Below are 72,089 nucleotides of genomic sequence, written 5' to 3'. Positions count from 1 at the left end.
CGAGTCTATATTCAGGGAAAATTAACGGCTAGTGATTTGGAGTTTTGTAGCTCCAGTTATAAACAATTTAGCGACTACTGCTCAGGAAAACAGCTCGTAGTGAATATGTGATTTTGTTGTAAACATTAATGAAAATTTGCCAATGAGTTATTTATTGACTATTATAAAGCTTACTATAATCTATGTGTGTGAAGGTCAAATCAATATATATATTATTCTGAAAGTAATACTTGAATAGTCGATTAATGACTATTTTAAGTTTTGTTGAACTTAAGCTCAAGAGCAAAAGGGAACTAGATCCGATAAAGGCAAAGAAAAGATCACTGAGTAGTCGAGTTGGAACCGTCTTACCCAACACAAGGTAAGTCATTAAGCATGTAGTTGGTATTATTTCAAATGGTCATAATGTTTATGTATTGATGCTGAATGGAATGAATAAATATACATATATATATATGCTTGTACGTATGTGATGATGAAATTGTTGAATGAAAAGAAAAGAGGTAAGATGTACTGAGTTGTTGATCTCGGCACTAAACGTGCGGGTATAACCATTTATGACCATGAGATTGGCGCTAAGTGCGCGGGATTAAATTGTACAGCACTAAGTGTGCGATTTGACTATGTTGCACTAAGTGTGCGAAATGAATATGATGCACTAAGTGTGCGAATTGACCATGCGGCACTAAGTGTGCGAGTTTGACTATGTAGCACTAAGTGTGCGATTTGATTATGTAGCACTAAGTGTGCGAGTTGATTATATAGCACTGAGTGTGCGGACTCAATATGCATTCGTGAATCATTATGGACACTATGTGTGCGACACTATTGAGTCGATCGCGGACAGCGGATCGGGTAAGTGTCTTGAGTACATGGCTAATAGGTGCTATGCTTATACTTGGTGTTGAGCTCGGTAAGTTTGAACCTATGTGACAACTATACTTGAAGTCCTTACATAAAATTTATCGTAGGATGGGTGAAAGGCCGTTTAGTCGTTTGATTGTAACGAAAATAAATTGATTTATGAAAATGCTTCAATGTCCTATTGATGAGTATATGGAATGTGAATGCATGAATTGATATGAAATTGAATCGATAGGTTGGAGGAACTATGGTATGGTTCGGAATGGATGGAGTAATTAGCCTCGTTCCATTTTGTTTTCTCTTGTGATAATGTTATTGATGGATGGTAGTGCATAGCTTATGACTTACTGAGTTATAAACTCACTCGGTGTTTCCTTGTCACCTATTCTAGGTTTCTTGGACACATCTCTTTTTGCGTGATCGGGCCGTCATCGAAGTCATCACACCGGATAGCAAGTTTTGGTACTTTCTTCTTAGTTGGCTTAGAAGAACATTTTGGCATGTATAAGCTATTACGTTGTGCTTGAACTTTGGCATGTAAACTTTAAGCCATGCGAAAATGGCACGAATGTTCGATTGAGTTGGATCAAGGGTAGGCATGAAATGGACCTAGTTACTTTCGTAACAGATGCTGGCAGCAGCAGTGTCATGAGATTGAAAAATCACTAAAAATAGTAGGAGTGGAATTAATTGATGACTAAATTATGTAATCGAAGCTCGATGAGTCTGTTTTCATGAGGAAGTAACGAAAAGATCATATGGACAGTATATTAAGAGATAATCAGATTTTTGTGGGACAGGGCCAGAACGGTTTCTGGATTCCCTGCTCCGACTTTGGAAATTCATTATAAATTAACCAGAGATAATTAGGGGTCGTACCATATATGTATAGATTCCTCACTGAGTCTAGTTTTCATAGAAACAAACGACATCAGTATTGAAGCCCCGTGCAGGGAGATATCCAAGTCTTAATGGGCAAAGGTCAGTGTAGTCGACCCCTGCAACATGGGAGACTTTGACTAATAAACTGTACTAATTGGCCCGACCAAAAATTCTAGAAAAAAATACATAGATGGGCACATGAGTCTAGTTTCTGGGAAAAATTACGAAACTGATTTTTGAGTTACAAAACTGAAGATATGATTTTTAAAACGACTAGTACACAGATTGGGCAGTGTCTGGAAAATAAATTTTATAAGGGGTTAAAGTCAGTTAACACCTCGTGTTCGACTCCGGTGTCGGTTTCGGGTTCGGGGTGTTACATCTCTGTTTTATAGATTTTGTTCGTTAGATATCGGATTCAGGATCATCAAAGTCGAAGTCATCCACACCATCAAAGCCCTTTTGGTACTCTTTTAATTGAACTCTGGGTATGGCATGTATAGGACTACCCGTTTTGTTGTTGGTCATTGACCCTTTGATTTTGTGTAAATTTGGATAGCCATGCGAAAATGGCTTAAATATACTTTGATCATAACATTATAATCGTTTTGTATGTTGTCCGTAGAGAGGTATGGAAATGTTGGTAACGGTTAGCCATGGGAATGGTTATTCATGATCATTTTTGGTATATGTATGACAAACTCTAGTTGATCCATGGAGGATCATGAAATAGGTAAAGTTTACCTTAAAAACAGATGCTGGCAGCAGCAGTGATGTGGATGTGAAAAATCACTAAAAATAGTAGGAATGGAATTAAATAGTGGATAAATTATGTGATCGAACCTTGGTGAATCTATTTTCATATGGAAGAAACGAAATGGTCATATGAGTTGTAAGTTAAGAGATAATTAGGTTTTCGTGAAATAGGACCAGAACGGTTTCTGGATTCCTGTTCCGACTTTGGAAATTCATTATAAATTAACCAGAGATAATTAGGAGTCATGCCATATATGTATAGATTCCTCTCTGAGTCTAGTTTCCATAGAAACAAACGGCATCAGTATTGAAGCTCTGTGCAGGGAGATATCCAAATCGTAATGCATGAAGGTCACTGTAGTTGCACCCTGTAATAGGGGAGAATTTAACTAATAAAATGTACTAATTGGGCCGAACAAAAATTCTAGAAAAAATATGTAGTTGGGCATATGAGTCTAGTTTCAGGGAAAAATTACGAAACTGATTTTCGAGTTGTGAAACTCAAGATATGATTTTTAAGGTGACAGTGACGCAGTTAGCCAACTGCCTGGAAATTTTTAAAATGGACTGCGATAGTAAGCGAATTTAGTCTGTGAACCCCTCGTGTCCGACTCCGGCAACGGCCTCGGGTACGGGGTGTTACAATTTTATTGGTATCTGAGCTACGGTTTAGTCGATTCTAGGACTACCGTAATACGTTTGGGTCTAGCTATACATGCCATTATGTGATTAATTGATAGTGTGGTGATTTTTGACATTTGAATTTGTGTTTATTTATAGTAATGGATCCCGATCCCAACCGAGCGATAGCTGATGATGTGGAGAGTGTGGCGCCTGCTCCTGCACAAGGGACAGCGCCGGCGGACTCTCAACCTAATGCTAGTAATCCGAATGATGAAGCTAGACAAGCTTTCTATAGCGTGATGAATGATTGGTTCAACCAATACATTCAAACTAATACGGCTGTTCCACAACCTCCATTCCCGACTAATACAACCCCGCACCTACAATACCTCCGGTATCTGACCAAATGAGGTCAAATAAGCCCCAGTTGACAGAATTCCAAAATAGGGGGCTACTGAATTTAAGGCTACGGATAGTGATGATGCCGAGCAAGCTGAATTTTGGTTGGACAACACTATCCGGGTACTCGATGAGCTATCTTGTACACCCGATGAATGCCTAAAGTGTACTATCTCCTTGCTACGCGATTCTTCCTACTATTGGTGGAGTACTCTGACTTCTGTTGTGCCCCGGGAGCAAGTAACTTGGGAGTTTTTCCAAACTGAGTTTCAGAAAAGGCATATCAGTCAGAGATTTGTTGATAAAAAACGGAAGGAATTTCTTGAGCTTAAGCAAGGTTCTATGTCAGTTACTGATTACGAGCGAAAATTTGTTACACTTAGTAGATACGCTCGGGAATGTGTTTCGTCCGAGGCTATCATGTGTAAACGCTTTGAGGATGGGCTGAACGAAGATATAAAAATGTTCGTTGGCATTCTTGAAATACGAGAGTTCGTAGAACTTGTCGAGCGAGCTTGTAAAGCTGAAGAGCTCAGAAAGGAAAAACAAAAAGTTGATGTGGGAACTGGAGAGTTTCGTAAAAGATCCTCGGGAAAGTCTCTTCAACAGGCATCGAAGAAATTTTGAGATGATGTGGGCCGGTCTAGAGGCACTTCGGGCCTTTTTAGACGAGATCGTGATCGACCCCCTGTGGGTACACGAGGCACTTCGGTCGCCAGTGTTGGGAATGAACGTCGAGACAGAACGGAATGTCGATATTGCGGTAAATGGCATTCGGGAGTTGTAGATTCCATGACCGCTCCTGCTCCTAGTGCGGATCAGTTGACCACTTCATTAAAGATTGCCCGAGGTTGTCTGAACAGAATGTAAATCAGAGTGGGAAACCGGGTGCTACCACTGCTCGAGGTAGACCATCTAGAAATACGGGCAATGCTAGTGGTGGTCAGAGAGGATCTAGAGATGCTACGACCAGATCCGAGGCTCGTGCGCCTGCTAGAGCTTATGCTATACGTGCCCGCGAGGATGCTTCTTCGCCCGATGTTATTGCCGATACTTTTACTCTCTTTGATACTAATGTAATTGCTTTGATTGACCCCGGTTCTACTCATTCTTATATATGTGAAACCTTAGCATCCAGTAAGACTTTACCTATTGAGTCTACTGAGTTCGTAATTCGGGTGTCAAATCCCTTGGGTCGTTACGTGCTTGTCGACAAAGTGTGTAAGAAATGCCTCCTAGTAATTCGAGATTCCTATTTTCCGGCGAACTTGATGCTTTTGCCGTTTGATGAATTTGATGTTATTCTTGGTTTGGATTGGTTAACCGTGCATGATGCGGTTGTGAATTGCAAAAGCAAGACTATTGATTTGAGGTGCGCAAATAACGAGATAATCCGAGTTGAGTCTACGGACTTAAAGGGGTTGCCAGCTGTAATATCAGCAATGTTGGCCCAGAAATATGTAAGAAAAGGGTGCGAAGCATACCTTGCGTATGTACTTGATAACAAGGAATTAGAAAAGAAACTTGAGTTGGTACCAGTAATTTGTGAATACCCGGATGTTTTTCCCGAAGAATTACCGGGTTTACCACCTGTTCGGGAGGTAGAGTTTGGTATTGAGCTTGTACCTGGAACTACGCCAATTTCGATAGCTCCGTATCGTATGGCACCAAGTGAGTTAAAAGAATTGAAAGCTCAGTTGCAAGAGTTAACGGATAGAGGTTTCGCTCGACCAAGTTTCTCACCTTGGGGAGCACCAGTATTGTTCGTGAAAAAGAAGGACGGAACCATGAGGTTGTGCATTGACTATCGTCAGCTGAATAAAGTGACAATAAAGAACAAATATCCGTTACCGTGTATCTATGATTTGTTCGACCAACTGAAGGGAGCCTCAGTGTTCTCAAAAATAGATTTGAGATCAGGCTATTATCAGTTGCGAATTCGAGATTCGGACATACCCAAAACTGCCTTCAGAACGAGATATGGTCACTACGAGTTCTTAGTGATGCCGTTTGGGCTCACTAATGCCCCTGCAGTATTTATGGATTTGATGAATCGGATCTTCAGACCATATTTGGATCGGTTCGTAGTTGTGTTCATTGATGACATCTTGGTCTATTCAAGAGATGAGACCGAACATGCTGAGCACCTGAGATTAGTGTTGCAAATTTTACGGGATAAGCAGTTATATGCTAAGTTCAGTAAGTGTGAGTTCTGGTTAAGAGAGGTTAGCTTCTTGGGCCACATGGTATCCGCATCGGGTATTCGAGTTGACCCGAACAAAATTTTAGCCATACTTAACTAGAAGCCTCCGAGAAATATTACTGAGGTTCGGAGCTTTTTGGGACTTGCCGGTTACTACCGACGGTTTGTAAAAGGTTTCTCGATGATAGCCACACCCATGACGAAGCTACTTCAAAAAGATGTTAAGTTCGAATGGACGGAAAAATGTCAGAAAAGTTTTGATCAACTGAAAACTTATTTGACCGAAGCTCCAATTCTAGTGCAGCCCGAATCAGGCAAAGAGTTTGTCATTTATAGTGATGTGTCCCTAATTGGGTTAGGTTGCGTATTGATGCAAGAAGGTCGAGTTGTGGCCTATGCGTGGAGACAATTAAAGCCACATGAGAAAAATTATCCGACCCATGCTCTCGAACTAGCTGACATCGTATTCGCTTTAAAAATATGGCGACATTACTTATTTGGTGAAAAGTGCCATGTATTTTCGGATCACAAAAGTCTCAAATATTTGATGACTCAAAGAGACTTAAATCTGCGACAAAGACGTTGGCTCGAGTTGTTAAAGGATTATGAGCTTGTCATTGACTATCACCCGAGGAAGGCTAATGTGGTTGCGGACGCCTTAAGCTAAAAATCACTGTTTGCTTTACGAGCGATGAATGTACTCTTGTCTGTTCTACCTGACAATGTGTTAGTAGCGAAATTAAAAGCCAAACCATTATTGATTCATCAAATTCGTGAAGCTCAGAAAGTCGATGATGAATTGGTTGCAAAACGGGCTGAGTGTGTTCCGAACAAGGAATCGGAGTTTCAAATTGATGATGATGATTGTTTGAGGTTCAGAAGTCGTTTGTGTGTTCCAAGGAATTCAGAACTCATTTCGATGATTCTGAACGAAGCCCATTGTAGCCGAATGTCAATTCACCCGGGGAGTACGAAAATGTACAACGATTTGAAACGTCGGTTTTGGTGGCATGGTATGAAACGAGACATCTCCGACTTTGTTTCGAGATGTTTAATATGTCAACAAGTGAAAGCAGAACATCAAGTGCCTTCAGGATTACTTCAGTCGATCATGATACCCGAGTGGAAATGGGATCGAGTCACAATGGACTTTGTGTCCGGACTGCCATTGTCAGCAAGTAAGAAGGATGCGATTTGGGTTGTTGTTGATAGACTGACTAAGTTGGCTCACTTTATCCCCGTGCGTACGGATTTTTCATTGGATAAACTAGCTGAATTGTACGTTTCTCAGATTGTGAGATTACACGGGGTACCTATTTCTATCGTGTCGGATAGAGATTCGAGATTCACCTCACGATTTTGGAAGAAATTGCAAGAAGCTTTGGGTACCAAGCTGCATTTTAGCACTGCTTTTCACCCCCAAACCGATGGTCAATCCGAGCGGATAATTCAATTACTTGAGGATATGTTGAGATGTTACATCCTCGAGTTCAGTAGTTCATGGGAACGGTATTTACCTTTGATTGAATTCGCTTACAACAATAGTTTTCAATCAAGTATTAAGATGGCACCTTACGAGGCCTTGTACGGGCGTAAATGCCGTACACAATTGTTTTGGACCGAGCTCGGTGAAAGTAAAATTTTCGGAGTTGATTTGATTAAAGATGCCGAACAAAAAGTAAAGGTAATCCGTGAAAGTCTGAAGGCAGCCACAGATCGTCAGAAATCGTATGCGGATTTGAAACGAAAAGACATTGAATATCAGGTGGGAGATAAAGTGTTTCTTAAAGTTTCGCCTTGGAAAAAGGTATTCAGATTTGGCCGTAAGGGCAAGTTGAGTCCGAGATTCATTGGGCCGTACGAAATCTCCGAACGAGTTGGTCCAGTTGCGTATCGATTGATTTTGCCCCCTGAACTTGAAAAGATTCACGACGTCTTTCATGTTTCGATGCTTCGACGCTATAGATCTGATCCATCACACATAATTAGCCCATCAGAGGTTGAAATTCAAGCCGATTGAGTTATGAAGAAGAACCAATGCGTATCCTAGCTCGTGAAGTGAAAGAGTTGCGGAACAAAAAGGTTCCGTTACTAAAGGTGTTATGGCTCAAACACGGGATCGAGGAAGCTACTTGGGAAACCGAGAGCTCGATGAAAGAACGATACCCAAACCTATTTACCGGTAAGATTTTCGGGGACGAAAATTTCTTAAGTGGGGGAGAGTTGTGACAGCCCTAAAGTGACCCTAGTAGGAAAGCAGTCTCGGGACCGCTAGACCGAGTCACCAAATTATTTGAATGTGATAATTATTGCCTAAAATATGTGAATATAAATGTGTGAAAGTTTTAAGCTTCGATTTAGTTAATTGCATGTGAATTTAGTTGATAGGACTTATGTGAGAAAATTTAGAAATGTGCTAGGCAAATGCAAGTGGCCTAATAGTGCATGTAATCAAATGGGTGGACTTGCATGTCAATTTCCCCCCATTTAAGTACTAGTCGCCGGCCATGACAAGGGATGATGGGCAAAACATGTCATGAAACATGTTGTGTTAATGGAAGAATAAAATAAGAAGCATGGGCAATAAACTAATAAGAAATTGAAGGAAGAAAACAAAGAGAAAAAAATGTGTTCATCATTCTCATGCATGACCAAAAAAAAAAAGAAGAGAAAAGCTCTCATGTTGTTCTTGGCCGAATAGGAGAAAGAAAAAGAAGGAACAAGAGCTTTGAGGAAATCGGCTATGGTGGTTTGATAGACTAAGGTATGTTTGATGATGTTCCATGAGATGCATGCATGTTTTAGTAGTTAGCTTGAGTTCTAAATAGCCCATGGTTCAAATCTTTACTATGTCATGGAGATGATATTCGGCCAAGGTGGATTGGTGTTGATATCATTTGCATGCTAAAAGTGAAGCTTTGTAATGGTGCATGTGATGCTGGATTGATGATTCTTGAATCTTCTTTTTAGCATTTTTGAGTGAGACATTAAGTTCTTTGTTTAGCCATGACCAAAAATTGAAATGGTATGGTGTTGTGATGCATTTGGCCATGGTAGGAAGTAGAAGGGAAATATGGTTGTTGTTAGATGAAGTAGAGTCTAACAAATAGCACATATGTGCATTAGTTGCTAGATGGAGAAGAATCGGCTAGCAAGTTGTGTGCTAAGGCCGAATATAATTTTTGTATATTAATGAGTAATGCATGTGTTGAATTGATGGAAAGGGAGAGGATGCTTTACTAGTGAATATATGTGTATGGTCCAAGTTTTGAACTTGAAACAAAATGGTGTTTAGTCAATACAAGTGACCATACTTGTAGAATGTATTGAGTGTTGCAATCGGCCTCAACATAGACATGTATGTTCGGCCACATGAATGAGTACATAAGTTGATGTGTATGTTCGGCCATAGGTAAGCATATTGATGGCTTTATCTTGACTTAGAAAATTCGGCTAAGGGAAATATTAGCTAGTATGTTGAATTCGATTTGTAATTTCGTACATATGTGACTCTAATGTCTAATGTATATATGGGCTAAGTACCTTGAGCTTCTCTTTTGATGTTCGAATGAATTGTATTAAATTGCTTGATGTGATTAAAAATGCGTATGACCATTGTGTATTTGAGCTAAAAGGTGGCCATATGACCTATCAAACTCCTTGTCATATTCGGCCATAAGCTAGCAAAATGAGACTTTAATGAGTTAAATTTGTTTGGATTAAGCTCAAGAGCAAAGGGGAACTAAATCCGATAAAGGGAAGGAAAAAGTGGTCGAATAGCCGTCGAAACCGTTCGACAATATCCGAGGTAAGTCTTCGAGTAATGACTCTACTTGAATTATATTGAAATGATTAGTCATACTATGACGGATAGCCGAATGTGCATAGAGACTATGTTATAAAGCCAATTGAAATCATGCTCTTTGTGTGTGGCTATTGAGCCGAAATTGGAAAGGTTTAATAAATGTTTTGTGTTTGAGCCTTAGTAACGAAAATGAAATATGGATGTGTCATGATTATTGATATATGTGTGCATGAGCATTTGAATGATATCCGGGCTAAGACCCGAAGGCATTTGTGTTAGTTGCTATACCCGGGTTAAGACCCGAAGGCAATTGTGCTAGTGATTTTATCCGGGCTAAGACCCGAAGGCATTTGTGCGAGTTGATATATCCGGGCTAAGACCCGAAGGCATTTGTGCGAGTTGCTATACCTGGGTTAAGACCCGAAGGCAATTGTGCTAGTGATTTTATCCGGGCTAAGACCCGAAGGCATTTGTGCGAGTTGATATATCCGGGCTAAGACCCGAAGGCATTTGTGCGAGTTGCTATACCCGGGTTAAGACCCGAAGGCAATTGTGCTTGTGGTTATACCCGGCTAAATTCCGAAGAAACTTGGGTTCGAAGGTGAGCGTGTTGTGCTGTAATAAATTCAATTAATACGCTCGAAAAACCCAAACGATAAGGTATGTTTGCGTGTGCATCGGAAAAGTCGATTCGTTTTAAATAGCATTCGTTCAATCGACTAACGAACTTTCGGCTATTAGATAGCTTAATACCTTGTGTGTATATGTTGATGAAGTGTGAAGTAAGTATGTTTATGAGAATGTGTGTTAATAAAGTGATTCATTTAGCTATGTGAATGTAATACTTTAGTCAAAGCCGATTTCATTACTTGAAACTTACTAAGCTTTAAAATGCTTACCCCGTTGCTTTGGCTCTCTGTTTTATAGATTTTGTTCGTTAGATATCGGATTCGGGATCATCGAAGTCGAAGTCATCCACACTATCAAAGCCCTTTTGGTACTCTTTTAATTGAACTCTGGGTATGGCATGTATAGGACTACCCGTTTTGTTGTTGGTCATTGACCCTTTGGTTTTGTGTAAATTTGGATAGCCATGCGAAAATGGCTTAAATATACTTTGATCATAACATTATAATCGTTTTGTATGTTGTCCGTCGAGAGGTATGGAAATGTTGGTAACGGTTAGCCATGGGAATGGTTATTCATGATCATTTTTGGTATATGTATGACAAACTCTAGTTGATCCATGGAGGATCATGAAATAGGTAAAGTTTACCTTAAAAACAGATACTGGCAGCAGCAGTGATGTGGATGTGAAAAATCACTAAAAATAGTAAGAATGGAATTAAATAGTGGATAAATTATGTGATCGAACCTTGATGAATCTATTTTCATATGGAAGAAACGAAATGGTCATATGAGTTGTAAGTTAAGAGATAATTAGGTTTTCGTGAAACAGGGCCAGAACGGTTTCTGGATTCCCTGTTCCGACTTTGGAAATTCATTATAAATTAACCAGAGATAATTCGAAGTCATGCCATATATGTATAGATTCCTCTCTTAGTCTAGTTTCTACAGAAACAAACGGCATCAGTATTGAAGCTCTGTGCAGGGAGATATCCAAATCGTAATGCATGAAGGTCAGTGTAGTCGCACCCTGTAACAGGGGAGAATTTAACTAATAAACTGTACTAATTGGCGCGACCAAAAATTCTAGAAAAACTATGTAGTTGGGCATATGAGTCTAGTTTCAGGGAAAAATTACGAAACTGATTTTCGAGTTGTGAAACTCAGGATATGATTTTTAAGGTGACAGTGACGCAGTTAGCCAACTGCCTGGAAATTTTTCAAATGGACTGCGATAGTAAGCGAATTTAGTCTGTGAACCCCTCGTGTCCGACTCCGGCAACGGCCTCGGGTACGGGGTGTTACAATTTTATTGGTATCTGAGCTACGGTTTAGTCGATTCTAGGACTACCGTAATACGTTTGGGTCTAGCTATACATGCCATTATGTGATTAATTGATAGTGTGGTGATTTCTGACATTTGAATTTGTGTTTATTTATAGTAATGGATCCCGATCCCAACCGAGCGATAGCTGATGATGTGGAGAGTGTGGCGCCTGCTCCCGCACAAGGGACAGCGCCGGCGGACTCTCAACGTAATGCTAGTAATCCGAATGATGAAGCTAGACAAGCTTTCTATAGCGTGATGAATGATTGGTTCAACCAATACATTCGAACTAATACGGCTGTTCCACAACCTCCATTCCCGACTAATACAACCCCCGCACCTACAATACCTCCGGTATCTGACCAAATAAGATCAAATAAGCCCCCAGTTGACAGAATCCGAAAACAGGGGGCTACTGAATTTAAGGCTACGGATAGTGATGATGCCGAGCAAGCTGAATTTTGGTTGGACAACACTATCCGGGTACTCGATGAGCTATCTTGTACACCCGATGAATGCCTAAAGTGTATTATCTCCTTGCTACGCGATTCTTCCTACTATTGGTGGAGTACTCTGACTTCTGTTGTGCCCCGGGAGCAAGTAACTTGGGAGTTTTTCCAAACTGAGTTTCGGAAAAAGTATATCAGTCAGAGATTTGTTGATCAAAAACGGAAGGAATTTCTTGAGCTTAAGCAAGGTTCTATGTCAGTTACTGATTACGAGCGAAAATTTGTTACACTTAGTAGATACGCTCGGGAATGTGTTTCGTCCGAGGCTATCATGTGTAAACGCTTCGAGGATGGGCTGAACGAAGACGTCCACCTAAACAAATATAAACTCAATATAACAAAGTGTGGCTATGGTTGTGGGCATGTCTAGGATTGGATCCAATCAAAGAGCTTGGTACTTAAGCAGCCTTCATGGCTCACCTCCTCTATCTCGGATACCTACCTAGTGCCCAGCTTCCATACACTTTGTTAACTCAACAAAATATATGGTTTTTAAAACACTAAAATGGAACGTGGGTTTTCAACTCCAACGTGGCACGTCAGATTCAGCCATAACGTCTGGGCCGGGTTTGGGGTGTTATAAGTTGTCAGTCTTCTATAATCTCAGTCTACTCTAGCTATAGAGTTTCAGTGTAATTCTACTACCTATGGTAGTCTTTAGTAATACATTTAAGTTCATAACAGTAATCAGTGTAAAAAAAACTTACCGATTTGGTGCTGAAGACTTAATGTGCCACATTACCAATCACAACATTTAACATTCAAATCCACAAAAACACATTCCACAATCGAGTTTTGTAACTTGGCTCTGATACCAATAAATGTAACACACCAAACCTGGCCTACACACTATGGCTGAATCTGGTGTATTGCATCAAAGCATCGTTCAAAAATCGAGTTATTGGTAAAAGTTTATTTCTAAAAGTAAAACCTTTTGTACAGGGTTAGCAAATTATATCGTCAGATACGTTTACTCAAAAAATTTACCTTTGGGATATTAATTCAACTTAAATCACAGAAGCTCTTTTGAAAACTTTGTTGTTTAAAGCTCGTGTTCTTTAGAAAACTATGAATAGTTTGAAAACTCAAGTTTTCCTAGACTAGCAGTTTAATATAAAAAATCAAAAGCCCATTAAAAGTTAAAAACCCCCAAATGGCCTTATTACATAACTAAAACCTAAATATGAAAGCTTAAATAAATTGAGTTATTAACAACCAATCTGCGGACGTGTAGCCACCACTGAGTTCCTCGCGACTACAAATCGTCTAAGGCTGGGGATTACCTGTACAGTTAAAAGAAGGGTGAGTTTACGAAAGCTCAGTGTGTAATCCCCTATCGGTCAATAGTAACAGTGCATACAATAATGGTCTGGGCCTGAGCCCTGTTCATTAATAGTACAGTCTAGGCCTAAGCCCTATGCAATAATAGTGTGGGTCTATGCCCAAAACAGTATAATCACAATACAGGTATCCAACCTAACCCAATCTATCCTGTTCACCACTCGTACCAACCAACTCACCATGTGGGGATTAAATCGACCCACCCAGCCAACTCACCAATATCGTAGCGTAGCTGCTAATAGCAGTAAACGTGGCGTAGCCACTAATATCAGAATAAGTGGCAAAGCCACCAGAACAGTACTTCCTCCAAATCAGAATCCCAACCCTAATGCAGTATGTCACGTCATAATATTTCGTGTATGCAAGGTTTCATACTCAGATATGGTCATGCATATATCATGCACTCATCAATTAACCTACCTCTAAGGTATAACAGTCATTTCCACCCATTAAGTGTAGAATAGTAATTTTTACCCTTCAGGGGTATTTTGGTCATATTACGTTCTGGGGTCTCAGTACAGATAATCAACCTCTTAGAAGGTCCACAGTCACCTCGAGCAACTTAAGTAACCTAAACAGACCTAACGGTGCAAATGTGCTTAAGACCCATTATTCGACCCAAGTGGGCCCACACGATCGTGTGGCCCACTTAGCCCAAATTTAGCTACAGCTATGTGACCTACATAGCTCAGTCTAAAATTTATCACTTACCGTGGATTTAATCTGTATGGGGCCCACGAGCCTGTTAGGCCCTCTCAGCCCATTTCGATCCAACGAAGCCCTTAACGGCCTATGCCGTGCACATAACATGACAAGTCCAACTACTTACCACCTATCAGTTAGATTTACACAAGCTGGCCCATGGGGCCCATTGGGCCCATTTGGCCCATCGTGGCCTAGTACACGAGAACGCTTGTGGCGGCTTCTATATTCTATCGCTCATGGTTTGTGGGCTCGGTTTACCCCACGAGTCATGAGGCCTCAAATGCCGAAGTTTTGGCTTTCGGCTTTTGCCAATTTTGAACAAAGAAGGCTGTGAATACACACCTGTTTATGAGAGCGCGCCGAAGTTAACGATCACCAACTTTGGCACATCCTTACCAACTCCTCTGGTTTAATCTATTTAAAGCCAGCTTCTGACCAATGCTCATGTTAGCTTCCTGATGTGCAATTACTTTCAACCATTAGGAAAATTCCTTATTTTTCTTTTTTTATGACCACTTCAACTATAGAGTTCCAGTCCAACTCCACCTCCTATACAACTCAAACAGCAAAATAAATACTCCACTGTGCATCCCAAGACTTGAACCTCAGACCTCACAGTTACACAACACGCCACCTTGCCATACCACCACAGGCTCTTTCTGTGTCACAAAATATCCTCAATTAATTATAAGGTCTATAGGCCAAAGTCCAGGTTCCTTTAAAAGAAAAACCAAAATAAATTGCAAAAGCCAAGACTTGAACCCAAGCTCCCTTGCAATTTTAATGACGCCACAACCACTAGACCACATGCTTCCTTGTGTCATTTACTTAACACAATAATTTAAAAGGCCATCATTCAAGCATCCAGGGTTTTATTCACTTAAAACCAAAATTTTTGCTAAAGCCTAGGTTTGAACCCAAGATTTCCCAGACACTTCACACAGCACTTAACCACCGAAGCAGATACACAGTTGTGTCATTTCTTTGCACAATTAACTACTTATATACATCCTCCCTACGGACCCATACTCATGGCGCAATACTTCTAGGCCCAAATTTGAGGCGTTACTTGTATTGATTTAATTTTATACTAATTGTTAATATAGGTTCGTTTTAAAGTTTATTATAGAAATCGCAAGATTTGTTAGTGTGCTAAAAAAGAGCGAAAAATAAGGTGTGGGTCCTAAAATCAATAACTTGACTAGTAATATAATTATTATGATTTAATTTATGATCCAGCTTCTGATTGGGCTTGGCTTCATAGCTAAGTAATTAAATTTGTAAGTCTAAATGTAACCTCCCAAACCCAACCCAAACGTTATGACTAGATTGAGAAGGCTATAGTAGCCACTGTAATGGCTAAGCTAACTTACGTTACTTTTGTAGACCTTAAATAAACTCATTTTAGAGAAAACTGTTGTACCTTGAGTTAGTTTCAAAACATTCATTTATTAGATCATGTATACTCAGGATTCACTTTATTAATGAAAGTGTTGTTTAAGTGCCGACTTAAACACCCCAAATCAGTAGTAAAGCCAAAAGATGTTCGTACATAAGATTCGTCTCAAATCAGTGTAAGAAATCTAACTAGTTTGGATTCAAAAAATAGTTCTATTTGTGAGAATTGGATTGAATCCATAAGTGGGTGTTTAGGGGTTGTTTAAGAGGTGTATTTATTGAATTTTATTCTGATTTTTAATTTTGGTTCGTTTTAAAGTTTATTAGAGAAACCATAAGATTCACTAGTGTGCTGCAAAAGAGCGTAAAATAATGTGTGGGTCTTAAACTCCATAACTTGATTGGTAATAATAATTATTATGATTTAATTTATGATTTAGCTTGTTGATTGGGCTTGGCTTAATAGCTAAGTAATTAAATTTGTGAGTGGGCGAATTAGGTACTTGTCGAGCCCTAATTACTTTGCATGCAATGTTGCTAGTTTGACTAAATGATTGAATGAGTGACATTGTCATGAATATTTGGTTAATTTGATGAATGGTTGGTCGTATGTATAGCATTTTTTTAATGAAAAGAAGGCTTATGCATGATATATTCATACAAGTGATTTGCTATGAAATGTTTGTAAGATCGCTAAGCATGCACAAAGAAAAGTTGTGAGTGTACATGAAATTGTGATTTGAGTGATACCATCCTAATGGTAATTTTAAATTTGGATCATTGATTCCATATTCTAGAAGTACTTGATAATTGGGGGCAAATTGAACATGACAATTAAATGTGAAAGTATTGAATTATGGCTATGTATGAGATTGTGTGACATATTACATGTGAATTGGGGGGTAATTATTGTGGTTGATGAAAGAGTTCCTTGGAGTACCGGCGACATATGAAGTCCGCAATTATACGTAGCCAGTGTACTAAAATAGGAGAACCAAGGGGATTGGCAATTTTATCGCATTATATGTTATTTGGAAAACTTTGTACATATATGTTATACGTTGATTTTTTTACCACATTGAGCTTTGCTCGCATTCGTTGGATTTTGGCATACAGGTTCTAGGGAACTCATGGAATATAGCGAATGGTTTTGGGTATGAACCTTTTTGCATTGCACCATGCTCATGACATACTCAAAATTTATTGATTTATGCTACGTGTTGCAATGTGTTGTATTGAATAGTATCAAAATTAATTATTGTTACTCAAATGAATGATGGCCCATGCTCGTACACGGTTTGACATCACTTTGATAATGGCTATGTAATGATATGAAAATCCTATGACGGTTCTGTGTTCTTTTGTTAATGCTAATATGTTTCACTATATTGGATATTTATGTTCGTTTAAATAATTGTTCGACTCATACTGAGCTTTCATAAGCTCACCCTCATAGTGCTTAACTTTTTAGGTAAACCTCAAAACTAGGACTAGACTTGACTTATAGAGAATCACCTTAGACCTCGAACTATTTTTAATAATTATTATTAATAAGTCTCTATTGGTTTTGGTTTGTAATATTCAATTATTTCTGGTTTGTGGCTTGGTAACTTTTCATTTGGGAAGTTTTGCAGGCATGGATTACTCAAGCATTATAACCGAAAAATGCATGATACCTAAATTAAGTAAAATTTGATATTGATCCCTAATTTCAGCTGCATTGCAAACAAACCATTTTTGAAAAAATAAATCGACAAGGCGACAAACAAACGTTTGCTTTCCTAAAATAACATTGTCATTAATAAAGTGAACACATGACCTAATAAATGCATGTTTTTTAACTAACTCAAGGTACAACTACAGTTTTCTCTAAAATGAGTTTATTTAAGACCTTCAAAAGTAATGTAAGTTAACTTAGCCATTACAGTGGCTAATGTAGCCTTCTTAATCTAGCCATAATGTCTAGGCTAGATTTAGGAGTTTAAATTTGTGGTATCAAAGCTTAGGTTCAAAATCTTGAATTGACTTTTGATTTAAAAAAAAAGAGTTCGCATGCATGTATACATGAAAAAGGAGTATTTTGAAAAAAAAGCCATTGAGAATTTTGAAAATGATATTCTACAACGAAAAATAGGTCCGAGACTCCGATACTGGTTGCCATAAAAAATGCTATTAAATTATAAATAAACGCTAGAGGTTTATTACTATAGACATAAAGATAATGTAACACCCCGAACCCGAAACCGACACCGAGTCGAACACGAGGTGTTAACTGACTTTAACCCCTTATAAAATTTATTTTCCAGACACTGCCCAATCTGTGTACTAGTCGTTTTAAAAATCATATCTTGAGTTTCGTAACTCGAAAATCAGTTTCGTAATTTTTCTCAGAAACTAGACTCATGTGCCCATCTATGTATTTTTTTCTAGAATTTTTGGTCGGGCGAATTAGTACAGTTTATTAGTCAAACTCTCCCATGTTGCAGGGGTCGACTACACTGACCTTTGCCCATTACGACTTGGATATCTCCCTGCACGGGGATTCAATACTGATGCCGTTTGTTTCTATGAAAAATAGACTCAGAGAGGAATCTGTACATATATGGTACGACCCATAATTATCTCTGGTTAATTTATAATGAATTTCCAAAGTCGGAGCAGGGAATCCAGAAACCGTTCTGGCCCTGTCCCACAAAAATCTGTTTATCTCTTAATATACTGCCCATATGATCTTTTCGTTACTTCGTCATGAAAACAGACTCATCGAGCTTCGATTAAATAATTTATTCATCAATTAATTACGCTCCTACTATTTTTAGTGATTTTTCAATCTCATGACACTGCTGCTGCCAGCATCTGTTACGAAAGTAACTAGGTCCATTTCATGCCTACCCTTGATCCAACTCAATCGAACATTCGTGCCATCTTCGCATGGCTTAAAGTTTACATGCCAAAGTTCAAACACAACGTAATAGCTTATACATGCCAAAATGTTCTTCTAAGCCAACTAAGAAGAAAGTACCAAAACTTGCTATCCGGTGTGATGACTTCGATGACGGCCTGACCCCGCAAAAATAGATGAGTCCAAGCAACCTATAATGGGTGACAAGGAAACACCGAGTGAGTTTATAACTCAGTAAGTCATAAGCAATGCACTACCATCCATCAATAACATGATCACAAGAGGAAACAAAATGGAACGAGACAATTACTCCATCCATACCGAACCATACCATAGTTCCTCCAACCTTTCGATTCAGTTTCATATCAATTCATGCATTCACATTCCATATACTCATCAATAGGACATTGAAGCATTTTCATAAATCAATTTATTTTCGTTACAATCAAACGACTAAACGGCCTTTCACCCATCCTACGATAAATTTTATGCACGTGACTTCAAGTATATTTGTCACATAGGTTCAAACTTACCGAGCTCAACACCAAGTATAAGCATAGCACCTATTAGCCATGTACTCAAGACACTTACCCGATCCGCTGTCCGCGATCGACTCAATAGTGTCGCACACATAGTGTCCATAATGATTCACGAATGTATATTGAGTCCGCACACTCAGTGCTATATAATCAACTCGCACACTTAGTGCTACGTAATCAAATCGCACACTTAGTGCTACATAGTCAAACTCGCACACTTAGTGCCGCATGGTCAATTCGCACACTTAGTGCATCATATTCATTTCGCACACTTAATGCAACATAGTAAATCGCACACATAGTGCTGTACAATTTAATCCCGCGCACTTAGCGCCAATCTCATGGTCATAAATGGTTATACCCGCACGTTTAGTGCCAAGATCAACAACTCAGTACATCTTACCTCTTTTCTTTTCATTCAACAATTTCATCATCACATACGTACATGCATATATATATGTATATTTATTCATTCCATTCAGCATCAATACATAAACATTATGACCATTTGAAATAATACCACCTACATGCTTAATGACTTACCTCGTGTTGGGTAAGACGGTTCCAACTTGGCTACTCGATGACCTTTTCTTTGCCTTTGCTCGATTCACCTCCTTTAACTCCTTAAGCTTAATCAATAATTTAACTAGTTTAACCACCTTGCTAAATATTTACAATCCAATTTCACATGTATATGTATGTTAGTATATTCGGCTAATAACCTCATGCAACTACCATATCATCAAAAATCTAATCACACATGCACATGCATTAGGTAAGTTACCTTTGCTAATTTTAAACCCAACATCACACAAGCTCTCAAGTGATGGCCGAATGCTTCTTTTGTTACCCAACTAATCATTCGACAATTTCATCCCCTTTACCACCCTTTTATGCCTAATTATCTAAATCAAGATAAGATCATCAACATGCCTAACCATAGCCGAATGTGCAACATTAATCTATCACCTCTATCTCTTAAATACTATCAAGTTCATTTACTTCTAATTTCTTAAGTTCAACATCTTAATGCCCATTATACATAATCAAATTTAACATCATCTATATATTTATCATCTATATATTTACTCATATGGCCGAATATACATACCCCCATATAATATCATTTTCATTCCATTTAACACTTAATTTCTACCACATAAACACTTGGCCGATTTTGCTAGCACACAAGCCTATGACCGAATGTCCTTGACCTCTAGTCACCTAGATTTTTATTCTTTAAGCCTCATCCAACTCATGTTTTTCATTGACAACCTCCTTAACTTCAATTTATTCACATCTTTAATCATGCTACATTCGACCATTATTTAACAATAATTCATGATCCTTTTTATTAAACACTCAAAATCAACCATCTTCATACCTCATCACCAAAGACATCAAAATACCAACCAAGAATGTAACATTCATGGCTGAATATCATCTCCATCAATTAACAAAATTTGAACCATGGCTAGGTAGATTTTCACTTACAACTTAAAATATACATGAATCTCAAAGAATAATATCAAACATACCTTAGTCTAGCAAACCACCATAGCCGATTTTCTCAAGCTTTTCCCCTTCCTTTCTTTCCTCTATTCGGCCAAGGATGTTCAAGAATGAACACTTTTTTTTTTGTTTTCTTTCTTCAATTCACGGCAACAAGGGGGTATGGATGAGACCATGTTATTTTTTTTTCATCACCCTTCCTTTCATTATTTAATCACCATGCTCATTATTTTATTTTTCTTAACATACATCACTAGCATAACATGTTGGAGACATGTTTCCACCCATAGCATGGCCGGCCACTACATATTAGGGAGGGGGAATTTGACATGCAAGTCCCCTTTTTCTTCCCCATGCACTAATAGGTCCTCATGCATTGACCTATCACATTTTAAAATTTTCTCATATAAGTCCTATTGACTAAATTCACATGCAATCGACTAAATCGAAGCTTGAAATTTTCACACAATCATGATTACATATTCTAGACAATAAGCATCACATTCAAACCTTTCGGTGACTCGGTTTAGCGGTCCCGAAACCACTTCCCGACTAGGGTCAATTTTGGGCTGTCACAACTCTCCCTCACTTAAGAAATTTTCGTCCTCGAAAATCTTACAGGTAAATAGGTTTGGATATCGTTCTTTCATCGAGCTCTCGGGTTCCCAGGTTGCTTCCTCGATCCCGTGTTTGAGCCACAACACCTTAACCAACGGAACCCTTTTATTTCGCAACTCTTTCACTTCACGAGCTAGGATACGAATCGGTTCTTCTTCATAGCTCAAGTCAGATTGAATTTCAACTTCTGAGGGATTAATCACATGTGACGGATCGGATCTATAACATCGAAGCATTGAAACATGGAAGACATCGTGCATCCTTTCAAGTTCAGGGGGCAAAATCAATCTATATGCAACCGGCCCCACTCGTTCGGAAATTTCGTACGGCCCAATGAATCTCGGGCTCACCTTGCCTTTACGGCCAAATCTGAGTACCTTCTTCCAAGGTGACACTTTAAGAAACACTTTATCTCCCACCTGATATTCAATGTCCTTTCGTTTTAAATCCGCATACGATTTTTGACGATCTGTGGCTACCTTCAGACTTTCGCGGATTACCTTTACTTTTTGTTCGGCATCTTTAATCAAATCAACTCCGAAAATTTTACTTTCACCAAGCTCGGTCCAAAACAATGGCGTACGGCATTTACGACCGTACAAAGCCTCATAAGGTGCCATCTTAATACTTGATTGAAAACTATTGTTGTAAGCGAATTCAATCAAAGGTAAATACCGTTCCCATGAACTACTGAACTCGAGGATGCAACATCTCAACATATCCTCAAGTATCTGAATTATCCGCTCGGATTGACCATCGGTTTGGGGGTGAAAAGCGGTGCTAAAATGCAGCTTGGTACCCAAAGCTTCTTGCAATTTCTTCCAAAATCGTGAGGTGAATCTCGGATCTCTATCCGACACGATAGAAATAGGTACTCCATGTAATCTCACAATCTGAGAGACATACAATTCGGCTAGTTTATCCAATGAAAGATCCGTACGCACGGGGATAAAGTGAGCCGACTTAGTCAGCCTATCAACAACAACCCAAATCGCATCCTTCTTACTTGCGGACAATGGCAGTCCGGACACAAAGTCCATTGTGACTCGGTCCCATTTCCACTCGGGTATCATGATCGGCTAAAGTAACCCTGAAGGCACTTGATGTTCCGCTTTCACTTGTTGACATATTAAACATCTCGAAACAAAGTCGGAGGTGTCTCGTTTCATACCATGCCACCAAAACCGACGTTTCAAGTCGTTGTACATTTTCGTGCTCCCCGGGTGAATTGACATTCGGCTACAATGGGCTTCGTTCAGAATCATCGGAATGAGTTTCGAATTCCTTGGAACACACAAACGACTTCTAAACCTCAAACAACCATCATCATCAATCTGAAACTCCGATTCCTTGTTCGGAACACACTCAGCTCGTTTTGCAACCAATTCATCATCGACTTTCTGAGCTTCACGAATTTGATGAGTCAATAATGGTTTGGCTTTTAATTCAGCTACTAACACATTTTCAGGTAGAACAGACAAGTGTACATTCATCGCTCGCAAAGCAAACAGTGATTTCCGGCTTAAGGCGTCCGCAACCACATTAGTCTTTCCCGGGTGGTAATCAATGACAAGCTCGTAATCTTTCAACAACTCAAGCCAACGTCTTTGTCGTAGATTCAAGTCTCGTTGAGTCATCAAATATTTGAGACTTTTGTGATCCGAAAACACATGGCACTTCTCACCAAACAAATAATGTCGCCATATTTTCAATGCAAACACAATGGCGGCTAGTTCGAGATCATGGGTCAGATAATTTCTCTCGTGTGGCTTCAATTGTCTCGACGTATAGGCCACAACTCGACCTTCTTGCATCAATACGCAACCCAACCCAAGTAGGGATGCGTCACTATAAATGACAAACTCTTTACCCGATTCGGGTTGCACCAAAATTGGAGCTTCAGTCAAATGAGTTTTCAGTTGATTGAAGCTTTTCTGACATTTCTCCATCCATTCGAACTTAACATCCTTTTGAAGTAGCTTCGTCATTGGTGTGGCTATCATCGAGAAACCTTTGACAAATCGTCGGTAATAACCGGCGAGCCCTAGAAAGCTCCGGACTTCGGTAACATTTCTCGGAGGCTTCCAGTTAAGTATGGCTGAAATTTTGCTCGGGTCAACTCGAATACCCGATGCGGATACCACATGACCCAAGAAGCTAACCTCTCTTAACCAGAACTCACACTTACTGAACTTAGCATATAACTGCTTATCCCGCAAAATTTGCAACACTAGCCTCAGATGCTCAGCATGTTCGGTCTCATCTCTTGAATAGACCAAGATGTCATCAATAAACACAACTACGAACCGATCCAAATACGGCCTGAAGATCCGATTCATCAAATCCATAAACACCGCAGGGGCATTAGTGAGCCCAAACGGCATCACTAAGAACTCGTAGTGACCGTACCTCGTTCTGAAAGCAGTTTTGGGTACGTCCGAATCTCGAATCCCCAACTGATAATAACCCGATCTCAAATCTATCTTTGAAAACACCGATGCTCCCTTTAATTGATCAAACAAATCATCAATACGCGGTAACGGATACTTATTCTTTATCGTCACTTTATTTAGTTGACGATAGTCAATGCACAACCTTATGGTTTCGTCCTTCTTTTTCACGAACAATACTGGTGCACCCCAAGGTGAGAAACTTGGTCGAGCGAAACCTCTATCCGTCAACTCTTGCAATTGAGATTTCAATTCTTTTAACTCGGTTAGTGCCATACGATACGGAGCTATCGAAATTGGCGTAGTTCCAGGTACAAGCTCAATACCAAACTCTATCTCCCGAACAGGTGGCAAACCCGGTAATTCTTCAGGAAAAACATCCGGGTATTCACAAACCACCGGCACAGATTCGGGTTTCTTTCCTAACTCTTTGTCATCAAATACATACGCAAGGTATGCTTCGCACCCTTTTCTTACATATTTCTAGGCCAACATTGCCGATATTACAGCTGGCAATCCCCTTAAGTCCGTAGACTCAATTCGAATTATCTCGTTATTTGCGCACCTCAAATCAATGGTCTTGCTTTTGCAATTCACAACCGCATCATGCGCGGTCAACTAGTCCAAACCAAGAATAACGTCAAATTCGTCAAACGGCAAAAGCATCAAATCGGCCGGAAGACAGGATTCTCGGATTTTTAGAGGGCATCTCTTACACACTTTATCAACAAGTACGCATTGACCCAAAGGGTTTGACACTCGAATTACGAACTCAGTAGACTCAATAGGTAGAGTCTTACTGGATGCTAAGGTTTCACATACATATGAATGAGTAGAGCCAGGGTCAATCAATGCAATCACATTAGTATCAAAGAGAGTGAAGGTACCAGTGATGACGTCAGGGGAGGATGCCTCCTCTCGTGCGCGGATGGCATATGCTCTAGCAGGAGTGCGGTTCTCGGCTCGAACAGCCATATCAGAGGCCCCTCTCTGACTACCACCCCTACCTCCTAAAATTCTCGGTGGTCTATCTCTAGTTGTCACTCTACTAGGTCTTGCACCTTGAATCTTATTCTTCTCATCAAGCTCTGTGCAATCTCTAATGAAGTGGTCCTTCGAACCGCATCCGTAACAGGCCCTGTTAATAGACTTACCCCAACATTCACCTATGTGTCGTCTTCCACATTGGGGACATTCAGGTTTCTCTAGACGATTATTGCCCATACTAGCTACCGAAGTAGCTCGGGAGTCCGTCGATGGTCTTGCTCTGATGGAAATTCCCGCAGTCGTCCTCGACTTATTAGTGTCCTCCCTGAACTTCTTTACGGCTGAGAATGGAGCTTTACCCGTCGATCTTTTACAGTAGTCTCTAGCTTCAAATTCAGCCTTCTTCTTCTCCTTTCCAAGTTCTTCCGCCTTGCAGGCTCGTTCGACTAGTGCTACAAATTCTTTTATTTCCAAAATACCCATTAGTAGCTTTAAATCCTCATTCAATCCTTCCTCGAATCTTTTGCACATAGCAACCTCATCAGCTACACACTCCCGGGCATACCTACTGAGTCTTACGAATTCATGTTCGTATTCAGATACTGTCATACGGCCTTGCTTGAGTTCCTAGAACTCCTTACGCTTCTGATCAATGAACCGTTGGCTAATAAATTTCTCTCGGAATTCCGTTTGAAAGAAGTCCCAAGTTACTCACTCGTTCGGGACTATGGAAATCAAGGTCCTCCACCAATAGTAGGCTGAGTCTCGCAACAAAGATACAGCACATTTTAGACATTCGTCGGGTGTGCATGACAATTCATCGAACACCCGAATGGTGTTATCAAGCCAGAACTCGGCCCTTTCGGCATCATCAGTTACTATGGCCTTGAACTCCTCGGCCCCACGCTTCCTAATCAAGTCTACAGGTGGCTTACTCAGCCTCACAGGATCAGCGACTGATGGCATTACAGGCTCTTGGGGTGGATTATTCAAATTTGGGAATTGTTGGACAGCCGGGTTGGTTCGGGCATATTGCACGACCCACTCATTCATCATGGTAAAGAAGGCTTGTTTAGCCCCGTCACCTTGATTATTCACAGATGACTGAGGTTCAACAGGCGGCATCCCTTGTGCAGGAGCAGCCGCTACGCTCTCAACATCATCCGCTAGGGTTCTTTCTTCACCGGGGTCCATTTACTAATCAAAACAAAAACATGTCAACCGTCGGAAGTCATCACACATTTAAACATTAACATTCGACATGTATAGCTAGACTCATACGCGCTATGGTAGTCCTAGAACCGACTAAACCATAGCTCTGATACCAATCAAATGTAACACCCCGAACCCGAAACCGACACCGGAGTCGAACACGAGGTGTTAACTGACTTTAACCCCTTATAAAATTTATTTCCAGACACTGCCCAATCTGTGTACTAGTCGTTTTAAAAATCATATCTTGAGTTTCATAACTCGAAAATCAGTTTCGTAATATTTCCCAGAAACTAGACTCATGTGCCCATCTATGTATTTTTTTCTAGAATTTTTGGTTGGGCCAATTAGTACAGTTTATTAGTCAAAGTCTCCCATGTTGCAGGGGTCGACTACACTGACCTTTGCCCATTACGGCTTGGATATCTCCCTGCACGGGACTTCAATACTGATGCCGTTTGTTTCTATGAAAACTAGACTCAGAGAGGAATCTGTAGATATATGGTACGACCCCTAATTATCTCTGGTTAATTTATAATGAATTTCCAAAGTCGGAGCAGGGAATCCAGAAACCGTTCTGGCCCTGTCCCAGAAAAATCTGATTATCTCTTAATATACTGCCCATATGATCTTTTCGTTACTTCCTCATGAAAACAGACTCATCGAGCTTCGATTACATAATTTATTCATCAATTAATTCCACTCCTACTATTTTTAGTGATTTTTCAATCTCATGACACTGCTGCTGCCAGCATCTGTTACGAAAGTAACTAGGTCCATTTCATGCCTACCCTTGATCCAACTCAATCGAACATTCGTGCCATCTTCGCATGGCTTAAAGTTTACATGCCAAAGTTCAAACACAACGTAATAGCTTATACATGCCAAAATGTTCTTCTAAGCCAACTAAGAAGAAAGTACCAAAACTTGCTATCCGGTGTGATGACTTCGATGACGGCCTGACCCCGCAAAAATAGATGAGTCCAAGCAACCTATAATGGGTGACAAGGAAACACCGAGTGAGTTTATAACTCAGTAAGTCATAAGCAATGCACTACCATCCATCAATAACATGATCACAAGAGGAAACAAAATGGAACGAGACAATTACTCCATCCATACCGAACCATACCATAGTTCCTCCAACCTTTCGATTCAGTTTCATATCAATTCATGCATTCACATTCCATATACTCATCAATAGGACATTGAAGCATTTTCATAAATCAATTTATTTTCGTTACAATCAAACGACTAAACGGCCTTTCACCCATCCTACAATAAATTTTATGCACGTGACTTCAAGTATATTTGTCACATAGGTTCAAACTTACCGAGCTCAACACCAAGTATAAGCATAGCACCTATTAGCCATGTACTCAAGACACTTACCCGATCCGCTGTCTGCGATCGACTCAATAGTGTCGCACACATAGTGTCCATAATGATTCACGAATGTATATTGAGTCCGCACACTCAGTGCTATATAATCAACTCGCACACTTAGTGCTACGTAATCAAATCGCACACTTAGTGCTACATAGTCAAACTCGCACACTTAGTGCCGCATGGTCAATTCGCACACTTAGTGCATCATATTCATTTCGCACACTTAGTGCAACATAGTAAATCGCACACATAGTGCTGTACAATTTAATCACGCGCACTTAGCGCCAATCTCATGGTCATAAATGGTTATACCCGCACGTTTAGTGCCAAGATCAACAACTCAGTACATCTTACCTCTTTTCTTTTCATTCAACAATTTCATCATCACATACGTACATGCATATATATATATGTATATTTATTCATTCCATTCAGCATCAATACATAAACATTATGACCATTTTGAAATAATACCAACTACGTGCTTAATGACTTACCTCGTGTTGGGTAAGATGGTTCCAACTTGGCTACTCGATGACCTTTTCTTTGCCTTTGCTCGATTCACCTCCTTTAACTCCTTGAGCTTAATCAATAATTTAACTAGTTTAACCACCTTGCTAAATATTTACAATCCAATTTCACATGTATATGTATGTTAGTATATTCGGCTAATAACCTCATGCAACTACCATATCATCAAAAATCTAATCACACATGCACATGCATTAGGTAAGTTACCTTTGCTAATTTTAAACCCAACATCACACAAGCTCTCAAGTGATGGCCGAATGCTTCTTTTGTTACCCAACTAATCATTCGACAATTTCATCCCCTTTACCACCCTTTTATGCCTAATTATCTAAATCAAGATAAGATCATCAACATGCCTAACCATAGCCGAATGTGCAACATTAATCTATCACCTCTATCTCTTAAATACTATCAAGTTCATTTACTTCTAATTTCCTAAGTTCAACATCTTAATGCCCATTATACATAATCAAATTTAACATCATCTATATATTTACTCATATGGCCGAATATACATACCCCATATAATATCATTTTCATTCCATTTAACACTTAATTTCTACCACATAAACACTTGGCCGATTTTGCTAGCACACAAGCCTATGACCGAATGTCCTTGACCTCTAGTCACCTAGAGTTTTATTCTTTAAGCCTCATCCAACTCATGTTTTTCATTGACAACCTCCTTAACTTCAATTTATTCACATCTTTAATCATGCTACATTCGACCATTATTTAACAATAATTCATGCATCCTTTTTATTAAACACTCAAAATCAACCATCTTCATACCTCATCACCAAAGACATCAAAATACCAACCAAGAATGTAACATTCATGGCCGAATATCATCTCCATCAATTAACAAAATTTGAACCATGGCTAGGTAGATTTTCACTTACAACTTAAAATATACATGAATCTCAAAGAATAATATCAAACATACCTTAGTCTAGCAAACCACCATAGCCGATTTTCTCAAGCTTTTCCCCTTCCTTTCTTTCCTCTATTCGGCCAAGGATGTTCAAGAATGAATACTTTTTTTTTGTTTTCTTTCTTCAATTCACGGCAACAAGGGGGTATGGATGAGACCATGTTATTTTTTTTTTCATCACCCTTCCTTTCATTATTTAATCACCATGCTCATTATTTTATTTTTCTTAACATACATCACTAGCATAACATGTTGGAGACATGTTTCCACCCATAGCATGGCCGGCCACTACATATTAGGGAGGGGAATTTGACATGCAAGTCCCCTTTTTCTTCCCCATGCACTAATAGGTCCTCATGCATTGACCTATCACATTTTAAAATTTTCTCATATAAGTCCTATTGACTAAATTCACATGCAATCGACTAAATCGAAGCTTGAAATTTTCACACAATCATGATTACATATTCTAGACAATAAACATCACATTCAAACCTTTCGGTGACTCGGTTTAGCGGTCCCGAAACCACTTCCCGACTAGGGTCAATTTTGGGCTGTCACAGATAAAACATTTAGTATTTAATTTTTCTTTGAAAACTGTAAGATAGGAAATTGAAAACTGACTAAAGGTAGCTAGTGATTATTTTTCTGAAACTGTAGATCAAATTTAAAATTGTACGATACATAATGAACAACCGTAGAATGAGGAACCATGACGCTCAACATCAAGCTGCCCAAGTTGAGTCATTTTCTTCTCAATGAATTGTGCCTAACCCTGAGACGAATGATAACATGATTGTGCCTACTTCTGAAAGTAGAAACCAGAAGGTTGGGGATGATGCAGTGTCCCAAGCGATGCTGGGAGTCTTTGAAAATGCTTTTGAAATTATGGTTGAGAGGGATAAGATGGAGGAGAAGAGTAAAAGCTTGAAGCACAAGGGAGAGGAAAAGAATAAAATTCAGAATGAGAGAGAGTCTAGTTACACTGATCCAAATCCGCGATCTTTAAAGTGGGCCTGAGAAGCCAGACCTCAACGAAACATTGTAGTGGTTATTATTGAAGGAACTATTGGGAAAGAATGCCCCTCGCCAAGTAAACTAGATGTAGCTTCGACACAAAATTAGAGGGTTATTGAGTTTCATCCAAGGGGTCTGATCAGAATTAAGGTTAGACAACTACCACTGGTCTACGCAGCTAGGCGTCACAAGGACCTACACATATTCAACATAAAGGCAGGAACATTTTCTAAATCGTACTTCGCATCGATTAATTTTTACTTCACTTATTTGTCCAGTGTTAGTAGAATTTCTAACAAATTTGGAATTGGGGTAAAATAATTTGATAGTAAATTTTTTAATTAGACCTTAAAGAGATATCTGCTGGGATTTAAAATAAACATGTCTAGAATTGTTGGAAATCAGAGTTGTGCAAAGAAAGCATGGCGAATCAATCTAAAGAGAGGAGTATAGGATTTTGTGACTAATAAAATTTTGAGAATGGAATTTCTTTAAAGAGGGGAGAATTGTAACATCCCAATAATCGGGGGTTAGTAAAATTGGGTTTGTGAATCAAGAGAGAGTGGTCATACCCTGATTTTTGAGATTACCTATGGGTTTTTAGGAAATAAATAAGGTATTTGTTTGTTGGATAAGTGTTAGTGAAACATTCCTTGAAACTCAAGATCAAATCCCTTCTCTCCCACCAATTTTATTATTTTACAAATTTTACATCAAACTTAGTATATGACACACCTTGTTTTTTAAAAAAATTATCGTAGAATTATTTCAAGAATAAGGAATATTTAATCATAGATTAGTTGCTTATTTTTCAGTAATTAAATGTGTTTAGGTGTCAATTTAAATGCCCCAAATTAGCAGTAAAGCCAAAAGACGTTTGCGCATACGATTCGCCTCAAATCAGTGTAAGAAATCTAAGTAGTGTGAATTCAAAAAATAGTTGTATTTTTTATTATTAGATTGAACCCATAAGTGGGTGCTTAAGGGTTGCTTAAGAGGTGTATTAATTCAATTTTATACTAATTTTTAATTTAGGTTTGTTTTAAAGTTTATTATAGAGACCACAAGATTTGCTATTGTGTTACAAAAGAGCCTAAAATAAGGTGTGGGATCTAAACTCAATAACTTGACTGGTAATAATAATTATTATGATTTAAGTTATGATTTAGCTTGCTGATTGGTCTTGGCTTAATAGCTAAGTAATTAAATTTTTGAGTAGGCGAATCAGGTACGTTTCAAGCCGTAATTATTAAGCATGGTAGCAATGTTACTAGTTTGACTGAATGATTGAACGATTGAAATTGTCATGAATGTTTGGTTAATTTGATGAATGATTGGTTGTATGTATAGCTTGTTTTTGAATAAAAATAAGGCTTATACATGATCTCCTTTATATATTACTCTTGCATTTCCTTCATCGATCCCAAACACAACAACCAAGTGTACATGTCCAAAATCATCGTGTCCCCTACTAAAAATATTTCTAGTTTAAACTCAACAAAACCAAGGTTGAACTTAAACATTTTAACAACTAGTCTACCAATTTCTCTTATTTCCACTAGATGCCACTCAATTTGTAAGTTTTTTTTTCCAATTGGTTATAACAGCCCGTTTTCAGTGGTGTCAAAAATAGTGGCTTTGGGACAACAATTTTGACGTGAGAATTATTATTTTATTTTTTTAATGTCTACAGTATTATTTTAAGGTCATATTAAAGTTTCGTTAAGAAATTTTAAAGTTTAAATGGCTAATTAGGTAAAAAGGACTAAATCATAAAAGGTGTAAAAGTTGAATTCTATTAGTTAAAATGGCTAAATGGCTATGGAAAGGAAAGCTAATGGACTTATATGGTAATTATACCATATTGTATGCTAGTGAATGTGCATGGACAAGGATTTATTGAAATTTTTAATTAGTAATAAGGTTAATATGGTAATTTGGTACAAAAAAGAAAAATCAAGTTAATAAAATACAAAAGAAAGATCTTGTCTTCTTCATTTTGTTTCAAAAACCTAAACTAGCCATTAAAGAAGGGAGCTAGGTTCAACCAACATCTTGTGCTTGCATGGTAGATTTTCAAGCCCTATTTTTAATTATTTTTATGTTTTTAAGTTCGTTGTAACTTAATCTAGCTAGCTTGAGGGTTAATTTGCAAAACTATTAAAGGCTGAGGGACTTTTCGTGGTTGAGTTTGAGTATATTTTGAATTTATTTGATAAATTATTAATCTTTGTGGTTAAACAAACTTGTTTTGTTAACTAATTTTTGATGAATTTAGAAATAGGAATTAAATTGTTGAAAGTGTAAATTCTTGGGTTTTATTGTAAATTTTTGATAATTATGGGTTTTCCAAGGTCTCTTGTAGCTTTGGTTAAATTGGATTTAGGTTAAAATGAATTATATTCAAGTTATGAGCTTAAGGACTAAATTATGAAAAGTTAAAATGTTAGAAGTAATTTCATAATTTTGCATAAATATGAATTATGGATTAAATTAAATACTTGAAGTACTTCATTGAATGAAATTATCTATTTAGATCAAGATAAACCACAACCGAACTTAAATCGAGGAAAGGCTAAAGCTTCGGATTAGTTTCAGATTCTACTTCTATGGCCCTAGTTATTGAGGTAAGTTCGTATGAACAATGATCATATTAATGTTAGTTAAATTGATTATTTGCTATGTTGTTATAATATAAATGGATTTGAAATTGTAGATGTATCGATGTGTATATATTTATCGGATGACGAGTCTCATTTGAACCTTAAGAATTCTTAGGATACGGAATGACATGTCATTAGGGATTTCATGTTTTGGGTGTTGGTCTTGAATGTCCTGTCGATGGATGAGGTCTTGTATTTGTTGTAGATTCTCTATAGCTCGTGTGAGCAGCATCGTGTAGCTAACATTTTGACCTATAGCTTGTGTGAGCATGCCCATTTCACAACTTGTGTGAGTAGTATTGAAAAGGTTGGTTAGATATGGATTGGCCTTGAAAAGGCATGATTTTAGGGTTAAATTTTGGATCATACAGCCTGGGACACGAGCTATCACACGGTCATATGACACACATGGCATGGCGACACGGTCGTGTGTCTTTTGAAAAAATCCTAGTGTTTTAAGTTAGTGAGTTACATGGCCTAGCACACGACCTATGACACGATCGTGTGTGGCAAGTCATAGAGTTACATGGCCTGGTACACGGCCTGCGACACGGTTATGTGACCCTACTTAGTAAGTTACATGGGTAAGGACACGGGCTGGGACACAATCGTGTGTTCCTTCTTTGATTGTTACACGACCTAATCTATGTCACACGGTCATGTGACCCCTGGTTTCACATTTTTTCAAATTTTTTTAAAACATTTGTTTTGTCTCGAATTTGTCTAGAATTGCTTTTAAACTATATTTTAAGGCCTCAAAGGCTGGATTTAAGGACTCAAATGCTTATATTTGATATGAATCTGATTGAGATTAATTTATTCAATGTTATGGTGATAAATGTTTTCCATTTGATGGTAATGCTTCGTAACCCTAATTCGGTGACGGAGACAGGTTAGGATTGTTACATTTAATGGTATCCGAGCTATAGTTTAGTCGATTTTCAGAGTGAACATAGCATGTATGGAGTCTAGAAGTACATGCCACTATATAACCTATGATAGTGAATCAAAATGAATTATGTTTTCATATAGATAAAGATGGCATCCAACCGAGCTAAGTCCAACGAAGTTGATAGTAATGCACAAGCCTCTATTCATGGAGCAGCTAGTAGTGAGCTTGTAGCTGAGAGCTAGAGAAGTGAGGAAAGAGAAGCCTTCTTCTAAATGATGTTTGAGTGGTTCTCTGAGTTCTTTAGAACGAACCTAATGGCTTATGATCTCCACCCCCTCCCGTACCCCAACCTGTCCCCATTATTCCTTAAGTTTTGGAACAAGTATGAGTAAGCAAGCCTCCGGTTGATAAAATTCATAAGTATGGGAATGAAGAGCTTCGCGGTACAACTGAAGACAACATCGAAAAAGTTGAGTTTTGGTTAGAAAATACTATGAGAGGTTTTTATGAACTGTCTTGTTCTCATATTGAATGTTTAAAATGTGCAGTATCTCTGTTGAAAGATTCAGCATATTAGTGGTGGAATACCTTAATTGTGGTGGTACCAAAGGATTGTGTAAATTGGGATTTATTTCAAGCAAGATTTAGAAAGAAATATTTTAATCAATGGTATCTCAACAAGAAGCGGAAAGAGTTCCTTGCATTGAAACAAGGTCGTATGACTGTAGCTGAGTATGAAAGAGAATTCATGAGACTCAGCAAGTATGCTTGAGAATGTATACCATCAAAGCTATTATGTGCCGCTGATTTGAAAATGGTTAAAACGAAGATATCAAACTAATAGTTGGGATTTTGGAATAGAAAGAATTCGTGGTGTTGGTGGATCGAGCACATAAAGCGAAAGAACTTAGTAAAGCTAAAAGAAAGGAAAATTTTGAGGTTCGTGACACTAGTAAACAACCTAAGGGAAAATCATTTTTGTCTCTATCAAAGAAACCAAAAGAATTTCACAGTCGTACATCGGCTTCAGTGGGATTCTTTGGGAGAGACAATGGGAAGCAACACTCAAATTCGAGACCTCAGGCTACTTCTGTAACGAGTGTGGGAAGTGTTTGAGATAATAAACTTGAATTTCAACAATGTAATGGACGACATTTTGGGGAGTGCAGGTTGAGAGATGGATCGTGCTTTAAATGTGGTTCTTATAACCATTTCGTTAGAGATGCCCTGAAAGATCGGACAGAGAGAAAGCTCAGAACACTCGTTTGAGTAACACAACTGCTAGAGAGAGACCATCTAGAAATAATGGAAATGCATGTAACAGTCAAAGTGGAACGAAATATTATATGGTTAGATCTATTGTATGAGCACTAGCTAGGGCATATGCAATTCAAGCTCGTGAAGAAGCTTTAGCACCTGATGTGATTACTGGTACATTTTCTATCTTTGATACTAATGTTAATGCTTTGATTGACCCGAGGTCAATGCACTCATATATATGCACAACTTTAGTGTTAGATAAGAAAATATGTTATTCGTCAACTGAATTTGTGATCAAAGTAACGAATTTATTCGTAACATCCGTTAAATGGACCCTCGAGGCCCAATCTGAGCTTTAGAATCAAATCGAGACTTAATTGAGAACTCTAAAAATTTTTCATGAAATTTCAAAATTTTTCCAAGTTACAGGGCTCACACGCCCGTGCGGTCCAAGGGACACACCCTTGTAACCCTAGGACATGCCCGTGTTGCAGGCCATGTTCGACCCTATGTAACTCTCTGACTTGTGCCACATGGCCGGCCATACACCCATGTGCTAGGCCATGTGGTTCATTAAATTCTTCGAAATTAGGTGCAGGTTTCATACGACCAAGACACTCACCCGTGTTCTAGGCCGTGTAGCACACATGGCTGAGACACATGCACATGTCTCTGCTCATGTGCTCAATTCTAAGCATTCCATTTTCTCGAATTTAAGATGTAGAGGACACACGGCCTAACCACACACCCATGTACCAGGCTGTATGTCACACACAGTCTAGACACACGTCCGTGTGTCTACCCGTGTGGACAAAATAAAGTCATTTCTAGCTTCATTTCTCACCCAAAATTTTTACTAAGTTCTTGCACCAAACTTACACCCAAACACCAACCAATCCAAGCATTGAATTCAAGCAATTTATAACATCCAATATGATATACTGTTAGATGCATTCATGCTTTTTAATCTTACCTTTTATAAGCATACTCATTTAACCTTTCTCAATCAATCAATAATAAACACTTATGTTATCTTCATGGAATAAACTTAATACATATATACATATACCAAAACATAATCATCACTAGCCATTCCAATGGCTAGATTACAATAATCATTTACATTTACATGCCAATATGGCCAATTTAACCTATACATGCCATTATAACCATAATTGATTCACCATATGTGCTAAAATAGGCTGATGGATAGTGTAAGTGATCTCCTCCAAGCTTCCAATCGAATGAGCTTTTGATTTACTATAAAACAGGGAAATAAAACTAAGTAAGCATAAAATGCTTAGTAAATTCGTATAACATGGTACTTAACTTACCATTCATTATATTTTGAGGTAACTATGTTAGGCATATTCAATTAATTTGACCTTAAGCCCTACACATATCCTCATTACCCTTATTAGTCATATATTCCATAATAACATCAAAAAATATATGGGCTCAACAACGATCAAGTTTCCAGGCACATATTCTTTCCACAACATGTATTCATTTAACATGTATAAATCATCTTTTTATATTACAAGTATAATTTCATAATAGTTCATCTCAAGTTTAGACTATTTCATGTCAGAACTTTACTCATATCATTCGAAATATTAAGGTCACAAATACTACACTCAAGGGGTACAAATCTATAATCTAGGATGAACATACTCATCAAATAAATTTCATGTACAAATATTATCATCCCATATTACCATATATCAATCATCTCATGTAACAACCCTTTTTTGGGTTAAATTAGAACAGTGGTTTTGGGACCACAAATCTAAAGTAGAAATATTTATTTTATTATTTCTTTAAGGTTTAATACATGATAGAATGATTGTGTGAAAATTTCATTAAGAAATTTTATCGATTGAGTGCTCAATTTAGCTAGAAGGACTAAATTGAAATAGGTACAAACTTTGAGTTCTAAATGTTAAAGGTGTCTAATTGCTATGAAATTTTAAATTTGAGGTCATTAAATGGTAATTAGACCATTATATTTTAGTATGGACAAAAATGGACATGGTTAGGTAAAATTTTAAGATTATGCATTAAGGGAATTTCAGTAATTTGCCAAATAAAGACAAAATCAACTAAATAAAGCATCTCCATCTTCTTCAATTCCATCCCTTAGCCAAAAATTTGAAGAGGAACCATAGCTAGGGTTTGGCCAAGCTTTCAAGCTTGATTAGAAGTTCGTTCTTGCCCCGTTTTTCATGATTTCTATGTTTTTAAAGTTGTCTTAACCTAATCTATCTTTTCGAAGGACTAATTTGAAGAAGGATTAAAGTATAAAATTTGATCCATGTTGAATATGCTTGTATTTTTATGTTTGATGGTAGAAAATTCATGTTTGTTGTTTGTTAAATGACTTTTGTAAAGTGATTTTCAGTAAAAACGTCAAATAGGGACCTATTTATAAAATTCAATAAAATGTGTAGAAAAGTGTGAATAAATGAAAAATGTGGGCTGTTATGAGTATAAATAATATTCGACCAGGCTTGGATTGTGAAGAAATTGAATGAAATTCATTTTACGAGCCTAGGGACTAAATTGTAAAATATTAAAAATTTAGGGGTAAAAATGTAAATTTTGCCATAATGTGTTTTTGGGATTAATTGAATAATGTGATGATTAATTAAGTTAAATGTGGTATTATAGATCAAGAAAAATGAAGTTCGGGTCTAGATAGGGGAAAAACAAAGTAATTGACAAGTAGATCCTTTTGGCCATTTCTGTAACTGAGGTAAGTTCGTATGCTAAATAAGCTTTACTTTAAATGTGTTTTAAATGCTTTAATTTATGTATGAATTGTATAATCAACCTTACAGACACATTTGAGGACGATTTGGCAAATGAGAAATCCCAATTGAACCTTAAGAATAGATTAGAATACAAGTGACATGTCACTAGGGTTTTATGTTATGTGATCCGGGTGCTAGTCTTGTACGTCCTACCAGTGGCTGAGTATATCAACATATGTTGTGGTTACTTGAAAGCTTTTGTGAGCAGCACTGAGTAATTATGCCTTCACTGATAGCTTGTGTGAGCAGGCTCGTTAATGGCTCGAGAGCAAGCATATATGTGTTATGAGATAAAGGTAGCAATAGCTACATATGTGGCACCTTGTGTGCAAGATTTCCCGAGTATTCGACACTATTATTTCGAGTGGTTCATTGGGTATGACAACGATGAGACTAAGTATGAAATTATTGTGAAAAGGTATAGGTACGTAGTTAACGCTTATGATTATTAATTCGTGAAATTATATTGCCTTATGGTATATTATTTGTATGATAATGTATGCTAAGGTTTGCTTATTTCTTTCGTACGAGCTTACTAAGCTATATAGCTGACTCCATTTTATTTTTTATGTTTTATAGTGTCACCAAGCTAACTCGAATTGGAGATTCGTCAGAGATCACCTCACACTATCATCTATCATTTTGGGTATCGATGATCTTAACAATTTAAGAATATGGCATGTATAGGGGCTTGGTCATTTTGTTATATGTGTCATCATGATTTGGACAAATGTATTGGCTTGTAATTGTTAAAGGCTTCATTTGGTATTTGGCTATGTAACTTGGCTAATTTTGGTTGAACTGGTTGTAAGCTTATATATATTGATATATGCATGCATGTGCAATTATCTCTTATATGAGGTGGTTTGTAAATGCTTGGTAAATGGTTGGATATTGTTTAAGGGCCTTGTTGTTGAATGGTTAAGATAGACCCATTGGTATGCTAGCAAAACTAAGTAAAACCATGCATGTTATTGGTAGCCATATTAGAACTTGTAGGATGTGAGTTTGGTATGATTTGGTTTGGAACAATTATGATGATGTAAATATGTTGAGTGTGGATAATGGAATGACAGATTTGGCCTTGCTTGTGGGTGTTTTGGTTGCCTAAATAGGCGATGTTTTGTGCTAATAAGACTGTGGGTGTTTATGTGCAAACGAGGGTGACAAATGGCTTAGAAAATAGCTTTTATTTTGTCCACACAGGTAGACACACGGGCGTGTGTCTAGGCCATGTGTGACACATGGCTTGCCCTTTGGGCATGTGTTTTGGTCATGTGTCCCGTGCACCTTAATTTTAAGAAATAGAGTGCTTAAAATTGAGCACATTGGTAGAGACATGGGTGTGTGTCTCAGTCGTGTGAGGGACACAGCCTCAAGCACGGGCGTGTGTCCCAACTGTGTGAAGTCTGCACCTATTTTAGGAAAATCAAATTAACCACATGGCCTAGCACACAGACATGTGACTTGGATGTGTGACCTCAATTTGTTCATGCTTTGCAAAACAGAGAGTTACACATGTTAGGGCACGGGCGTGTAACCCCTGTTCATAGCAAAAATTTTCTAAGTTTTGTAAAATTTTCCTAAGTGCTCGATTTAGTCTTGAACCACTTTCAAAGCGTGTTATGGGTCTCGTAGGCTCATATTATGGACTTTATGATTGAATACAAATGGTTTTAATTTCGATGCAAATTTATAACTCAATTTGTATGTTTGTTTAGGATGTAAGTTCAGTAATGCCTCTATCCTGTTCCGGTGTTGAATATGGGTAAGGGGTGTTACATTTCATGTTTACATATATCAATTGTCGTGTATCCTCATTTACATGTATTTCAGAAAAATATGTGTAATAACTCATTTCTTATTCATATCTTCTCATGTTAAGATTTTTACTTGTTGAATTTATTCAGAATATAGATGGATACATAGGTAGTGCACTCGAGGTGTAAAAATTAGAATCCATTAATTCATGTCCAATGGTACCATAAGGTACTATTTCAGAGAGTACACTCTTGAGCCACACATATTTATACAACAGATTACCAGTCCAAGCTAAATTCTATCTGCAATATATATACTCAATAGAGCTTAGTCAGGATTACTAGTCCAGGCTAAATCCTATCTCCAATATATATATACTCAATAAAGCTTAGTTAGGATTACTAGTCCAGACTAAATCCGTTTTATGACATATGCTCCAAAGAGTTTAATCTGGATTACCCGTCTGGGCTAAATCCAATCTATAACATATGCTCGAGAGGACTTATTTCAGAATTACACGTCTGCAAGAAATGCAGGACCTCATTCATTTTGGGAAATCACGTATCCTTCAATTTTTCATTTATTCAAATGGGATTTAACATTTTTTCAAGCATTATCAGGCATGTGATTATTTCATACATCTATAACATTCATATAATTCAAATAAACACATTCCACATTCATTTCAAGCATATAAGTAACATTTTTATCATTTATCATTTATCGGACATTATTATTGATCAAGCTTTGCCAGATATATTTTTAATGTCATATACATACAATATTTATACAATTTACAAACACAACATTTAATTCAAACATCTAAATGTAACACCCCAAAATCAGCCTAAACGTTATGGCCGAATCTGGCGATGTCATATGGAATGGGATTTGAAATCGAGTCATCAAGTTAAAACTGTTTCCGTTTATTAGCTTCTATTTGTCTCTCTTTAATTTAAAAATTATATTCTCGCTAATTTGATTCGTTTGTAAACATATTATATAGCGAAAGCTTTTAAAACCTAATTGTAACATCCCAATTTTAGGCCTAGTCAGAATAGTGGTTTCAAGACCACAAATCTGAAGTAGAAATAATTATTTTATGAATGTGTTGAGGTTTATGATATGTTTGCATGATTGTATGAAAGTTTCGTTAAGAAATTTTGTTGATAGAGTGTCCAATTTGATTTTTAGGACTCAATTGAAAAAGTTGAAAAATATGTGATTCTAGAAGCTTTAAGCATGAAATAGATATGGATTATTAATTAGAGGTCCTTAAATAGAAATTTAACCAATTTCTATTTTTATGGACAAAAATGGGTATGAATAAGTAAAATTTGAAAGTTTAGTAAAAAGGCCATTTTGGTCATTTGGTTAATAAAAGAATAAAAAGGGAAAATTAAGTCAAGATTTACTCATCTTCTCAATGCCATAGCTAAAATTCCTAAGGTCACCATAGCTAGGGTTTCTTTAACTTTCAAGCTTGATTGTAAGTGCATTCTATCCCTGTTTTTAATGTTCTTTACATTTTTAAAGTTGTTATCAATCGATCTAGCCATTTCTACCATTTATTTGAGCTAGAGTTGATGTTTAGGGTTTGACCCATGTGTGACATGGATGTATTTTGATGTTTCATGGTCGATTATGAAAGTTTGATGTGTGATAAACATCTTTTACTAAGTGATTTTTCATGAAAACACCTAAAAAGGACCTATTTGTAAAAGTTGTAAAATGCGTACTAAAAATATAATTTGATAAAAAATGTGGGCTGATCTAAGCATGATATGGATTCGGCTAGGCTTGGGTAACAAAGAAAATGAGTACATTTCATTTTACGAGCTTAAGGACTAATTTGTAAATATGTGATAGTTTAGGGGAAAATTATAATTTTTCCAAAGTATGGTTTTTGGGCTGATTTGAACAATGTGATAATTAAATGAGTTAAACTTACTATAATAGATCGAGAAAAATGGAGTCTAGACCTAGACCGAGGAAAGAATAAAGTTGTGGACTAAATCAAATTAGTTAGCCATATTTTGTACCGAGGTAAGTTCGTGTGTAAATAATTATGTATTTAATATTTTGTTGTTGCATGACTTGTACAATTATCAGTATGGATTCGTTCGGAAAAGATTCGATACGGCAAAATTTCTGGTTGAACCTTAGGAATAGTTAGGATACAAATGTCATGACATTAGGGTTATGAGTTTATGTGTTAGACCATATCTGGGATATGGCATCGTTTTGAGATTTCGTGTAAGACCATGTCTGGGACATCGCATTGATATGAGAATCGTGTAAGACAATAGTTGGGCTATTGGCATCGATATGAGATCCCATGTAAGACCATATCTAGGATATGACATTGGTACGATTCTAAGTGTATGTAATTCGCGAGTATCCTTTAGTATTCCAAGTGGTTCAACGGGTGATTTAAAGATAATGTCAAAGATGTGATGTTATGATTATGTGATGAAGTGGTACAGGTACGTACGCAAAACTCAGAGAAATGATTAGCTTTAAGATGCATTATTGGTAAGGATACAAATGAGTAAAATAAGTCTATGATCACTTGATGATTTTTTGCTAAATTACATTATGTTATGTGTATGTTATTGTATGTTTAAAGTTGATTATTATTTACATAATAACTTACTAAGCTTAAAGCATACCCCTTTTCCTTTTCATTTCTTATAGTGTCGCCAAGCTAACTCAGGGATCAAAAGTAGTCGGAGCATCGATCACACTATCAATTTGATCATTTGGGTATAATTGGTTTAGTTATTTTGAATATGGCATGTATAGGGACTTGGTCTTTTTGTGATATGTGTCATTATTGATTTGGCCAAATGTATTGGCTTGTAATGGTAATTGATTCATTTTGTAAATGACTGTAACACCCCTAGCCCGAGTCCGATCGCCGGTTTAGGCTAAGAGGTATTACCGAGCTAAACATTTAATTTCTCATTCACATTAATTAACATAAACAGAGATCGAGCTGCATACATACTGATCTTTGAGTTATATATATATGCCATTTTCATATGGCCAAAATATTTACAATTACAAAACATATTTTGCCAACAGTCTAACCTATACATGCCATATCGAGACCAAAATATAATTGTACCAACAAAATCGATACTATGATGAACTACTGACGATCCCCGAGTCGGTGGCCAAAATCAACAATCTATAAAACAGAAAAATAAGAAACAGAGCAAGCTTTCGAAGCTTAGTAAGTTTTAAGCATTTCATACCATTAAAGCTTGTCATTTAAATCGAAAATTGAGCATCACAAAATTCGAATTCTAATTGTCATTCACTTGGCCGAATATATACAAGTACATTAGTTATAAAACCTATTGGCCGAATATATATATGAATACACAAGAAATTTCCAGCACATATTTCACTATACTATATGGCTTAAGCAATTACTTTAAGTCACATACTTTCATATGACGACATGCCTTGACCAGATAGGTCATTGTCTTATTCTTAAATACCGAATTCATCCACACATACATATATCGTTCTTTGATACTAATAATTTACTTTGCAATCAATTCACATATGAGTACATAAACGTACCTTAACATGTAAAATATATATATTACTTACTCGACGATGGATACCACGAATATTCAATGTCGTAATCTTACTTAACTTAATGGCATCAGTCCTGTCAAGTCTTAGAACTCGAAACAAATTTCTAACACGAGCCTACGGGTCTTTAACCCGGATTCCATTCCAGCACGAAGCATGCGGGTCTTTAAACCCGGATACAATTCCAGCATATAGCCGGCGGGTCTCTAGACCCGGATATAATTCTAGCATATAGCCTGCGGGTCTTTAAACCCAGATACAATTCCAGCATATAGCCTGCGGGTCTTTAAGCCCGGATACACAAATCAAATATCATACCTATTTAATCATTTACTAACACATCTTATGGAACATTTCACATTAGTAGCCATTTGCTACATTCGGACATAAGCTTCATATGAACACCATCATTTTCATTTTGGTTTAAAAAAAACCAACATACATATCACATATACCTCTTACCAATCAAGCTTAAGCTGAATTGGTCATTCAACAATAGATCATGTACTTAGATTATCTACCACACAACTTAATTCAAATAGAACCAAAAAGATCAAAATTCATCTAGTATATATATATCAAGACATCATTAATTTTATACTAAAGGCGATTACTCAAAACTTACCTCGAATATTTTGAACAGTTGCGGATAGTCTACTCGATTGCTTTCTCCTTTCCCCTATCGGATTTAGTTCCTCTTTGCTCTTGAGCTTTAATTTAAACAAATGAATTTGTTTAATTAATTACTCAACTTTAATTCTTTAATAGTCACATCTGTCAATCATATAATTTCAATGCATATTATGTTTTATAAAACATGCCATGACTCGATTTCATGCTTATTTAATCTCTATCTAAATTGCATGCACAAACAAAGATTCACCTAACTTATTATGCTACCTTATGCACGAATTCAACCATATATATATACGAATATCAACTTATTGAACATTTATCACATTTCCACTTGCTATTTATCAATAATGCCGCACACACACACAAATACATTCATACTAATTTGCATGCAATTCCATTGATGATTACTATATGACCCATTCATTTCTAACTATTCAACTCAACCTTCATACTCAATTTTATAGGTAATGCCGAATGTCCAACTTAATCAAACTCAAAATTTAGTTTTCATCATTTTAATTAATTACTACTTATTCTTCAAAATTTCAAATACAAGGTAATTAGCACCTACACACTTAAACCGAATTAACAAGCACCTATAGACTTTGGTCGAATGCCATTAAACACAAGTCATCAAAGATCTTATTTTTTAACACCGTATATATATAATTAGTAAAATGGATTGATTATACATATATACTAGCAAAACTAAACATAATAATTTTACCTATGCATAACATTACTCACATTCCAATACTCATATTATTCAAAATCATACCCTAAAAAAAATCATGAACAATGCCGAATCCTTAGATGTTTAAACATCTAATTTACTCAATTCAAAACACCTAAACGGCATTTGTTCAAGACATTAAGCAACTCCATGTTCGGCTATTACACATATGAGCATTAACAATTCATACTTTTAACAAGATCAACTTCTTTCATCAACAAATTCTTCATCAAAACATAAAGGCAATAATCAAATTCCTTCTTTATCAACCATAACCGAATGTTCAATTCATCCATCAAAACTCAAAATTTTGGTATGGGCTAAGTAAGAAACATGATGATGAACCTAAAACAAGCTAGAATTTCAAAAATCTAACACAATTTACTAACCTTTCTTATGATTCAAATGGTTGAATGTCTTGGTCCTCTTTTTCTTTCTTTAGATTCGGCTAAGAAGAACAAAGATGAGACTTTGTTTTGTTCACCATGCTTTCTATTATTATTTCATTTTATTCATCTATATTATAAAGTATAAAGCCATTTAACTAATAATTAATACATATATTTAATATAAAAGCATCATCATGGCCGGCCACTATAAACAAAAATGGATATTTGACATGCAAGTCCAACCTTTTTATAGCATGTATTAATAGACCACTTTTAAATTTACCTATCACATTTCACAATTATCTCACATAAGTCCTATTTAATAAATTTCACATACAAATGAAAAAATTAAAGCATGAAACTTTCACACATGCATGTACAAATACAATAAGCATAGAATATAACGGTTAATTATTTTTATGACTCAGTTTTGTGGTCCCGAAACCACTTTCCGACTAGGGTTAAATTAGGGCTGTCACAACTCTCCCCCACATAAGGAATTTTCATCCTCGAAAATCTTACCAGTGAATAAGTTAGGATATCGATCTTTCATAGAGTCTTCAAGTTCCCATGTAGCTTCTTCAACCCATGTTTAAGCCATAGTACCTTCACTAATGAGATTTTCTTATTTTGTAGTTCTTTTACTTCATGAGCCAAAATACGAACCGGTTCTTCTTCGTAACTCAAATTAGGTTGAATCTCAACCTCTGATGGATTAATTATGTACGATGGATTGGATCTATAATGTCGAAGCATCGAGACATGAAAAACGTTGTGAATCTTTTCAAGTTCAGGGGGTAAAATCAATCTGTATGCGACTGGCCCAACTCGTTCGGATATTTCATACGACCTGATGAACCTCGAACTCAATTTGCCTTTACGACCAAATCTGAGCACCTTTTTCCAAGGTGAAACTTTAAGAAACACTTTGTCTCTGACCTGATATTCAATGTCTTTTCATTTTAAATCTGTATACGACTTCTGATGATCTGAAGCTGCTTTCAGTCTTTCACGGATCACTTTTACTTTCTGCTCAGCATCTTTAATCAAATCAACCCCGAAGATTTTACTTTCACTAAGCTCGGTCCAAAACAACGGTGTACGGCATTTACGACCATACAAAGTCTCGTAAGGTGCCATCTTAATGCTTGATTGAAAACTATTGTTGTAAGCAAATTCAATCAAAGGCAATACCATTCCCATGAACCACTAAACTCAAGGATGCAACATCTCAACATATCCTCGAGTATCTGAATGATCTGCTCGAATTGACCATCAGTCTGGGGATGAAAAGCGGTGCTAAAATGCAACTTGGTACCCAATGCTTCTTGCAATTTCTTCCAGAATCACGATATGAATCTCAGATCTCTATCCGACACAACAGAAATAAGTACCCTGCGTAACCTCACAATCTGAGAAACATACAACTCGGCTAGCTTGTCAAGTGAATAATCCGTACGTACGGGAATAAAATGAGCCGGCTTTGTCAATCTATCAATAACAACCCAGATCACATCTTTCTTGCTTGACGACAATGGCAACACGGATACAAAATCTATCGTGACTCGATCCCATTTCCATTCAGGTATCATGATCGGCTGAAGTAATCCTAAAGGCACTTGATGTTCCGCTTTCACTTGTTGACATACGAAACACTTCGAAACAAAGTCAGAAATGTCTCGTTTCATACCAGGCCACCAAAACTGACATTTCAGATCGTTGTACATTTTCGTGCTACCAGGATGGACCAACATTCGGCAATTATGAACTTCGTTCAAAATGATCGAAATAAGTTCTAAATTTCTTGGAACACACAATCGACTTCTGAACCTCAAACAATCATTATTTTTAATTTGAAACTCTGAATCCATATTCAAAACACATTCCGCTCATTTAGCAACCAATTCATCATCGACTTTCTGAGTTTCACATATTTGATGAATCAATAACGGTTTGGATTTTAATTCTGCTACTAACACATTACTGGATGAAACAGACAAGTGTATATTCATCGCTCGCAAAGGAAACAGTGACTTGCGACTTAAAGCATCGGCAACAACGTTAGCCTTTCCCGAGTGATAGTCAACGATGAGCTCATAATCTTTCAACAATTCAAGCCAACGTCTTTGTCGTAGATTCAAATCTCTTTGAGTCATCAAATATTTGAGGCTTTTATGATCCAAATATACATGACATCTCTCTCCAAACAAGTAATGTCGCCATATTTTCAAAGCAAATACGATGGCAGCTAATTCGAGATCATGGGTCGGATAGTTTTTCTCATGTGGCTTCAATTGCCTCGACGCGTAAGCTACAACTCGACCCTCTTGCATTAATACACAACCCAGCCCAGGCAAGGACGCATCACTGTAAATGACAAACTCTTTACCGGATTTGGGCTGCACTAACACTGGAGCTTCAGTCAAATAAGTTTTCAGTTGGTCGAAACTTTTCTGGCACTTTTCTGACCATTCAAACTTAATATCTTTCTGAAGTAGCTTCGTCATTGGTGTGGCTATCATCGAGAAACACTTTACAAACCGTCTGTAGTAACCGGCAGGTACCAAAAAGCTCCGAACTTCAGTAACATTTCTCGGAGGCTTCCAATCAAGTATAGCTGAAATTTTGCTCGGATCAACTTGAATACCCGATGCAAATACTACATGTCCCAAAAAGCTAACTTCTCTCAACCAGAACTCACATTCACTGAACTTAGCATATAACTACTTATCCCGTAAAATCTGCAACACTAATCTCAGGTGTTCGGCATGTCCGGTTTCATCTCGCGAATAGACCAAAATGTCATCGATGAACACAACTACAAACTGGTCCAAACACTATCTGAAGATCCGATTCATCAAGTCCATAAATACTGCAGGGGCATTAGTGAGCCCAAATGGCATCACTAAGAACTCGTAGTGACCGTATCTCGTTCTGAAAGCAATTTTAGGTATATCTGATTCTCGAACTCACAACTGATAATATCCTGATCTCAAGTCTATCTTTGAAAACACTGATGCTCCCTTCAGCTGATCAAACAAATCATCAATACGCGGTAACGGATATTTGTTCTTTATTGTCACTTTATTTAATTGACGATAGTCGATGTACATTCTCATGGTTCCATCTTTCTTTTTCACAAACAATACTAGTGCACCCCAAGGTGAGAAACTCGGTCAAGCGAAACCTCTATCTGTCAACTCTTGCAACTGAGTTTTTAATTCCTTCAATTCTGTTGGTGCCATACGGTACGGAGCTATCAAAATTGGTGTAATCCCAGGTACGAGTTCAATGCCAAACTCTACCTCCCGAACAGGTGGAAACCCCGGTAATTCCTTGGGAAAAACATTCGGATACTCACAAACCACTGGTACCGATTCAAGCTTCTTTTCTGATTTGTTACTATCAAGTACGTACGCAAGATATACTTCACACCCTTTTTTTACATATTTCTAAGCCAACATCGAGGATATTACTGCTTGTAACCCATTCAAATCAGTAGACTCAACTTAGATTATCTCATCATGAATGGTCAACCAATCCATACCGAGAATAACATCAAATTCATCAAATGGTAAAAGCATCAAATCGGCCGGAGAACAGGAACTTCAGATTATCAGGGGACATTTCCTACACACTTGTCGACTAGCACATATCGACCCAAAGGATTCGACACTCGAATCACGAACTCAGTAGACTCAACAGGTAGAGTCTTAATGGATGCTAAAGTCTCACATACATATGAATGAGTAGAACCAGGGTCAATCAATGCAATCACATCAGTATCAAAGAGAGTGAAAGTACCGGTAATAACATCAGGCGAAGAAGCATCCTCGCGTGCGCGTATAGCATAAGCCCTAGCAGGGGCACGAGCCTCGGATCTGGTCGTAGCATCTCTAGACCCTCTCTGACCGCCACTAGCATTCCCTGTATTCCTAGGTGGTCTACCTCGAGCTGTAGCAGTACTCGGTTTCCCACTCTGATTTACATGTTGCTCTGACAATCTCGGGCAGTCTTTGATGAAGTGGTCGGATGATCCGCATCTATAACAGGAGCGATCATGAAATCTACAACTCCCCGAATGCCATTTTCCACAAAACTTGCACTCGGTCCTATCCCGACGATCATTTCCAACACTGGCAACTGAAGTGGCTCGCGTACTCATAGGAGATCGATCACGGTCTCGTCTAGAAAAGCTCGAAGTGTCCTTAGATAGGCCCGAATCATCTCAAAATTTCTTTGATGATTGCTGAAAAGGCTTTCCCGAAGATCTCTTACAAAACTCTCCAGCTCCAACCTCTGCTTTCTTTTTTTCTTTACTAAGCTCCTCGGCTTTGCAAGCTTGCTCAACGAATGCTATGAACTCTCTGATTTCAAGAATGCCAACAAACATTTTTATATCTTCATTTAGCCCATCCTTAAAGCGTTTACACATAATAGCCTCAGATGATACACATTCCCGAGCATATCTACTAAGTCTGATGAACTTTCATTCATAATCGGTAACTAACATGGAACCCTGTTTAAGTTCAAGAAATTCTTTCCGTTTCTGATCGATGAACCTCTGGCTGATATACTTTTTTTTAGAATTCAGTTTGGAAGAACTCCCACGTCACCCGCTCTCTAGGTATAACAGAAACGAATGTATTCCACCAATAAGAGGCAAAATCACGTAGCAAAGATATAGCACATTTCAGGCATTCATCGGGTGTGCAAGATAGTTCATCAAGTACTCGAATAGTGTTGTCCAACCAAAATTCAGCTTCCTCGGCATCATCATTGTCTGTAGCTTTAAATTTAGTAGCCCCATGATTTCAAATTCTATCAACTGGGGGCTTATTCAACCTCATCTGATCAATTACCAGAGGTATCGTAGGTGCAGGGGGGGTATTTGTCGGAAGTGGGGGTTGTGGAGTAGCCGCATTAGTTCGAATGTATTGGTTGAACCAATCATTCATCACACTATAAAAAGCCTGTATGGCCTCATCGTTCTGATTGCTTGCGATAGGTTGAGAGTCCATCGGTGTTGTCCCATGAGCGGGAGCAGGCGCTACACTCTCTACGTCATCAGCTATCGCTCGATTGGGATCGGGATCCATTACTAAACGAAAACACATTTTTAACTGTCAGAATTCATCAGACTATCGTATTAATACTATATGGCATGTATAGCTAGACTCAAACACTCTACGTTAATCCTAGAATCGACTAAACTGTAGCTCTGATACCAATAAAATGTAACACCCCTAGCCCGAGTCCGATCACCGGTTTAGGCCAAGAGGTATTACGGAGCTAAACATTTAATTTCTCATTCACATTAATTAACATAAACAGAGATCGAGCTGCATACATACTGATCTTTGAGTTATATATATATGCCATTTTCATATGGCCAAAATATTTACAATTACAAAACATATTTTTCCAACAGTCTAACCTATATATGCCATATCGAGACCAAAATATAACTGTAACAACAAAATTGATAGTATGATGAACTGCTGACGATCCCCGAGTCGGTGGCCAAAATCAACAATCTATAAAACAGAAAAATAAGAAACAGAGTAAGCTTTCAAAGCTTAGTACGTTTTAAGCATTTCACATCATTAAAGCTTGTCATTTAAATCGAAAATTGAGTATCACAAAATTCATATTCTAATTGTCATTCACTTGGCCGAATATATACAAGTACACTAGTTATAAAACCTATTGGCCGAATATATATATATGAATACATGAGAAATTTCCAGCACATATTTCACTATACTATATGGCTTAAGCAATTACTTTAAGTCACATACTTTCATATGATGACATACCTCGACCGAATAGGTCATTGTCTTATTCTTAAATACCGAATTCATCCACACATACATATATCGTTCTTTGATACTAATAATTTACTTTGCAATCAATTCACATATGAGTACATAAACGTACCTTAACATGTAAAATATATATTACTTACTCGACGATGGATACCACGAATATTCAATGTCGTAATCTTACTTAACTTACTGGCATCAGTCCTGTCAAGTCTTAGAACTCGAAACACATTTCTAACACGAGCCTACGGGTCTTTAACCCGGATTCCATTCCAGCACGAAGCCTGCGGGTCTTTAAACCCGGATACAATTCCAGCATATAGCCTGCGGGTCTCTAAACCCGGATACAATTCCAGTATATAGCCTGCGGGTCTTTAAACCCGGATATAATTCCAGCATATAGCCTGCGGGTCTTTAAGCCCGGATACACAAATCAAATATCATACCTATTTAATCATTTAGTAACACATCTTATGGAACATTTCACATTAGTAGCCATTTGCTACATTCGGACATAAGCTTCATATGAACACCATCATTTTCATTTTGGTTTAAAAAAAACCATACATACATATCACATATACCTCTTCCCAATCAAGCTTAAGCTGAATTGGTCATTCAACAATAGATCATGTACTTAGATTATCTACCACACAACTTAATTCAAATAGAACCAAAAAGATCAAAATTCATCTAGTATATATATATCAAGACATCATTAATCTTATACTAAAGGCGATTACTCAAAACTTACCTCGAATATTTTGAACAGTTGCGGATAGTCTACTCGATTGCTTTCTCCTTTCCCCTATCGGATTTAGTTCCTCTTTGCTCTTGAGCTTTAATTTAAACAAATGAATTTGTTTAATTAATTACTCAACTTTAATTCTTTAATAGTCACATCTATCAATCATATAATTTCAATGCATATTATGTTTTATAAAACATGCCATGACTCGATTTCATGCTTATTTAATCTCTATCTAAATCGCATGCACAAACAAAGATTCACCTAACTTATTATGCTACCTTATGCACAAATTCAACCATATATATATACGAATATCGACTTATTGAACATTTATCACATTTCCACTTGCTATTTATCAATAATGTCGCACACACACACAAATACATTCATACTCATATGCATGCAATTCCATTGATGATTACTATATGACCCATTCATTTCTAACTATTCAACTCAACCTTCATATTCAATTTTATAGGTAATGCCGAATGCCCAACTTAATCAAACTCAAAATTTAGTTTTCATCATTTTAATTTTACCTATGAATAACATTACTCACATTCCAATACTCATATTATTCAAAATCATGCCCTAAAAAAAAGAATCATGAACAATGCCGGATCCTTAGATGTTTAAGCATCTAATTTACTCAATTCAAAACACCTAAACAGCATTTGTTCAAGACCCTAAGTAACTCCATGTTCGGCTATTACACATATGAGCATTAACAATTCATACTTTTAAGAAGATCAACTTCTTTCATCAACAAATTCTTCATCAAAACTTAAAGGCAATAATCAAATTCCTTCTTCATCAACCATAACTGAATGTTCAATTCATCCATCAAAATTTAAAATTTTGGCATGGGCTAAGTAAGAAACATGATGATTAACCTAAAACAAGCTAGAATTTCAAAAATCTAACACAATTTACTAACTTTCTTTATGATTCAAATGGCCGAATGTCTTGCTCCTCTTTTTCTTTCTTTAGATTCGGCTAAGAAGAACAAAGATGAGACTTTGTTTTCTTCACCATTCTTTCTATTATTATTTTATTTTATTCATCTATATTATAAAGTATAAAGCCATTTAAATAATAATTAATACATATATTTAATATAAAAGCATCATCATGGCCGGCCACTATAAACAAAAAATGGATATTTGACATGCAAGTCCAACCTTTTTATAACATGCATTAATAGACCACTTTTAAATTTACCTATCACATTTCACAATTATCTCACATAAGTCCTATTTAATAAATTTCACATACAAATGAAAAAATTAAAGCATGAAACTTTCACACATGCATGTACACATACAATAAGTATAGAATATAACGGTTAATTATTTTTATAACTCGGTTTTGTGGTCTCGAAACCACTTTTCGACTAGGGTCAAATTAGGGCTGTCACAATGACCATTTGGTATTTGCTAATATTGGTTAAGTATATATAAATATGATGATGCCTTCTATAGATGTGGTTATTACATGATTTGTGATAATAAGTATGAGATGTTGTATGTGATAGAAATTAGCATGAAATTGATCTATGGATGTCTTGGTTATGGCTAAATTGGTAGTGTGCATATGCTTGGATTGGTGTTGTTTGATGTTGTGTAGGTTGGTGCAAGTAAGGGTCGCAAGAAGGCTTGCTAAATAGTCTTATTTTTGTCTACACGGGTAGACACACAAGCGTGTGTCTAGGCTGTGTGACACACGACTTGCCCTATAGGTGTGTGATCCAGCTGTGTGTCCCCTATATTGTAAACTTTAGCTTCGAATTGGCCACATAGGCAAAGACATAGCTGTGTGTCTCAGCCATGTGAAGGATACGGCCCAGCGACATGGGCATGTGCCCAGGGCGTGTGAAGTCTACACCTATTTTAGGGAAAATTATGAAATTAAATCGCCCACATGGCCTAGCACGCGGCCGTTTGCCTTGGCTGTATGACCCTAATTTTTTGATGACGTCACAAATAGTGAGTTACACGGGCTGAGGGCACGAGCGTGTCCCAAGTCACACAGGTGTGTGAGACCACCTAGCGTACCAACACTGGCGTGTAACCTTCCATAGCATGAAAATTTTCTAAGTGTTGTAAAAATTTTGAAAGTTCTTGGTTTAGTCCCGAAACGCTTCCAAAGCACGTTTTGGGCCTCGCAGGCTCGTTTAAGGGACAATATCAATGTTTATGAAAAGTTTTAAATTTGAGTGGATATTCGTGTCTCAGTTTTGAATGTTCGTTTGACTTTAAGTCCAATAATGCCTGGTACCCTATTTCGGTGTCAGATACAGGTAAGTTGTGTTACATTTAATGGTATCAGAGCTACATTTTAGTCAATTTTTGGACTAATGTAGTGTATGTACGAGTCTGGCTATACATACCATATATATTGTGATAGAGTGATGACTCCTGACTATTTAAAATTGTGTTTTTATATAGTAATGGATCCAAATTGAGCTAATACTGATGAAGTCGAAAGTAATAGATCGGCTCCCGCTCAAACGGCAGCGCTGTCTAATAGTAGACCTCCTACAGTTAGTCAAGGAGAAGTAGGCAAAGAAGCCTTTTCCAAATGATGAATGTGTAGTATACAGAGTTCGTTTGAACTAACCTGAACGCTCTACCCCCTCCACCCCCGCCTATTCCTCAGCCTAGCCCCCTAGCACCCCGAGGTATGGAGTTCATGATATCGAATAGATCTCCACTTGATAAGATTCGAAAATAAAGAGCCAAAGAATTTTGAGATAGTATAGACGATGATCCCGAAACAACAGAGTTCTGGCTTGAGAATACCATCAGGGTATTTGATGAGTTATTATGCACACTTGAAGAATGTATGAAATGTGTGGTATCACTTCTAAGAGACTCGGATTATTAGTGGTGGAACACCCTTGTGTCAATTGTACCAAAGGAGAGAGTTAATTGGGAATTTTTCCAAGAAGAGTTCCGTAAGAAGTGCATTAGCTGGAGGTTTATCTGTAACAGGCCGATTTTGGGCTTAGTCGGAACAGTGGTTTCGGGACTACAAATTCGAAGAAAAAAAATTAATTTTTATTATATTTTTATGGTCTATAATTTCACGGAATGATTTCATGAAAATTTTGTTTGAAAATTTTGACGTTTGGGCACTCAATTTAGTTAAAAGGACTAAATTGTAAAAATTGCAAAAGTTGAGTTCTACATGTTAGAGGTGTCCAATTGTTATGAAATTTTAAATTGGAGGTTCTTAAATGGTAATTAGACCATTGGTTAATTTGTTGGACAAAATGGACATGAAATAGGTGAAATAGAATATTTTTAAGTTAGGGCATTTTGGTTATTTAGTAATTAAAATGGATTAAAAACAAAATAAAAGCCAAAATTTCTTGTCACTCTTATTCCTTGGCCGAGTTTTACATGAAGAAACCGTGGCTAGGGTTTTCCAAGCTTCCAAGCTTGATCGTAAGTCCGTTCTTGCCCCTTTTTAATGATTTTTACGTTTTTGAAATCCTTGTAACAAGATCTACCTATTTCTACTACCTATTTCTACCATTTAGTTGAGTTATCATGAAGGTCTAGGGTTTGACCAAAACAGGCTTGGTTTAAGCCAATTTGCCACCCCATATGATTCCAATCCTACAAACATTAATATGCAACAAGTATACCAACATTTCCAACCAATTCAAAGCTCAAAAATTGACCAAAACACATTAGAACATAGCACATTTCAAAACATGCATCAAAACAATACACAAATATATCATTTGCTAGCCAATTCAAATAGCAGGACTTACACATACATATCAACTAATCCATTCTAGCTTATACATGCCATACATAATTATGTACATTTTTGAAAGTACTAAAAAGAGTTTGATGGTGTGATGACAATCCTCGACTATTCCCAAGCCTTTAGTAGCTACGATAACTGTAAAACAGACAATAAGCACACAGATTAAGCTATGAAGTAGCTTAGTAAGCCAAACACAATTGGTTTAGTTACATAAAGCATATATATGTAGTTCAAAACAACAATAAGAATTCGTAGCCATTTCTCAGAGTTGTTCATAAACTTAACCATGCTCATTTGCTTGTAAGCATATCATATTCATTTCCATAATTTTCGAACCTACTTCGCAGAAACAGAGTCTTTGATATTTAGAAATTAAGTACGATACGAACGTACCTGTTGGAATTATACATTTCATATCTCATACTTTATCATCGGACAATCCAGAAACAGAATAAATATTCACAGACAAGTACAATGCCAACGTCCCAGACGTGGTCTTACATGTAATTCAGTATCGATGTCTCTATCCCAGACGTGGTCTTACATGTAATTCAGTATCGATGTCTCTATCCCAGACAGGGTCTTATACAAAAACAGAAATGATGCCGATGTCCCAGACATGGTCTTACACGTAAATTTCAAATCGATGCCAGTGTCCCAGACACGGTCTTACACGATAATTCAGATCAATACGAACGTTCTTTTATCAGGCTCTAAAGGCCGTCCAATACAGATAGCAGTTTATAAACACAGAATTTAACCAACTTAAAACATAAGTGTAGTTTGACTTACCTCGTATGGATTTTAGACGAAAATAAGTCCACTATTCGACTACTTTGGACTTCCCTCGATCTAAGTCCAATTTTCTTTGTTCTTGATCTAATACAATTTAAATTCAACCATTTAATTATTCATTTCATTCAATTTAATCCATATACACATATTTAGGCCACTTTACATTTTAGCCCTTATATTATCACACTTTGACAATTTAGTCCTGTAACGCCCCGTACCCGAGATCGTTGCCGGAGTCGAACACGAGGTGTTAACGGACTTAATTCATTTACTTACACAGTTCATTTCGAAATTTCCAGGCAAGCTGGCTAACTGCATCACAGCCACTTTAAAAATCATATCTCGAGTTCCAAAACTCGAAAACTGATCCCGTAAATTTTTCCTGAAACTAGACTCATATATCCATCTACGAATTGTTTTTTAGAATTTTTGGTTGGGCCAATTAGTACAGTTTATTAGTTAAAGTCTCCCCTGTTTCAGGGTTCGACTACTCTGACCTCCACGCATTAAGACTTAGATATCTCCCTGTACAGAGCTTCAATACTTATACTGTTTGTCTCTAATGAAACTAGACTCAAAACGGAATCTGTACATATAAGGAATGACTTCTAATTATCTCTGGTTATTTTATGGTGAATTTCCAAAATCAGAACAGGGGATCCAGAAAATGCTCTGGCCCTGTTTCACGAAAACTTAAACATCTCATAAAATAAGGCTCATATGGTTGTTTCGTTTCTTTCATATGAAAATAGACTCATCAAGACTCAATTACATAATTTATTCACTATTTAATTCCATTCCTACTGTTTTTAGTGATTTTTCAAATTCACATCACTGCTGCTGTCAACATCTATTCTAAGGTAAATTTTACCTATTTCATAATTTTCCATGAATCTATTAGTAAATTGACATACATCATTTTCAAGTATAATCACGATTAGCCATGTCGTATGTAGCACCAATAGGACCATGATTGGCCATTCCAATGGCTAATCATTACCAACATTTCCACACCACTTAATAACCATATCATAAGACCATATATACAAAATGACCATAATGTTATACTCAAAATATACAAGCCATTTTCGCATGGCTATACGAATATACATTAGCAAAAGATACTTAATTAACAACAAGGGTCAGCCCTATACATGCCATTATCAAAATTCAACTAAAAGAGTACCAAAGGGGCTTAGATAGTGTGGACGACTTTGACTTTGACACTCCCGAGTCCGATAGCTGACGAACAAAATCTATAAAACAAAGAATTAAAGCAACGGAATAAGCATTTTGATGCTTAGTAAGTTTTAAGTAATGAAATTATTTACAACTAAGGTATAGTGTTCGTATGACTAAATGAACAATTGCATATACGCATATTCCCAAAATCATGTTTACTTCACGCTTCAACCATTTTATTCATACACTCAGGATCAAACCTAACTAAAGGCCGGAAGGTTGTTAATCAATTGAGCGAATACTATTTAAAAGGAATCAACCTTTCCAATGCATATACGAAACAGACCTTATCGTTTGGATTTATGAGCGTATTAATTGAAGTTATTATAGTAAGATCGCTCATTTCCAAACCCAAGTACCTTCGGGAATTAGCCAGATATAGCAACTAGCACAATTGCCTTCGGGACTTAGCCCGGATATAGTAACTAGCACAATTGCCTTCGGCACTTAGCCCGGATATAGTAACTAGCACAATTGTCTTTGGGACTTAGCCCGGATATAGTAACTAGCACAATTGCCTTCGGGACTTAGCCCGGATATAGTAACTAGCACAATTGCCTTCGGGACTTAGCCCGGTTATCATCCGAATAATCATGCACATATATCAATATATATCATAACACATCTGTATTTCATTTTCATTACTAGAACTCAAACACAAGACACCTATCAACCATTCCTATTTTCGGCTCAATAGCCACATACAAAGAGCATGATTTTGATTTGCTTTATGACATGATCTCTATACACATTCGGCTACCAGTCATAAGTATAAACTAATTACCTCGATATATAATTCAAGTAGAATCATTATATCACCGTTTATTTGTTACAAATATATGTCGTGATTTAATCAAATCATAAACTAAGTTCCATTACTCAAAGACTTACCTCGGATGTTGTCGAACGATTTCAACGGCTATTCGATCACTTTTTCCTTTCCCCTATCCAACTTTGATCCTCTAAGCTCTTGAGCTAAATCAAACAATTTACTTCCCAAATCAAACATAGTCATACGACATCCATATACATTTTAGAACTAATTCACTCGAATTAATTGCCCACTTAAGTCTCTCATCATTTCATTTTCAAATTTGTATATTTGGTAAGTCACATTAAACAATTATACATATAGCTTTAATACATTTTATACTAGCCGAAATGTACCATCAAGATATACTTTGCTCAAATAATTTACCTTGGCCGAACATGTACAATGTTTTGTAGCTTAATAATTATAATATACACCATGTATTTATAATATTTGTGCGGCCAATTATCCATGGTCATACACACACACAATCAAAAATAAATACCAAAATTTTCATATCCTTTATGCCATAAGCCGAATACACTTGTCATGTTCACCTACATTTTTCAACAAATTCCTTCTTAATCAAACGCATATTTGGCTAGGAACATGGAAATTTTTTTGCAATTTTTAATTTAACACCTAATCGATTATAACACATTTAAGCATTCTTGTCATTTTATTAACTCAAACCACATACATTACTCAAGTACAACATCTTCATATTCGGCATTAGTATCAAACATAATAGCCAATTCTTCCCACTTTGAATCTATGCATCTATTTAATCATAGTTTGTTCAAGCACTCATACAACAAGATTCATCCAATTTAACAAGAAACAAAAACCTTATTTCTCCATAGCTACTATGGCCGAAAGTTCTAGACATCTCACTACCGAAATTTTTAACATGGGTTGTCTAAAGAACTTGGTGATGAGTTCAAATTTATCTAACATTTCAAGCAGCTTAACACATCCATATAACTAACATGCTAATAGTATCAAGGCATCAACTAAAATTTTGAAGCCTCTTAGCTGAATCCTAACTCTCCAACAACCCCAAATCCATCCATGAGATAGATAGAATTTAGACTAATCATCCAAAGGATGTATAAACTTCCAAAAGCAACATTGAACATACCTTAATCTAGGGAACCACCTTGGCCGAATTTTTCTTCTTCCTCTTCCTCTAATTACGGCAATGAGGAGCAAAGATGGAGAAACTTTGGTTTCTCCTCCCACAAATCAACATTTTTTATTATCCATATTTTTATTTTTAACATAAAATATTAACATAAAATAATTATAATATGTTTTAGTCCATAACATGGCCGGCCACCATCTAGAATTTGGCTAATTTGACATGCAAGTACAAGCATTTTCTAACATGCATTAATAGGCCACTTTAACATTTGTCTAGCACATTTCTAAATTTTCTCACACAAGTCCTATTTAATAAATTTCGCACCATATACACATAATTTAAGCATGAATTTTTCACACATGCATATTCATATATAATGAGCATCAAACATGACTGTAAATTATTTTTATGACTTGGTTTTGTGGTCCCGAAACCACTTTCTGACTAGGGTCAATTTAGGGCTGTCACAACTCTCCCCCACTTTAAGAAATTTTCGTCCCCGAAAAGCTTACCGGTAAATAGGTTTGGGTATCGTTCTTTCATAGAGTTCTCGGTTTCCCAAGTAGCTTCTTCGATCCCGTGTTTGAGCCATAACACCTTTACTAACGGAACCCTTTTGTTTTGCAACTCTTTCACTTCACGAGCTAGGATACGAATCGGTTCTTCTTCATAACTCATATCGGATTGAATTTCAACCTCGGAGGGATTAATTATGTGCGAAGGATCAGATCTGTAACGTCGAAGCATCGAAACATGAAAAACGTTGTGAATCTTTTCGAGATCAAGGGGTAAAATCAATCTATATGCCACTGGACCAACTCGTTCGGATATTTCATACGGCCCTATGAACCTCGGACTCAGTTTGCCCTTACGGCCAAATCTGAGTATCTTTTTCCAAGGTGAAACTTTAAGAAACACTTTGTCTCCCACCTGATACTCAATATCTCTTCGTTTTAAATCCGCGTACAACTTCTGACGATCTGATGCTGCCTTCAGACTTTCACGAATTATTTTTACTTTCTGCTCAGCATCTTTAATTAAATCAACTCCGAAAATTTTACTTTCACCGAGCTCGGTCCAAAACAATGGTATACGGCATTTACGACCGTACAAAGCCTCGTAAGGTGCCATCTTAATACTTGATTGAAAACTATTGTTGTAAGCGAATTCAATCAAAGGTAAATACCGCTTCCATGAACCACTAAACTCAAGGATGCAACATCTCAACATATCCTCGAGTATCTGAATTATCCGCTCGGATTGACCATCGGTCTGAGGATGAAAAGCGGTGCTAAAATGCAACTTGGTACCCAAAGCTTCTTGCAATTTCTTCCAAAATCGCGAGGTGAACCTCGGATCTCTATCCGACACAATAGAAATAGGTACCCCGTGTAATTTTACAATCTGAGAAACATACAATTCAGCTAGTTTATCCAGTGAATAATCCATACGTACGGGAATAAAATGAGTCGACTTAGTCAGTCTATCAACAACAACCCAAATCGCATCTTTCTTACTTGCCGACAATGGCAACCCAGATACAAAATCCATCGTGACTCGATCCCATTTCCATTCAGGTATCATGATCGGCTGAAGTAAACCTATAGGCACTTGATGTTCCGCTTTCACTTGTTGACATATTAAACACTTCGAAACAAAATTGAAAATGCCTCGTTTCATACCATGCCACCAAAACTGACGTCTCAGATCATTGTACATTTTTGTACTACCCGGGTGGATAGACATTCGACTACTATGAGCCTTGCTCAGGATCATCGAAATAAGTTCTGAATTTCTTGGAACACACAAACGACTTCTGAACCTCAAACAATCGTCATCATCAATTTGAAACTCTGATTCCTTATTCGAAACACATTTAGCCCGTTTTGCGACCAATTCATCATCGACTTTCTGAGCTTCACGAATTTGATGAATCAACAATGGTTTGGCCTTTAATTCTTTTACTAACACATTATCAGATAGAACAGACAAGTGTACATTCATCGTTCGTAAAGCAAACAGTGATTTACGACTTAAGGCATCCGTAACCACATTAGCCTTTCCCGGGTGATAGTCAATGATAAGCTCATAATCTTTTAACAACTCGAGCCAACGTCTTTGTCGCAGATTCAAATCTCTTTGAGTCATCAAATATTTGAGACTTTTGTGATCCGAAAATACATGGCACTTCTCACCAAATAAGTAATGTCTCCATATTTTCAAAGCGAATACGATGGCAGCTAATTCGAGATCATGGGTTGGATAATTTTTTTCATGTGGCTTCAATTGCCTCGACGCATAAGCTACAACTCGACCTTCTTGCATCAATACACAACCCAACCCAAGTAAGGATGCATCACTGTAAATGACAAACTCTTTGCCTGATTCGGGCTGCACTAGTACTGGAGCTTCAGTCAAATAAGTCTTTAGTTGATCGAAACTTTTCTGACATTTTTCTGTCCATTCAAACTTAACATCTTTCTGAAGCAGTTTCGTCATTGGTGTGGCTATCATCGAGAAACCCTTTACAAACTGTCTATAGTAACCGGCAAGTCCCAAAAAGCTCTGAACCTCAATAATATTTCTCGGAGGCTTCCAGTTAAGTATGGCTGAAATTTTGCTCGGATCAACTCGAATACCCGATGTAGATACCACATGACCCAAGAAGCTAACCTCTCTTAACCAGAACTCACACTTACTGAACTTAGCATATAACTGCTTATCCCGTAAAATCTGCAACACTAATCCCAGGTGTTTAGTATGATCGGTTTCATTTCTCGAATAGACCAAAATATCATCGATAAACACAACTACAAACCGATCCAAAAACGGTCTGAAGATCCGATTCATCAAATCATAAATACCGCAGGGGCATTAGTGAGTCCAAACGGCATCAGTAAGAACTCGTAGTGACCGTATCTCGTTCTGAAAGCAGTTTTGGGTATATCCGAATCTCGAATTCGCAACTGATAATAACCCGATCTCAAATCTGTCTTTGAAAACACTGAGGCTCCCTTTAGTTGATCAAACAAATCATCAATACGCGGTAACAGATATTTATTCTTTATTGTCACTTTATTCAATTGACGATAGTCGATGCACAACCTCATGGTTCCGTCCTTCTTTTTCACAAACAATACTGGTGCACCCCAAGGCGAGAAACTTGGTTGAGCGAAACCTCTATCCATCAACTCTTGTAACTGAGCTTTCAATTCCTTTAATTCTGTTGGTGCCATACGATACGGAGCTATCGAAATTGGTGTAGTCCCAGGTACAAGTTCGATGCCAAACTTTACCTCCCGAACAGGTGGTAACCCCGGTAATTCTTCGGGAAAAACATCCGGATATTCACAAACCACTGGTACCAATTCAAGTTTCTTTTTTGGTTCTTTATTATCAAATACGTATGCAAGATACGCTTCACACCTCTTTCTCACATAATTTTGAGCTAGCATCGAGGATATTATTGTTGGCAATCCATTCAAAACAGTAGACTCGACCCGGATTATCTCATTATTTGCACACCTTAAATCAATAGTCTTACTTTTGCAATTCACAACTGCATCATGTATGGTCAACCAATCCAAACCGAGAATAACATCAAATTCATCAAACGGTAAAAGCATCAAGTCAGCCGGAAAACAAGAGCCTCGGATTATTAAGGGGCATTTCTTACACACCTTGTCGACAAGCACATAACGACCCAATGGGTTCGACACTCGAATTACGAACTCAGTAGACTCAGCAGGTAAAGTCTTATTGGATGCTAAGGTCTCACATACATATGAATGAGTAGAACCAGGGTCAATCAATGCAATCACATTAGTATCAAAGAGAGTGAAAGTACCGGTAATAACATCTAGCGAGGAAGCATCCTCGCGTGCGCGTATAGCATAAACTCTAGCAGGAGCACGAGCCTCAGATCTGGTTGTAGCATCTCTAGATCCTCTTTGACTGCCACTAGCATTCCCCTTAATTCTAGATGGTCTACCCCGAGCAGTAGAAGCAACTGGTTTCCCACTCTGATTTACATTTTGTTCAAACAGTCTCGGGCAATCCTTGATAAAATGGTCAGCTGATCCGCACTTATAACAGGAGCGGTCATGGAATCTACAACTTCCCGAATGCCATTTACCACAATACTGGCACTCTGTTCTACCTCGATGATCATTCCCAACACTGGCAACCGAAGTGACTCGTGTACTCACAGGGGGTCGATCACGATCTCGTCTAGAAAAGCCCGAAGTGCCTTTAGACCAGCCTAAATCATCTCTAAATTTCTTCGATGACTGTTGAAAGGGCTTTCCCGAAGATCTCTTATGAAACTCCTTTGCTCCCATATCAGCTTTTCTTTTCTCCTTACTGAGCTCTTCGGCTTTGCAAGCTCTCTCGACAAGTACCACAAATTCTCTAATTTCTAAAATGCCAACATACAGTTTTATATCATCATTCAGTCCATCTTCGAAACGTTTACACATTACAGCTTCTGAAGAAATGCATTCTCGAGCGTACTGGCTAAGCCTTACAAACTTTCGTTCATAATCAGTAACCGACATGGAACCTTGTTTAAGTTCAAGAAATTCTTTCCGTTTTTGATCAATGAATCTCTGGCTAATATACTTTTTTCGAAACTCGGTTTGGAAAAACTCCCAAGTTACTTGCTCTTTGGGCACAACAGAAATAAACATATTCCACCAATAGTAGGCAGAATCACGTAGCAAGGAGATGGTACACTTTAGGCATTCATCGGGTGTGCAAGATAGTTCATCAAGTACCCGAATAGTGTTGTCCAACCAAAATTCAGCTTGCTCGGCATCGTCGTTGTCTATAGCTTTAAATTCAGTAGCCCCGTGTTTTCGGATTCTATCAACTAGGGCTTATTTAACCTTATCTGGTTAGTTACCGGAGGTATCGCAGGTGCAAGGGTTGTATTAATCAGGAATGGGGGTTGTGGAACAGCCGCATTAGTTCGAATATACTGATTGAACCAATCATTCATCACGCTATAAAAAGCCTGTCTAGCTTCATCATTCTGATTACTAGCAATAGGTTGAGAGTCCACCGGTGCTGTCCCTTGCACGGAGCAGGCGCTACACTCTCAACATCATCAGCTACCTCTCGGTTGGGATCGGGATCCATTACTATAAGTAAACACATTTTTAACTGTCAGAAATCACCACACTATCCAATAAACACATAATGGCATGTATAGCTAAACCCGAACGTATTACGGTAGTCCTAGAATCGACTAAACCGTAGCTCTGATACCAATAAAATTGTAACGCCTCGTACCCGAGACCGTTGCCGGAGTCGAACACGAGGTGTTAACGGACTTAATTCATTTACTTACACAGTTCATTTCGAAGTTTCCAGGCAAGCTGGCTACCTGCATCACAGCCACTTTAAAAATCATATCTCGAGTTCCAAAATTCGGAAACTGATCCCGTAAATTTTTCCTGAAACTAGACTCATATATCCATCTACGAATTGTTTTCTAGAATTTTTGGTCGGGCCAATTAGTACAGTTTATTAGTTAAAGTCTCCCCTGTTTCAGGGTTTGACTACTCTGACCTCCACGCATTAAGACTTAGATATCTCCCTGTACAGAGCTTCAATACTTATACTGTTTGTCTCTAATGAAACTAGACTCAAAACGGAATCTGTACATATAAGGAATGACTTCTAATTATCTCTGGTTAATTTATGGTGAATTTCCAAAATCAGAACAGGGGATCCAGAAAATGCTCTGGCCCTGTTTCACGAAAACTTAAACATCTCATAAAATACGGCTCATATGGTTGTTTCGTTTCTTTCATATGAAATACACTCATCAAGACTCAATTACATAATTTATTCACTATTTAATTCCATTCCTACTGTTTTTAGTGATTTTTCAAATTCACATCACTGCTGCTGTCAACATCTATTCTAAGGTAAATTTTACCTATTTCATAAATTTCCATGAATCTATTAGTAAATTGACATACATCATTTTCAAGTATAATCACGATTAGCCATGTCGTACGTAGCACCAATAGGACCATGATTGGCCATTCCAATGGCTAATTATTACCAACATTTCCACACCACTTAATAACCATATCATAAGACCATATATACAAAATGACCATAATGTTATACTCAAAATATACAAGCCATTTTCGCATGGCTATACGAATATACATTAGCAAAAGATACTTAATTAACAACAAGGGTCAGCCCTATACATGCCATTATCAAAATTCAACTAAAAGAGTACCAAAGGGGCTTAGATAGTGTGGACGACTTCGACTTTGACACTCCCGAGTCCGATAGCTGACAAACAAAATCTATAAAACAGAGAATTAAAGCAACGGAATAAGCATTTTGATGCTTAGTAAGTTTTAAGTAATGAAATTATTTACAACTAAGGTATAGTGTTCGTATGACTAAATGAACAATTGCATATACGCATATTCCCAAAATCATGTTTACTTCACGCTTCAACCATTTTATTCATACACTCAGGATCAAACCTAACTAAAGGCCGGAAGGTTGTTAATCAATTGAGCGAATACTATTTAAAAGGAATCAACCTTTCCAATGCATATACGAAACATACCTTATCGTTTGGATTTATGAGCGTATTAATTGAAGTTATTACAGCAAGATCGCTCATTTCCAAACCCAAGTACCTTCGGGAATTAGCCGGATATAGCAACTAGCACAATTGCCTTCGGGACTTAGCCCTGATATAGTAACTAGCACAATTGCCTTTGGCACTTAGCCCGGATATAGTAACTAGCACAATTGTCTTCGGGACTTAGCCCAGATATAGTAACTAGCACAATTGCCTTCGGACTTAGCCCGGATATAGTAACTAGCACAATTGCCTTCGGGACTTAGCCCGATTATCATCCGAATAATCATGCACATATATCAATATATATCATAACACATCCGTATTTCATTTTCATTACTAGAACTCAAACACAAGACACTTATCAACCATTCCCATTTTCGGCTCAATAGCCACATACAAAGAGCATGATTTTGATTTGCTTTATGACATGATCTCTATACACATTCGGCTACCAGTCATAAGTATAAACTAATTACCTCGATATATAATTCACGTAGAATCATTATATCACCGTTTATTAGTTACAAATATATGTCGTGATTTAATCAAATCATAAACTAAGTTCCATTACTCAAAGACTTACCTCGGATGTTGTCGAATGATTTCAACGGCTATTCGATCACTTTTTCCTTTCCCCTATCCAACTTTGATCCTCTAAGCTCTTGAGCTAAATCAAACAATTTACTTCCCAAATCAAACATAGTCATATGACATCCATATACATTTTAGAACTAATTCACTCGAATTAATTGCCCACTTAAGTCTCTCATCATTTCATTTTCAAATTTGTATATTTGGTAAGTCACATTAAACAATTATACATATAGCTTTAATACATTTTATAATAGCCGAAATGTACCATCAAGATATATTTTGCTCAAATAATTTACCTTGGCCGAACATGTACAATGTTTTGTAGCTTAATAATTATAATATACACCATGTATTTATAATATTTGTGCGGCCAATTATCCATGGTCATACACACACACAATCAAAAATAAATACCAAAATTTTCATATCCTTTATGCCCTAAGCCGAATACACTTGTCATGTTCACCTACATTTTTCAACAAATTCCTTCTTAATCAAACGCATATTTGGCTAGGAACATGGAAATTTTTTTTCAATTTTTAATTTAACACCTAATCGATTATAACACATTTAAGCATTCTTTTCATTTTATTAACTCAAACCACATACATTACTCAAGTACAACATCTTCATATTCGGCATTAGTATCAAACATAATAGCCAATTCTTTCCACTTTGAATCTATGCATCTATTTAATCATAGTTTGTTCAAGCACTCATACAACAAGATTCATCCAATTTAACAAGAAACAAAAACCTTATTTCTCCATAGCTACTATGGCCGAAAGTTCTAGACATCTCAATACCGAAATTTTTAACATGGGTTGTCTAAAGAACTTGGTGATGAGTTCAAATATATCTAACATTTCAAGCAACTTAACACATCCATATAACTAACATGCTAATAGTATCAAGGCATCAACTAAAATTTTGAAGCCTCTTAGCCGAATCCTAACTCTCCAACAACCCAAATCCATCCATGAGATAGATAGAATTTAGACTAATCATCCAAAGGATGTATAAACTTCCAAAAGCAGCATTGAACATACCTTAATCTAGGGAACCACTTTGGCCGAAGTTTTCTTCTTCCTCTTCCTCTAGTTACGGCAATGAGGAGCAAAGATGGAGAAACTTTGGTTTCTCCTCCCACAAATCAACATTTTTTATTATCCATATTTTTATTTTTAACATAAAATATTAACATAAAATAATTATAATATGTTTTAGTCCATAACATGGCCGGCCACCATCTAGAATTTGGCTAATTTGACATGCAAGTACAAGCATTTTCTAACATGCATTAATAGGCCACTTTAACATTTTCCTAGCACATTGCTAAATTTTCTCACACAAGTCCTATTTAATAAATTTCGCACCATATACACATAATTTAAGCATGAATTTTTCACACATGCATATTCATATATAATGAGCATCAAACATGACTGTAAATTATTTTTATGACTTGGTTTCGTGGTCCCGAAACCACTTTCCGACTAGGGTCAATTTAGGGCTATCACAAGTCCATTTTTCACAAAATCACCAATACGTAAAATTTCTTTGCAACAAGGCTAGCCGAATTTTTATGGCTTCTATATAAACCCATACAACATGTTAAATTCATAAATTAGTCCTTCAAAACCTCATTTTCACAAATTAGCCCAAATAGCTCATTTCATCAAAAATTCAAGAACAAAATATATAACTCATCTAACAAGCCTTCTTAATTCATCCAAAAACATCACAAAACTCATGATATCACAATGTCATTTCATGAAATCTTTAACAGAAACAGAAATTCAGACATGGGCTTTGAAGAACACGAAGCAATGATCACAGAAACGTAAAAATTATCAAAAACGGACGAAAATTCATACCTTAATTGAGCCTTAATCTAGTCGAACCCTAAATGTTTTTATTTCTTTTCTTTCTTTTTGAATTTCGGCAAGTATGGATGAACATTTCATCCATTAACATATTTTGTTTTATTATATTATGCATTAATATGTACTTTACCATTTTAGCCTTTTATTAAACCATTAATAAACCATTATATTAATGTCATAATTGTCCACTCATGCCTTCGATTGTTTAATTACAACATAAGGACCTTTGCTTTAGAAAGCGAAGCCAATTAGGTGCTTTATCATCTAGCACTCAAGTTTTACACTTTTTACGATTTAATCCTTTTTCATAATTAAACACAGAAACAGACAAATTAAATCACAGAAACTGTACAGATATAAATTCACATATCAGAGACACAGGAAATAATATTAAAATATTTTTTAGACTCGAATTTGTGGTCCCGAAACCACTTTTCCAACTAGGGTCAAAATCGAACTATTACAATTCTCCCCCCTTTGGGATTTTTGTCCCCGAAAATCTTATCATTAAACAGATTCGGATATTGTTGTCTCATTGAATCTTCAGGCTCCCACGTAGCCTCTTCTACTCCGTGTCTATGCCACAACACTTTGACTAATTGAATTCTCTAATTATGCAATTTTTTAATCTAACGGGACAGAATACAGATTGGCTTTTCTTCATAAGTCATATCAGAATGGATTTCAATATCAGACAAAGAAATTATATGCGAAGGATCATATCTGTATCGTCGAAGCATCGATACGTGAAATACTTTGTGAATCTTTTCTATCTCAGATGGTGGTTTTAATCTATACGCAACTGGCCCAACTCGCTCAATAATTTCATACGGTCCAATGAACCTCGGACTCAACTTGCCCTTTTTTCCAAATCGGAACAGTTTCTTCCACGGAGATACTTTCAGAAACACTTTATCACCTACTTTAAATTCGATATCTTTTCTTTTCAAATCTGCATATGATATCTGATTATCAGAGGTAGCTTTCAGACTATCTCGGATTACTTTCACTTTCTGTTCTGTTTCTTTTATCAGATCAATACGATAAATCTTATTCTCACTGAGCTCAGACCAGTAAAACAGAGTTCTACACTTTCTACCATATAAAGCTTCGTACGGTGCCATTTTTGATACTCGATTGAAAGCTATTATTATAGGCGAATTCAATCAAAGGTAGATACTGTTCCCACGTACCTTCAAACTCAAGAATGCAACATCTCAACATATCCTCGAGTATTTGAATAATCCGCTCAGATTGTCCATCTGTTTGCGGATGAAAAGTAGTGCTGTAATGCAATTTCGTACCTAGAGCATCTTGCAATTTCTTCCAAAATCGTGATGTAAATCTCGGGTCTCTATCAGATACTATTGACAACGGTACACCATGCAATTTCACAATATCAGAAATATACAACTCAGCTAGCTTATCAAGTGAATAATGAAACTGAATCAAAATAAAATGAGCTGATTTCGTCAAACGATCAACTACAACCCAAATTGTATCTTTCTTTTTCGGAGACAAAGGCAAACCCGAGACAAAATTGGTCACTCAATCCCATTTCCACTCTAGAATCATAATCGGTTGTAATAACCCAGATGGCACTTAATGTTCAGCTTTAACTTGCTGACAGATTAAACATCTCAAAAAAAAGTCAGAAACATCTCTTTTCACTCCCGACCACCAATATAATTGTTTCATATCATTATACATTTTTGTACTTCTCGGATGTATAGAAAATCTACTATTGTGAGCTTCACTCAGAATCATTTGAATCAACTCCAGATTTCTCGAAACACAAAGTCTATTTCTGAATCTCAAACAGTCATTAACATCAATCTGAAATTCAGAATCACACAGAGTTCGTTTAGCTATCAATTCGTTGTCAGATTTCTAAGCTTCATAGATCTATTGTCTAAACAAAGGTTTTTCTTTCAGTTTGGCATGAACCAAAGTATCATCAAGCAGTGCTAGATTAGGGTCTATAGTGCACAACGCAGACAATGATTTCCTACTCAAAGCATCAGCAACAACATTAGCTTTGCCCAGATGATAATCAATCACAAGTTTGTAATCGTTTAGCAGTTCTAACCATCTTCTCTATCGTAGATTCAAATCTTTTTGCGTCATTAAATACTTCAGACTTTTATGATCAGAAAACACGTGACATTTCTCACCAAACAGATAGTGATGCCAGATTTTCAAAGCAAATACAATGGCAGCTAACTCGAGGTCGTGTGTTGGATAGTTCTTCTCATGCGGCTTTAATTGTCTCGAAGCATAAGCAACAACTTTTCCTTCTTGCATTAAAACACAACCGAGTCCATTCAACGAAGCATCACTGTAAAAAAATTAATTCTTTACCTAACTTAGGTTGTACGAATATCGGAGCTTCAGTTAACAGAGTTTTTAACCGACCGAAACTTTTCTGACATTGTTCAGTCCATTCAAACCTCACATCCTTCTGAAGCAATTTTGTCAATGGAGTTGCAATCATCAAGAAATCTTTTACAAATAGTCTGTAGTAACCGGCAAGTCCCAGAAAACTGCAGACTTCCAATACATTCCTCGAAGGCTTCCAATCCAGAATAGCTGAAATCTTACTCGGATCAACTCAAATATCAGAAGCTGATACAATATGACCTAGAAAACCAACTTCTCGCAACCAGAATTCACATTTACTGAACTCTGCATATAACTGTTTATCTCGCAGAGTTTGTAGCACTATTCTCAGATGTTCGGCATGCTCAGATTCATCACGTGAATAAATCAATATGTCATCAATAAAAACTACAACAAATTGATCTAAATACGGCCTGAAAGTTCTATTTATCAAATCAATAAATACAGCAGGTGCATTCATTAATCCAAAAGGCATAACTAAAAATTCATAATGACCATACCTCGTTCTGAAAGCAATTTTTGGAATGTCAGAGTCCTTTACTCGCAACTGATAATAACCCAATCTCAGATCTATCTTTGAAAATACTATAGCACCTTTCAACTGATCGAATAAATCATCAATTATAGGCAGAGGGTATTTGTTCTTTACAGTCACTTTATTAAGTTGACGGTAATCAATACACATTCTCATTGTGCCATCTTTCTTTTTCACAAATAGAGCAGGAGCACCCCAATGTGAGAAACTCAGTCTAGAAAATCCTCGATCGGTCAATTCTTGCAACTGAGATTTTAATTCTTTTAGTTCAGTCAGATCCATTCTGTACAAAGCCATCGATACCGGAGTAGTACCAGGTACCAATTCAATGCCAAACTCGACTTCTCGATTCGGAGGCAAACCAGGTAGTTCCTCAGGAAACACATCAGAAAATTCACAAACAACATGCACTGATTCAACTTTTTTATCATTCACTTTCGAGTCTAATACATAAGCTAAGTAGGCTTCACAACCTTTCTTCACATATTTTCGTGCTTTCATTGCAGATATAACAGTTGGTAGTCTATTCAGATCACTGGACTCAATTGGAATTATCTCACCATTCTTACACCTTAAATTAATGACTTTTCTTTTATAGTTCATAACAGCATCGAGCAATGTTAACCAGACCATTCCCAGAATTATATCAAATTCATCGAAAGGCAATAGCATCAGATCAGTAGGAAAACAGGTATCTTGAATCATTAACGGATAGTTCTTGCAGACTTTATCAACCAAGACACTTTTGCCTAAGGGGTTCGATACTCTAATTATGAATTCAATAGACTCTACAGGCAAAGTCTTACTACGCACAAAATTCATAAAGATATAAGAATGCGTTGATCTAGGGTCTATCAATGCAATCACAGAAGTATCATAAAGAGTAAAAGTACCAGTAATCACGTCTGGTGACGAAGCTTCCTCACGAGCTCGGATAGCATATGCCCTAGCAGGTGCTCTGGCCTCAGATCTAACAGCAGTATCTTTAGTAGCTCTTTGACCACCACTTGAATTTCAGGAAGGTCTACCTCTAGCTGAGGTATTACTCGGTCTCGGATTCTACACATTCTCTTGCTCAGCAAGTTCAGAACAATCTCTTACAAAATGATCTAGGGATCCGCATCGAAAATAGGCTCGGTCATTTAATCTACAATTTCCCGTATGTCTTTTACCACAGTGTTTACATTCAGGTCTCTCAGATTGGACATTTCCAACACTTGCAACAGAAGTAACAGGGGCTCTAGTGTTCAAATACGATCTAGCTCGATCTCGGTTCAAATGGCCCGCATTAGTATTTGAACTGTTTTGATCATCTCAGAATTTCTTTGATCCAGGCTAAAATGATTTACTCGAAGATCTCTTTCTAGCATTTCTAGCTTCATAATTAGCTTTTCTTTTCTCTTTGCTTAATTCTTCA

The sequence above is a fragment of the Gossypium hirsutum genome, chromosome A04, assembly GCF_007990345.1.
Source record: "Gossypium hirsutum isolate 1008001.06 chromosome A04, Gossypium_hirsutum_v2.1, whole genome shotgun sequence".
In the NCBI taxonomy this organism is placed as follows: domain Eukaryota; kingdom Viridiplantae; phylum Streptophyta; class Magnoliopsida; order Malvales; family Malvaceae; genus Gossypium; species Gossypium hirsutum.
Note: the sequence above shows the minus strand (reverse complement) of the source record.